Below are 72089 nucleotides of genomic sequence, written 5' to 3'. Positions count from 1 at the left end.
TGTCCAACCAACAATGGATGTGCAACCAACATCAACTGTCCAACCAACAGTGGATGTGCAACCAACATCAACTGTCCAGCCAACAGTGGGTGTGCAACCAATGTCAGCTGTCCAACCAACATTGGGTGTGCAACCAACATCAGCTGTCCAACCAACAGTGGGTGTGCAACCAACATCAGCTGTCCAACCAACATTGGGTGTGCAACCAACATCAGCTGTCCAGCCAACAGTGGGTGTGCAACCAACATCAGCTGTCCAACCAACATTGGGTGTGCAACCAACATCAACTGTCCAACCAACAGTGGGTGTGCAACCAACATCAACTGTCCAACCAACAGTGGGTGTGCAACCAACATCAACTGTCCAACCAACAGTGGGTGTGCAACCAACATCAGCTGTCCAACCAACAGTGGGTGTGCAACCAACATCAGCTGTCCAACCAACAGTGGGTGTGCAACCAACATCAGCTGTCCAACCAACAGTGGGTGTGCAACCAACATCAACTGTCCAACCAACAGTGGGTGTGCAACCAACATCAACTGTCCAACCAACAGTGGGTGTGCAACCAACATCAACTGTACAATCAACATCAGCCTTGCAGCCAACAATAGCTGTCCATCCAATATCAGGTGTCCAACCAACATCAACTGTCCATCCAACATCAACTGTCCAACCAACATCAGCTGTTCAGCCAACATCAACTGTCCAACCAACATCAGCTGTCCATCCAACATCAACTGTCCAACCAACATCAGCTGTCCATCCAACATCAACTGTCCAACCAACATCAGCTGTTGCACCCAAATCACGTGTCCAACAAACAGTGGCTGTGGGGCCGTCAGGTGTACAGGCAACATCAGCTGTTCAGTCAGCAACAACAGGTGTTCATCCACCATCAGTTATCCAACCAACACTTGAACTTGATGTCCAACCAACAAGTGATCTCCAGCCAATGCCAGGTGTCCAACCAACAGTTGATGTCCAGCCAATGTCAGTTGTCCAACCAACATCAAGTGAGCAACCAGCATCAGTTGTCCAACCAACACCACCTCTCAAACCAGCACCACTTATCCAACCAACATCACTTATCCAGCCAACATCTGTTCAGCCAACATCTCTCCAGCCAGCATCACCTGTCAAACCAACATTGGCTGCTCAGACAACATCAGCTGTCCAACCAACAGTGAGTATGCAACCAACATCATTTGTCCAGCCAACAGTGGGTGTGCAGCTGACATCAGCTGTCCAACCAACATTGGGTGTGCAAATAACATCAGCTGTCAAACCAACAATGGGTGTGGAACCAACATCAAATGTCCAACCAACAGTGTATGTGCAACCAACATCACCTGTCCAACCAACATCACCTGTCCAACCAACAGTGGGTGTGCAACCAACATCAGCTGTCCAACCAACATCAGCTGTCCAACCAACAGTGGGTGTGCAACCAACATCAGCTGTCCAACCAACAGTGGGTGTGCAACCAACATCAGCTGTCCAGCCAACAGTGGGTGTGCAACCAACATCAGCTGTCCAACCAACAGTGGGTGTGCAACCAACATCAGCTGTCCAACCAACAGTGGGTGTGCAACCAACATCAGCTGTCCAACCAACAGTGGGTGTGCAACCAACATCAGCTGTCCAACCAACAGTGGGTGTGCAACCAACATCAGCTGTCCAACCAACGGTGGGTTTGCAACCAACATCAGCTGTCCAACCAACAGTGGGTGTGCAACCAACATCAGCTGTCCAACCAACAGTGGATGTGCAACCTACAGTGGGTGTGCAACCAACATCAGCTGTCCAACCAACAGTGGGTGTGCAACCAACATCAGCTGTCCAACCAACAGTGGGTGTGCAACCAACAGTGGGTGTGCAACCAACATCAGCTGTCCAACCAACAGTGGGTGTGCAACCAACATCAGCTGTCCAACCAACAGTGGGTGAGCAACCAACAGTGGATGTGCAACCAACATCAGCTGTCCAACCAACAGCGGGTGTGCAACCAACATCAGCTGTCCAACCAACATCAGCTGTCCAGCCAACATCAGCTGTCCAACCAACAGTGGGTGTGCAACCAGCATCAGCTGTCCAACTAACAGTGGGTGTGCAACCAGCATCAGCTGTCCAACCAACAGTGGGTGTGCAACCAACATCAGCTGTCCACTCAACATTGGGTGTGCAACCAACATCAGCTGTCCAACCAACAGTGGGTGTGCAACCAACATCAGCTGTCCAACCAACAGTGGGTGTGCAACCAACATCAGCTGTCCAACCAACAGTGGGTGTGCAACCAGCATCAGCTGTCCAACTAACAGTGGGTGTGCAACCAGCATCAGCTGTCCAACCAACAGTGGGTGTGCAACCAACATCAGCTGTCCAACCAACAGTGGGTGTGCAACCAACAGTGGATGTGCAACCAACATCAGCTGTCCAACCAACAGTGGGTGTGCAACCAACATCAGCTGTCCAACCAACAGTGGGTCTGCAACCAACATCAGCTGTCCAACCAACAGTGGGTGTGCAACCAGCATCAGCTGTCCAACTAACAGTGGGTGTGCAACCAGCATCAGCTGTCCAACCAACAGTGGGTGTGCAACCAACATCAGCTGTCCACTCAACATTGGGTGTGCAACCAACATCAGCTGTCCAACCAACAGTGGGTGTGCAACCAACATCAGCTGTCCACTCAACAGTGGGTGAGCAACCAACATCAGCTGTCCAACCAACAGTGGGTGTGCAACCAACATCAGCTGTCCACTCAACAGTGGGTGTGCAACCAACATCAGCTGTCCAACCAACAGTGGGTGTGCAACCAACATCAGCTGTCCAGCCAACAGTAGGTGTGCAACCAACATCAGCTGTCCAACCAACGGTGGGTTTGCAACCAACATCAGCTATCCAACCAACAGTGGGTGTGCAACCAACATCAGCTGTCCAACCAACAGTGGATGTGCAACCAACATCAGCTGTCCAACCAACAGTGGGTGTGCAACCAACAGTGGATGTGCAACCAACATCAGCTGTCCAACCAACAGTGGGTGTGCAACCAACATCAGCTGTCCAACCAACAGTGGGTGTGCAACCAACATCAGCTGTCCAACCAACAGTGGGTGTGCAACCAACATCAGCTGTCCAACCAACAGTGGGTGTGCAGCCAACATCAGCTGTCCAACCAACATCAGCTGTCCAACCAACATCAGCTGTCCAACCAACATCAGCTGTCCAACCAACATCAGCTGTCCAACCAACATCAGCTGTCCAGCCAACATCAGCTGTCCAACCAGCAGTGGGTATGGAACCAGCATCAGCTCTCCAACCAACAATGGGTATCCTACCAACAGTGGGTGTGCAACCAACATCAACTGTCCAGCCAACAGTGGGTATCCAACCATCAGCTGTCCAGCCAAAATCAAGTGCCGAGCCAACATTGGGTGTGCAACCAATAATATGTGATCTACCAACATTAGGCGTGCAGCGAAAATCTAGTGTTCAACCAGCATTGGATTTACAGCCAACATCAGCTGTCCAACCAACATTCGATGCTCGGCCAGCGTCAGTTGTCCCACGAACATTAGATGTGCAACCAAAATCTTTCCAACCAACTTTAGATGTGCAGCCTGCATCAGCTGCCCAGGCAACATCGGATGTGCTGCTAGCATTAAGTGTGCTACCAAAACCACTTGTTGAACCAACCGTTAGGGAGCAACTGAAGTTACCTGTCCAACCAACATCACCTGTCCAGCCAGCATTGGTAGCCCAGTCAACACCAGCTGTCCAGCCAGCACTTGGTGTCCAACCAACACCAACTTTGCAGCCAAAACTTGCTGTTCATCCAACATCAACTGTCCAACCAACACTAGCTGTCCAACCAGCAGTAGGTGACCACTCAACGTCAGTTGTCCAGCCAGCACTGGCTGTCAAACCAACATTAGGTGACCAGTCAACATCAGGTGTCCAGCCAACCTTGGGTGCACAACCAACATCAGTAGAACAACCATGCCTAAGTGTGCAACCAAGATCAACCACTCCACCACCATTAGATGTGCAGGCAGCATCAGTAATGGGTGTGCTGCCAACTTTAGGTATGACATCGTTTGTTGTTCAGCCTATGATGGATGTGCTGCCAACGTCAGCTGTCCAACCAACATTGGGTGTGCAACCAACGTCAGCTGTTCAACCAACATTGGGTGTGCAACCAACATCAGCTGTCCAATCAACATTGGGTGTGCAACCAACGTCAGCTGTTCAACCAACATTGGGTGTGCAACCAACATCAGCTGTCCAACCAACAGTGGGTGTGCAACCAACGTCAGCTGTTCAACCAATAGTGGGTATGCAACCAACATCAGCTGTCCAACCAACAGTGGGTGTGCAACCAACATCAGCTGTCCAACCAACAGTGGGTGTGCAACCAACATCAGCTGTCCAACCAACAGTGGGTATGCAACCAACATCAGCTGTCCAACCAACAGTGGGTGTGCAACCAACATCAGCTGTCCAACCAACAGTGGGTGTGCAACCAACATCAGCTGTCCAACCAACAGTGGGTGTGCAACCAACATCAGCTGTCCAACCAACAGTGGGTGTGCAACCAAGATCGACTGTTCAACCAACATCGGCTGTCCAACCAACAGTGGGTGTGCAACCAATCAGCTGTCCAACCAACAGTGGGTGTCCAACCAACATCAGCTGTCCAACCAACAGTGGGTGTGCAACCAACATCAGCTGTCCAACCAACAGTGGGTGTGCAACCAACATCAGCTGTCCAACCAACAGTGGGTGTGCAACCAACATCAGCTGTCCAACCAACAGTGGGTGTGCAACCAACATCAGCTGTCCAACCAACAGTGGGTGTGCAACCAACATCAGCTGTCCAACCAACAGTGGGTGTGCAACCAATATCAACTGTTCAACCAACATCAGCTGTCCAACCAACAGTGGGTGTGCAACCAACATCAGCTGTGCAACCAACATCAGCTGTCCAACCAACAGTGGGTGTGCAACCAACATCAGCTGTCCAACCAACATCAGCTGTCCAACCAACAGTGGGTGTACAACCAACATCAACTGTACAGCCAAAATCAAGTGTCCAACCAACAGTGGGTGTGCAAGCCAATAATCAACTGTCCAACCAACATTAGGCGTGCAACCATCAGCTGTCCAACATCAGTGCAACCAACATTGGTGTGCAACCAACATCAGCTGTCCAACCAACATCAGCTGTCCAACCAGCATTGGTATGGCCAGCATCAGTTGTCCCAACGAACATTAGATGTGCAAGCCAAAATCTTTCCAACCAACTTTAGATGTGCAGCCTGTCCAGCCATCAGTTGCCCAGGCAACATCGGATGTGCAGCCAGCATTAAGTGTGCTACCAAAACCACTTGTTGAACCAACCAGCATTAGGGAGCAACATACCTGTCCAACCAACATCAGCATCAGTTGTCCAGCCAGCCAGCATTGGTAGCCCAGTCAACACCAGCTGTCCAGCCAGCACTTGGTGTGCTACCAACACCAACTTTGCAGCCAGCAACTGAAGTTACCTGTCCAACCAACATCACCTGTCCAGCCAGCATTGGTAGCCCAGTCAACACCAGCTGTCCAGCCAGCACTTGGTGTCCAACCAACACCAACTTTGCAGCCAAAACTTGCTGTTCATCCAACATCAACTGTCCAACCAACACTAGCTGTCCAACCAGCAGTAGGTGACCACTCAACGTCAGTTGTCCAGCCAGCACTGGCTGTCAAACCAACATTAGGTGACCAGTCAACATCAGGTGTCCAGCCAACCTTGGGTGCACAACCAACATCAGTAGAACAACCATGCCTAAGTGTGCAACCAAGATCAACCACTCCACCACCATTAGATGTGCAGGCAGCATCAGTAATGGGTGTGCTGCCAACTTTAGGTATGACATCGTCTGTTGTTCAGCCTATGATGGATGTGCTGCCAGCATCAGCTGTCCAACCAACATTGGGTGTGCAACCAACGTCAGCTGTTCAACCAACAGTGGGTGTGCAACCAACATCAGCTGTTCAACCAACAGTGGGTGTGCAACCAACATCAGCTGTCCAACCAACAGTGGGTGTGCAACTAACATCAGCTGTTCAACCAACAGTGGGTGTGGAACCAACATCAGCTGTCCAACCAACATCAGCTGTGCAACCAACGTCAGCTGTCCAACCAACAGTGGGTGTGCAACCAACATCAGCTGTGCAACCAACAGTGGATGTGCAACCAACGTCAGCTGTCCAACCAACATCAGCTGTCCAACCAACAGTGGGTGTGCAACCAACATCAGCTGTCCAACCAACAGTGGGTGTGCAACCAACATCAGCTGTCCAACCAACAGTGGGTGTGCAACCAGTAGTGGGTGTGCAACCAACATCAGCTGTCCAACCAACAGTGGGTTTGCAACCAACATCAGCTGTCCAACCAACAGTGGATATGCAACCAACATCAACTGTCCAACCAACGGTGGGTGTGCAACCAACATCAGCCGTCCAACCAACATCAGCTGTGCAACCAACAGTGGATGTGCAACCAACGTCAGCTGTCCAACCAACAGTGGGTGTGCAACCAACATCAGCTGTGCAACCAACAGTGGATGTGCAACCAACGTCAGCTGTCCAACCAACATCAGCTGTCCAACCAACAGTGGGTGTGCAACCAACATCAGCTGTCCAACCAACAGTGGGTGTGCAACCAACATCAGCTGTCCAACCAACAGTGGGTGTGCAACCAACATCAGCTGTCCAACCAACATCAGCTGTGCAACCAACAGTGGATGTGCAACCAAGTTCAGCTGTGCAACCAACGTCAGCTGTGCAACCAACATCAGCTGTGCAACCAACAGTGGGTGTGCAACCAACAGTGGATGTGCAACCAACGTCAGCTGTCCAACCAACAGTGGGTGTACAACCAACATCAGCTGTCCAACCAACAGTGGGTGTGCAACCAACATCAGCTGTCCAACCAACAGTGGATGTGCAACCAACATCAGCTGTCCAACCAACAGTGGGTGTGCAACCAATATCAGCTGTCCAACCAACAGTGGGTTTGCAGCCAACATCAGCTGTCCAACCAACAGTGGGTGTGCAACCTTCATCAGCTGTCCAACCAACAGTGGGTTTGCAGCCAACATCAGCTGCCCAACCAACAGTGGGTGTGCAACCAACATCAGCTGTCCAACCAACAGTGGGTGTGCAACCAACGTCAGCTGTCCAACCAACAGTGGGTGTGCAACCAACGTCAGGTGTCCAGCCAACAGTGGGTGTGGAACTAACATCAGCTGTCCAACCAACAGTGAGTGTGCAACCAACATCAGCTGTCCAACCAACAGTGGGTTTGCAGCCAACATCAGCTGCCCAACCAACAGTGGGTGTGCAACCAACATCAGCTGTCCAACCAACATCAGCTGTCCAACCAACAGTGGGTGTGCAACCAACGTCAGGTGTCCAGCCAACAGTGGGTGTGGAACTAACATCAGCTGTCCAACCAACAGTGAGTGTGCAACCAACATCAGCTGTCCAACCAACAGTGGGTGTGCAACCAACATCAGCTGTCCAACCAACAGTGGGTGTGCAACCAACATCAGCTGTCCAACCAACAGTGGGTGTGCAACCAGCATCAGCTGTCCAAACAACAGTGGGTTTGCAGCCAACATCAGCTGTCCAACCAACAGTGGGTGTGCAACCAACATCAGCTGTCCAACCAACAGTGGGTGTGCAACCAACATCAGCTGTCCAACCAACAGTGGGTGTGCAACCAACGTCAGCTGTCCAACCAACAGTGGGTGTGCAACCAACATCAGCTGTCCAGCCAACAGTGGGTGTGCAACCAACATCAGCTGTCCAACCAACAGTGGGTGTGCAACCAACATCAGCTGTCCAACCAACAGTGGATGTGCAACCAACATCAGCTGTCCAACCAACAGTGGGTGTGCAACCAACGTCAGCCGCCCAGCCAACATCTGATGTACACCCAACATCATCTGCTCAGCTATCAGGGTCCTCAGTACACTCAGAATTCCATACCGCACAGCCTTTGGAATCAGCAGTACTGCCAAAAACAGACGCTGTACAACCCACCATCACTAGTGCACAAACAGCCTTTCCACCAGCTGCACCCAGACCAGTGTACACTCTCCAGGATGCGAACACCGTGCTTACAAGTGAAGGCAGTGAAGTGTGTGGAGAGTCCAGTGTGGAGTATGAGGATGTATCGATTGCTGAAGATGCGCTGCTGGCGTGTGGAATAGATGATGTGGCCGTGAGTACTGGTGAAGAGAAAAGGAGAATGGAGGAGTTCAGAGAGGTGGAGCATGTGCCGATAGATGAGAGACTAAGTGCTGGAGAGAAGTATAAAGAGGAAGTGGGTCCAGAAGAACAGGAAGTAGGGGAACTGGAAGAAAGAGGAGCTATGGCTGAGCGAGAATGGGTATTTAGCAGAGCTCTGGAAACAGAACCTCATCGTGAGATGGAAAGATTCAAAATGGGAGAGAGGAAACAGAGACTAAGTGAGGAATATGTGGGAAACGCAGAAACAGTAACATGCGCTTCGTCTGACAGTAAGCTAAAAAGTTCAAGCCTGGATTACCAAAAACCTCACAGACCTGTCCAAAGACAAGCTCATATTGCACCAGATTTGACCACAGAGCAAAGATACCTCAAATCACCATCCCCTCCCCCTACCATTCGCTGTACTTCCTTTGATAAGCCAGAAGATACAAAGGCTCCACCAAAGCAGATCAGGGAAGAGGTAGCCCCCATAAGAACTGATTTCCGTCTGTTGAGTGTCCCTCTGAGAAATATAGGTGAAGTTAGTAGAACAGAAACACACAGAGAGAAAGAAGATTCAAAGATATTCAGCCCACCACCTTATAAGCAAAAACAAGGTAAACCAACACCGGTAAGTGCTAGCATGTCGAGTGACGTGGCTCGACAGGTAAGAGATATAATTAGGAGTTTCAGCGCATCGCAAGAGAAACTTATTAGCTCTGGGGCTGCACAGAAAATAAAGGAAGGAAAAGTTAGCAGGGATCATTCACAGGCGAGTTTAAGTTCCCGTGAATCTAGCGTGGAAAAAACTGACACATACTCTAGTCTCTCTGAAGGAAGTCGGCAGTCCAGCACTGAAGCAATAGAATTAGTCAGGTCTAGTACAGAGTCAGTCGCCAACCAGGACGTGGCGAAAATGAAGAGGAGGATTTATTCTCGGAAGTTCAGAGGGGAGCTGGTTGAAAAGGACCCTAAGTTAACTAAGGAGACCGTTGTTGCCAAAGAGACTTCTGACACCCAACTTCCTTCTTCAACAGGGTCGAAGAATTTCCTTGAGGAGTATAGGAAATGGAACGAGGCCATTCCAGATAAGAAGGGGACGCCTATAGTGAGGGCAGCAGCTGGATCTGTGAGTGCGGCCCAACAGTACGGAGCTCATGAATGCAGTGCCCCACCAGCTTTAAAAAGCGACTCTGTAAGTACTTACGGCAAGCAGCAAGCCAAGGTATTCCACCCAGAAACGAAAGGAGTGTCTGAATCTCCAGTACCTTTCAGAACTATGCGAGGATACGAGGACGAGGGACCACACGCATCAAAGTATATATATCCTGTTGCCCAAGCAGAGTCTGGAACGCCAGGGACTGGTGAACGGAGCCCTTCAGGTAACAGTTCCATCTCAGCTGTGCTTCGAAACATCCAGAGGGAGCTACAAATGTCTAAATACCAAAGCACTGATGCGAGAAGCAGGGATGTTCTCCCAGCCAACATTTTAAGGGTCCAGAGGAGCTTTGACGGCGAGGGTACGAATGCTCCAGGTTTTTCTAAATTAACAAAGACATCAGCAGGACGTTCTCCAGTACCCAGAGATGATGATCCTAGAGCATCTTCTGGACATTTTAAAGGAAAAGCAAAAACTTCAAGCCTGTCTCGAGGATATCCACCCACGTCAGCGGGTGTGGGTGAGAGAGGGATGTTGCAATCGGGAAACAGATATCCAGAGGAGAGCCAGAGGACAGCCGTACAACACTTTCCTTATAGTGTGCCATCTGCAGAAGGAAGTACATTTTCACGCCAGAGCTCTGAGCAAGCCTGGTATAAATTCAGCACAGTACCGTCTGCTGAAGGGAGTGCAGCATCGAGACAGAGCTCTGAGCAAACCAGTTATAGATTTAGTACTGTACCATCAGCTGAAGGAAGTACATATTTGGGACAGAGCTCCGAGCAGTTTCGCCCTAAGTTTAGTACAGCACCATCTGTTGAAGGAAGTACATATTCACGACAGAGCCCTGAGCCAACCAGCTATAGATTTAGTACAACACCGTCTATTGAAGGAAGTACAATATCAAGACAGAGCTCTGAGCAATTCAGCCATAGATTTAGTAAAACACTGTCTGCTGAAGAGAGTACAGTAAGAAGACAGAGCTCTGAGCCAACCAGCTATAAATTTAGTACAACACCATCTGCTGAAGGGAGTACAGCATCAAGGCAGAGCTCTGAGCCAACCAGCTATAGATTTAGTGGTACACCAGCTGATGAAGGGAGTACAGCATCAAGGCAGAGCTCTGAGCCAACCAGCTATAAATTTAGTACAACACCATCTGCTGAAGGGAGTACAGCATCAAGGCAGAGCTCTGAGCCAACCAGCTATAGATTTAGTACAACACCATCTGCTGAAGGGAGTACACATTCACGACAGAGACCTGAGCAAACCAGTTACAAGCACAGTGGGATTACATTTCTTGAGGGGAGTACATCATCACATCAGGACTCTGAACAAGCCAGATACAAGTTCAGTGCATCAGATGGAAACCAAAGGGAAGTCAGAGGATTTCAGAACGTAGCAATCACGGTGTCTGACCACTCCATCACCAAATCTGATCCCGAGTCTAGTTACAAATGCGAGACAGAGCCAGGTGACAGGGAGCCCGATTATAAAATGTCCAGCCTTAGCCCCTCGGGAAGCAGTTACGGTGAGGGCAGACAGTATGGCGGTAAAAAGGGCAAGGGGAAGCAGATTGAGACCTTGACTTCAGCATCATGGCAAGGAAGTTTTTTGATGGAGAGAGATTATGCAAGCGATGACTGGGGCGCCTCCGACGAAAGCATCACATTTGTCTTCATGAACCCAGAGGAGGAAGGCCAAGCTCCAGAACATCGCCATGAGGACCCTCTCGCTTACACCACTGGCTCAAACTATCGGAGCTCGTCAGACCTCTCCCAGGTTGGTTTAAGTATTGGTGTGCCTTTAGAACAACGCCGGATGCACTCGTACGATCTCTACAAGTCTAGCTGTGGGAGACTCGCTCGCACCACCTCGCTCGATTCAATCAGCAGTGCTCTGCGTAAATTCAGAATGGCCAGACTTAAAACATCCCTCCAACGAACGTGCAGCCTAGAAGAAGACGTCAACCAAGAACTAGAGGACATTTTAGAAAGAGGGAGGCTGGGCTCCTCCTCTGAGTCCTTTACAGAAAGAGCAGAACCACAGAATATGACGCCCACTCAAGTCAGATATGCACATCAAACAGACAGATCTAATGTGGAGCATAACGCAAAACAATCTTACTCTGAAACTTCCTTATGCCAACCCTCAGAATCCCACACAGAAGGAGAGGCGAGTGATACTAACGAAGATGATGTGTTTGATAGAACCCCGTCCCCAACCCTTACCTTTGGACAGGCATCGTGGTGTGACTTTAAGAGCCTGATCCTTGGCCGACCCATCCCACCAGCGTCAGTGAGAGGAATGACGGGAGAATCAAGCAAGTCTTCACCGCAGCTTCACCGTAAACGAAATGCCGACAGTCTGGGCAAAAAATCTGTTTCCTGGACTGATCTGAAAGGATGTGGTGCACTGGAAACAGAGGTGACAGAGGGGCGAACGAGCCAGATTCCCATGAAGAGTAATCTGCAGTTGAAATCCATCATGAAAAAACCAAATTTGGCTCCTATTGCACCCACACCTCCACCTCCAACCCCACCAACCTCTCGAAGATCATCCCCTCCCTTCCCTGCCCCATCCTATACCTCCCCTCCACCCCACACATCTGGTCAAAAATTCATAGGGGAAAGCATAAAGGAAGAAAGTTCATCCCTGAGTCACCAGTCAAGTGATGAGGATAGTTTACCACTGCCAAGATCAAATTTAAGAGAGATGTTTTCCCTGCAATTACCACAACACATTCGGGATCGTGTGTACAGGGAGTCCGCGCCTTCCAGAGAGGAGATACCTGCCTCAGATATCCATAGTGAATCCCGTGGTGCTGGATCATACACCAGAGAATTTCAGTCTGATTCTGACGCCAGCTCCTATCAAGTGACAGCTTCCTCATCCTTCTCACCAACACTGTATCTCGCTAAATCATCCAGCCTCACCTCTCCCCCGCACAGACGAAGGATGACCAAGGCTTACTCCTCCCCGTCCTACACCACCTCAAAGCCACACAGGGTCTCCATTTCACTTGGAAACTCCCTGTCGACTGAGGACGGGTCAAGTGTGGGTTTATCGCAGTATTCCGATAGCTCAGCATTTTCCACCACTTCCCTCTACTCGGGGGTTATGCCACCCTCCCGTGCAACGTCCTCATCTGGGGTCTCCTGTTCTGGATTCTCTTCAACTGGAGCGATTTCAACTCCCGGAGGCGCCTCACCACTACACGAGGCCCTGACAGCATTAAGCTCCCACTCAAGTGACCTACGTTACAGAGACAGCAGTGCAGTGCTTGGCCGCTATGCCAGAAGTGCTACAAGTGAGATAGGAACATTAGGGAGGGATCTTAGTAGCCTCCAACACCATCACAGTTTCTCCTCAGGTCCATCCACACCCACGCTCTCCGCCCCCACCACACCTCCAAGCAACCCACCATCTGCAGTTGGTCCAACAGAAAAAGATCAAAATATATCAAAATGCCGGAGTGAAGGTGACCTAATCATATCCAGTACAGGTGGGATGGCAGATACCTGGTCAGCTCTCTCTCGTGTCATGCAGGAAGCAGGAACCATCCTAAAAACCCTTTCTGAGACTTCACTAGCCCTTCACCAACAAGCTCTGAGCCCTTCTCGGAAAGACTGTCTCCCTCCTGTGATAGAGGAAGGTGCTTTGGCAAGTCAGAATTCAGGATATCTAAGTAGAAGAACAGTAAGCTCAGTGGCTGTACAGACAGATCATAAACAAAGTCATCTGAAGGTAAGAGCAAGGGATGCACCAACCAGCATGGATTCACTAAGTGACAGCGAACACCGTGAGTCAACACACAAGCTGCCACGCCACCACCGTCGACGCTACTTGCCCAGGAGTTATGCACTTGAGCAGCCAGATGTGGCTAATGCCCCACACACCAACCCTCGCAGACACACGCCACTGATGCGTGACATGAAGCACCTGCGGCAGGAACGAGACAGAATCAACAGACTGCTGGGTGACTATGATCGCAGCCACCACCACCACCACCACCACCACCCTATACCACACCGCTACAGCCACGTCAGCTCCTCATCTGATCTAGACTCAGCCACATCAAGCCTGATGGCCAGTGCACACGACATAAGTGAGAGTGACTGTGGTGGCATCAGTGCAGGGAGTCAGCAGTGTCTGGCGTGGCACCGGCAGCGGCTGGAGGAGTCCTGTTACCATCTGGAGGAGCGTTTACGACTCAGTGCCCACCGACGACACCTGCGGCGACAGCTGTTGTCGTCCTCTCGCACCCACACCCGGGGCTGCCACGACCAAACCCTTCATGCCTCATTGGACTTTGCCAAAAGACCATTCTGTGGCAGTGGCTACTCACCACCACCCTGCAGATCAGCTCCCTCACTGCCCACCCTGACCCATTCCCCTGCCTCCAGCAGGGATCGCTCTCCCTGTTGCTGTGTCTCCCCCACCCATCGGCCGTACCACAGCAACTGCCGTTCCTCTCCTGGCACCTGCCCTGCACACTCCCACCGTCAGCGTTGCCACACTGCCAGCATACCCGACCTGATGTACAAATCCCGTTGCCTGAATGAAAAGCTGGAGTCAAGCAAGCCAGCGTGTTTCAAACAACATGGGGATATCCGTCACCTGACTACTTCCTCTCTACCTAGCACGCCCCTCCACACCTCCCTTCCATACCTCCGTGGCCACGCTGCCTCCCTGTCCTCCCTCCCGGCCACAGGCAGGCTGGGTCGGTATGGGGTGCGTGGTTCTCTGGCATCTTTAGCCAGTGAAGGCGAGGCTGACCGTCGTAGGCATACGCGCTGGACTCGCGACTCCGACACAGACTCCGCCTCGCGCTGGTCCTCCCGCTACTATCCTCGCTGCTGAGTCCTGCCCGCCCTTACCCTCTTGGATCAGATGACACATTCCCCTGGTCTATTCTTCCTACCTGCAGACGATTTCATTCATCTTAGGGGAAACCATATTAAGTCAAGGGATTACTTAAAACTCTATCTAACAAGCATCTTGTAAATTGAATAAAATCGTCTGGACTTAGCAAGAAGGAAATAAGGAATACGTTCTCAGATTGAAGAGGTTAACACAGTCCCGTCTTTACGCTTTCCTCCCTCGCCCATCATCCCCTTCCCTGCCCTTCATCCCTTCAGTACGTTGACGTGTGTTCCATCTAATTACTTGCATGTTAACAACTTTATTCAGATTCAGAGAGATTTATCAAGCCAGGGGAGTTGGAAGCAGCGAAGATTAAACCCCATCACTACGAGAGCTGTTTCCCAAGCTGAGTAAAATTGTTTGGCAGTAATTAGAGGTGAAGGAAGTAGTTATTGTACTGAAGAGGTCCCTGTTAATCTAATGCCACCATCTGGGTTCCGTCCACACAAAATACTGGGTAAAAGATGGAATAGTGACTTGTACGGAGCAGGGTTTGAACTGGATGAAGTGAGTAACCTGGAACAGACATTGGGTGGTATTGTCTCAGGCTTAGGAGGCTGTCTGGCACCTTTTCCTTAGCGATTTATTGTGTTGTATACCTTATTAATCTCATATGTACTATTTATAAACTTTCAATAGCTGTTTTAAATATCGCAGACGAGAATATCAGTGTTCCATGCGCATTAATAAACTGGTAAGTAAGGGTGACAGACATTTTCCTAAGCAGACGAAAATACGACACATACATAAGCAGGAGGGTCTTAAATACTGAGACGAGAAGGGTTTTGGCGGGCCTCTAGCTTTTTGACATTCATTGATGGTATAAGTTTGTGTGTATTGAATGTTATTTTAGATTAAGGTGGCTTGCATGCCATTATCCAGTGTGTAATTTGGTTTAAAAGGAATAAAAAAAAGCGAAAGAAGAAACCTGGGAAATATTGGAAGAATTACAAAAAGTAGAATTGTAACAACAATGAGATGCAGTGGCCAGAAATGTTTTGTCCTAATCATGTTTTGCAAATGGATGTCAAAAATTTAGGGGCATATCTTTCCTTTTTCTCATTTTTAAACCCGTGCCTCCCGGTGACGTACTTTTTATTCTTGCTGAGGGATTGATATGGCATTATTTAACTCATTCACGACCAGAGAAAAAAGTTGAATATAATTGTGTGATGGAAGCAAGAATAAACTGAGAAAGTAGTTACCTATTTGCGGGGGTTTAAAATCCCCGCCAAATCTGTACCCAGGTGAATTTGACAGACAGCTGGCCATTCCTGTTATAATACTCTCTGCCTTGGTGCCTCACAGACTCGTGCCATAAGTCTAGTCGCTCTCTGTAGCTAGGAAAAAGGAAAGCTATTTTGTCTTTGTATAACTTGTAATTTTATAACGGAATGTACCCACGGATTTTAGCCTCCATTACCTGTGTTAAGTCTTCCACAAGGTTGAACAAGATGTGTCTATGTATATATATATGTATGTTAAATTGTAGAAAAAATAAAATAAATAGTAGAATAATATGTGGATACGGTAATATGTACACAGAGACGCAAATATCTTCCCAAATTTGAACGAATATAATCATGGCGGGAAAATCGAACCGCCTGAAACACACACAAGTAGAGATATGGCATTTCACTATATTTCGCCAATTGTAAATTTTCTTCAGACGGAATTGGGGAGATAATTATTTCTCTGACTGTACATTTATTTCTGTCGACCTTTTAAAATTTGGTGGATGTCTGGGAGTATCAGAGAGAATGAGTATTGTACTGTACTCAGAAAGGTCTCTCTCTCTCTCTCTCTCTCTCTCTCTCTCTCTCTCTCTCTCTCTCTCTCTCTCCAAGGGCGCCTGCCAGTTTCCTTTGGTAGGTCAGAAGTCTGTGACCTAGGGAGCTATTGACAGACGAGATTATTATTACTACTACTACTACAACAACTACTACTGCTACTACTATTACTGAGATTATTACAAACAAAATGGGTTTAATATAGCCCTGAATAAAATGGAATAAAATGGTCTGATAATGGCAAGAATACACTCATATAAGATGCCCTCGTACTGAAGGTGTTAGGGTTCGCCAGCAGAGGAGTGACAAATAAGGAGATGAAATGGTAAGTAAAGTTTTGTTCTTGGCACACACATACACGAGAGAGAAAAAGTGAGGCTTAACGTTGGGAAATAACAGAGGACATATTTCAAAGTAAATATGTCGATATAAAGATAAATCCGCATCTAACATGGAATTATAGATTCTAATAACCGTAGGGGTGAATTATACGGGAGATGAATTTCCCCCATAGAGCCATCAGTAACTGTAGCTCTATAACAGTGGAGATTTGGACCCGTGTTGCTATAGCATTTTTTGTTGGGAATTTCCTCGTCTATCATTTTCCAAAGTTATGCCTTTTTCTCCCAGGACTCTCTCTCTCTCTCTGTATGTATGTATGTAGCCTAACATTAAAGGCTGAAGGGTAAGTCATGGTACTCGCCCTGATTCGCGTTTCAAGACGGCGAATCGTCCTGACGACGCTGTAGCTTCGTCCCATATATAGAGGAAAGAAATAATATACTTGGGAACCTCCTATTTAATACAAGTGGTATTGAAAAAAAGAAATTAATAATATTTAAATGCTGGAAAAAAAGAGAAAGGAAAGTGAAGGAGCTCAGAAATTCAGGCGACTGATTATAGCATACACATAGTAAGAAAAGAGGAGGTGTGACCACAGAAAGACATATAAGAAAGAGTAAAGAGAAAGAAGGAAATCGTTTAGAGGTGCCGTTGTAAAGGCAGAGGTTTCAGGTTTCAGGTAATGTTCGGGAGTATAGCCTTTTTAACGGCACTCCCTGATGTTATTGTCGCTGTCTGGTTATACTTTTCTTTAATCTTGTTTATGTCCCATTTTCTTTTCCCTTATCTTCCAAAAAGAATAAATAATTTCCTTTGTTTCATCTATATTTTCATTTTCAAATAAGAACTTTCCAATAACATCACATCACATCACATTCCCGGGCCGTATGTAGGAGTACAGCTATCAAATACTCCAGCGTTCTGCATCAACTGACTCATTTTGCAGTGTATGTAATTGGTTTATATAGTCTCTGCCTGCAGACTCAGTAGGATATGGCTATTGTGTTGTGCCTGTTGGTACATTGTCAGTGATTTAACCACAGTGGCCCTCAAACTATTTACCAAGCCTCGTCTGCCACATGGTCTCAAGCTGGGGCCTCCAGTTAAGGTCAGTTTACGTGTTTATTTTTTGATATTTCGTTTGTTGTTAGGCAGCAAAGGTACATGATGTACTGTAATATAATACAGTATTGTGGTCATTAATTGTTTACCAAACGGGTGTAGCCTTTCCCTGTTTTCTATTGAAATGAGTCTTTCATAGGTTACTTTGTTTTTGGATTACCACAGCTACTGGGCATTTTTAAAAACTTATCTCTGAAAGTTATAAATGAAGATTTAGAATGTGTAAATATTCCACCGACGTGTGATAGCAGCTAGCCATATTTAATGTTCATAATGCATATTTTTTTACATTTGAATGTTGACTGTCATGTGCAAGTAAGGTTAGGTTGGATTAGGCTTGGTTTGGTTAAATCATTAAGTTTCCCATTGCTTTGACACAGGACACACTGACGTGTCAAGTCGGAGAGATGGTTGGTAAAGAACCAACCATTGCTCTGACTGGATGGAAAGACCGTCAGTAAACATTGCCATGGGCGACCTGGCCACTTCCCTAACTACCCAAAAATAGGTGTATTTTGTCTTTTTCCAATCATTTCTTGTAGTCACAAATCAGCCATTAACTATCTGTGGTGCATATGTACCAAAATTACAGGTAACTTGAGATTGTTATGATACAGGTGAAATCGTCGCACCCATTTGGTAAAGAATTATCGTATGGTCTTCGTACGGTATTGCTTGATGATGGTTTCAGTCCAATAGTAGTAATTGAAAATGACAGCAAAATCTAATGCCATGACCACAGTATGATTTTGTTGAAACAACGATATCTCTTAACTGTCATCTTCACATCCAGATTAGGCCTATGGAATTAAATAAGATCACAATTGCTCTCAGGAGACAGTCATAGGAAAAAATTCTGCTTTCATTTCATCACAGCAGCCAATTGTGTGTCGGTGTCAAAACACTGTGTTATTTCTATAGATTTAGAATTTTAAACATTAATTGCATCATGATTAGACTGTTTGTTGTCAACAGTCATAACAAATCTGTGAGAAGCTTCTTATTTCCCATAACCCTGGGCTACTTTACAACCTTATGAGTGGATATTACAAAAGCCAGATTTAAGGATACCAAACCTAAATCACAAAAGCTGCATTCATTATCCCAAACCTTGGCATCCTGTGGCTAGTAGTGGAGGAGGAGGAGTTGCCAGCACATCACGTGTCTTCCATGATTAATTAGGTCATATTAGGTTTGGTTTGTGTAAATCCATAAATAAGACTGTGTAACTAAACCAAGGACTGGATGTACAAAAGCTCCTGGTTATACATTTAAAGTTCTAGATCACCCACTTACTTGATGTAGTGCTACCTACTTCTTCCTTACATCTTTGTCATTCTTTATCTGTTTCTGCCCTCCTCTCTTCCTTTTTCTCCCATCTTTTCTGTCACTTTTTATTACCGTACTCTTCTTTCCTTTTCACATGACTTTGCATTGAGTGACAAACCTTACGGTTTCCTGTAAGCCAGGAAACTGTTTACAATGCTGGGTTGTAACCACATAACCAACCCATATGTGTTCCTTACATGTCAGCAAGTGGGTTGGCAGACAATTAGTGCCCCCTCACCATAAAACAACTAACTCAAGGACAAACAGCCACCTCTTTCGGGATCATGGCATCTGGCTATAGATAAATAATAATTGTAAATGAGGGCTAACTGTAGGAAAGAACAGTTAGCTAAGAATAGTACCCAATTATGACAGATCTGGCCAGGTAACTGGTGGAGGCAGCCAGCAGAATGTCCTACCACCTGCGGAAAGTTTGTTCCAAGATCCTGAATGAGTACTTTGGTGAGCTGGTGGCCAAGGTTGGGGATGTGTTGTTCCAGAAGGGCAGCAACCCACTCCGGGACATCTGCAGACACACCCGCCTACCCAGGGCGAAGGTATAATGCACTCACTCATCACTTAACCCTTTGACTGTATTGTTCTTGTTCTTGTTATCTCAGGTTTATGTGGATGTGAACCCAGTGGACACTAAGAAACTGGCCACTCCAACCAGACACTCCCTGAGATCTTGTTATGTTGAAGGATTTTGTGTTGTATATTTGTGTATTTTATTTAGGCTAACACCACAATATTTTGTTCCACTGTGGGATATAAGCAGACACCCATCCACCCAGGGTCAGAGATACCTAAAGTTCTGAAAGTCACTCCTTAACTGGATAAAAAAGCTTGAAATAGGAAGAATGAAATAAGGTAAATGTGTAATGAAGGGATAAACTAAAACCTGTTCCCCCCTCCTCCTCCAAAGGTTGCCGAGGCCATTGCAGTTCTGATCCAACACAACCTGGTGATGTGGGAGGAATGGCGGCCGGGGATACCATCATACTCACTCATTCATGACAGAATACTCCTTATCCTACGCTTCCCAAGGTCAGGCCTTGTATTTACAGTAATGCACTTGATCTGGTGGTTAGAATGACTCAATTGGATAACAGCATTCATATGACAGCCATCCATAGATTCAGTCCCCATGAGGTGACTATAGACTTTCAGTTATTTAATGCCATTAAAGGAAATAGGCAGGTCATCTACCCCTAAATGTACTGGACTCAAGTACCCAAACCTCAGGCTGCCATACCTCAACCTCAGATTGGAAAAAACAGGACTGTCATGCACCATTTTCATATTTTGTTACATAACTTTTCTTGATATGCTCTTTTGCTGTATGTTCTACAGTAAGTTAGTTTCATATTACTGTACAGTGCCTATCTAAGAAAAAATGTGAAGGTGATTGCATCTAATGTGGAGTCAGGTATGTATTGTGAAGGCATGAATGAAGAGTGACTGGATGTGTGGCTCATGTCACTGGGCACTCCTTTGATAGTTGTGTATTTATTGCAAAAGGATAGCAGGTCAGACTTCATGGTACACCTTGTGCCCACAGGTATGTTTATTGCGTGCGCGAGAAGTTTGGTGAGGAGGGTGAGATGGTGGTGGACGTGTTGTTGAAGGAGGGTCAGGCCACAGCATCACACATCATTGTCACATCGTGTATCAAGCTACTGGAGGCTTCAGGTATGTGCTTCATCCTCATTCAGGTTTTGCTGTAAGGATGCTTTTCTTTCATCGATGGTATCTTCAGACAGTTTTATTCATCAACTTGGGAGAGACTTTCAAACAGGATGGGTTAGCTGTAGCCCTCGTTAGCCCTTTCAGAACCAAAAAGCTTCAACAAACTGAATAAAATAATTTTATAACAGGAAGGATGAAATAATAAATGACATCCTTTAACTGATTGGTTTAGTGCCTTTTACTTAGTGTTTCATTGTTAAGTTGCTGATGAATAAATACCTTTTTTTTTGCTTGAAGTTGCCCTTGGTGCAAAATAAAGTTTAGATTTTTTTTTTTCGTACTCCTCAGTCATGAACTAGAATGATGCTTACTTAGAGTTCTTTTACTTCTATCTATCTATCTATCTATTGCCAGATGCCTCAATCCCGTTTGGGGTGGCCAAAAACAAATCGCCTCCAAGTCGCCCTGTCCCCCGCCATTTCACTGCCCTGCTCCCAACTCACACCCCCCTCTCTCATATACCTCTCCACCCCATCCCTCCATCTCATCCTCGGCCTCCCCCTCCCTCTCCCCCCTCCACCTCACTCACATACTCACATACACTCTCTTCTTTTACTTAATATAGGTATTTGCCCGCAAGCATCATAGACCTCTCTGTGTGTGTGGAATGACTCTGTCGTCCCAGTTTTGTCTGAAGTTCCTCCACTCATGAACTGTGTAGTTGGATGTAAAGTGGCTGGCATTATCAGTCTTTTGTAGATAGGGATGGAATGCTTAAGTAACTTTTAACCTAACCACTATCAAGAGCTTGTTTCAGTCCATTCAGCCAGGTATATTATGGTTTATAGAAACTTACAGCTTTTCCCGAATCCTAAACAATGCGTCACCTTCTATATTTGGGACTTCTAATTCATTCATGCATCTGCCACTCCATTTTCTCTCATCTAATCCACATTTCTGCCACCCTACCAGAGGAGAACCAGCCATATGAGCAGAAACACGTGACGATGCGGAACCAGCTGATTCGTCTGATTGAGAATGAGTTTGTGCAGCGCTGCCCAAGCCCGCAGGACGCTAACAAGCCCGTCCCAGTGCTGTCCATCAAGGAAGAGGAGTTGTACAAGTGAGTAGGTATATTCTTTTTACAGTACTTAAATTTGGGCCAGATTTTACTTCACCTTCCTCTTTTATATACCAGCTTCCTGCCCAAACCAGTTGACCTGAAGGTGCTGTATTTCACTTAATTTCATTTTAAAAGGCTTTTTACAAACTTACATACCATATGTTTTCCGTCAACTGATGGTGGCTTTTTATCGTACAAAATCTCTGGCATCATATCTTTTCAATTCCTTAACCCTGAGGTCATTTTGTAAGATCTGATCCCAAGTTTTGTTAGAAGTATCCCATGGTCATTTTTTTTCCCCACATATCATTTGCAAGGGTTAATTCTCCACTTACTCCATTCTCAGGCTTCTCACTCATTAACATAACCCCCACTTTCTCTGCCGCAGCTTCCCACAAGAACTAGTGGACCTGAAGGCTCTGCAGCAGGAGATTCAACAGCGACGTGCAGGAACAACAAACCCCGACGTCACACATCCCGACACTGACGTACTCTGGCGCGTCAACTACGATCGCTTCCACATTGAGTTTAGGTATGGGGCAGTGCATGTACGTAAATTAGAATATCCAGTGCTCTTTGTGGCCAGCATACGTTCTCCCTACGTGTCGAGTGGGGTTGGTGGAGGATTAGTGCCCCTCCCTGTAAAACAATTAACTCTGAGCCCTTGGCCACCTCGTTTGGGATACATGGCGTCTGGCAATGAATGAATGATAACACTTTTCCCTTCCCATCATAGTGTTCTAAAATTCTGGCTGCTTCATTATCTCACTGACTTAATGGGGTAAAAAAAAATAAACTGTGTAACTACAAAACACATTAATACCTTCAGCTAGAGGACATAATTCTCACATTAACATCAGTCAGTTTTCTTCAGCGTAGGAGAAACATAATGACATTGGTTAGAATTAGCTTCATTAACCCTTACATTGCAAAAAGTCACCCCAGAAGTTAATAAAATCGACCGGAATTTGGACGAAGAACCTGGCAAAGATATTATCAGATCAAAGGTTGTAGAGAGAAAGGCATCCTCAGGCGAAGTACCCCAACCCACCCCACAACCCAGCATTGATACGAGGAGAAAGAGGAGGAAGCAGTTACAACCACCCACTCTTGACCCTTGAGTAGCCTTGCACAGTTTGTAGGGAATACATGACTACAGTAATAATTTTCTTTTCATATCACCAAGGACGTTACAGGAAAAATATCATCATCCTAATCTTTTTTTGATGATGATGGTGATGATTTCTCCTGTAAAGTTCTTAAGAATTTGTGATGCAAAATTGCTGAACACTCCTTTTCAGCCTAGTAACCTCAAACTAAACTTCTCAGGGATAGTGAGACCCAGAACAGCATTGTGCGCCGCGTTGACCCCCTGGCGGGAGAGTGTCTGGGTGCCATGCTGAAGCTGTCCTATAAGACCTCGGACCCATGGGCTCCTGTCCTGAACCCAGTCAGTGCTGCAGAGATCCGGGACCAGCTTAAGGACCTGAAATACCTGGACCAGTACCTCAAGATCTTGGAGGAGCAGAGTGGGGACTGTGTGCAGAGGACTGGTGACTCAGGTGGGGGACAATACCGGCTTAATATGGCCAATGCATTTCACTCCCTGACACACACACTCATTTACAACATCGTCCAGGAGAGGTTTGGCTCCAAGGCTGCCAGGATCTTCCGTCTCATCCACAAGAACGGCATGATGGAGCAGGAGCAGATCGCCGAGGTCAGTATGATCAGCAAGAAAGATGCCAACCTGCTCTCCCACCGACTCCTCCACGACAACTTCCTCCGCATCCACGAGTTGCGCAAGACCCTGGCCCCTTCCCCGGCCAACAAGATCATCTACCTCTTCCACGTGGACATGAACTCGCTGGTACGCATGACTCTCGAATGGTGCTACAAGGCCCTCTACAACCTGATGGTGCAGCGGGAAACCAGGGGAGGAGAGAACCGTCGCCTGCTGGAGAAACGCACCCGAGTGGAGTCCATCGTGGAGAACCTGAAGCAGTCTGGGGGGACGGAGGAACAGATACAGGAGGTGGAGGAGATGCTGTCTCCGAGTGAGAGGGCACTGGTAGGCCAGGTGGTGGCCATCCAGGACAGGCTGTTTGATGCAGAGACAGGCCTTGATGAGACCATGTTTATTCTCCATATGTATTTGTACTACCAGACTCAAAAACAGTGAGAGAGAGAGAGAGAGAGAGAGAGAGAAATAGACAGTATAAATGGATGTACTCTGTAGTGTGAGTTGCTGACAGACACAAGGCAGGAAGAGAAAGTAGTAAGAAAGGAAGGTAAGAGAAAGACTAATGGAGAATATGAAAAGATATATAGTGAATTGCTTACAAAAATAAAAGTGAAAAATTTAATGGATTGAAAGGGGTACTATGTAGGGGAAGAGATGGAGAGAGCAACGGTAAGACGACATATGTTTTGTACTTGTAATAATTCTGTCAGATACTAAAGCTGCAGTAGACGCATAAAAAAAATATACATACGATAAGCCCTCATTATAAACAGTATTTATCTGTTATGTTTGGTGTTAAGTCCGCAGTAAAAAGCTGAAAAATGTCGTAAGGTTCCAGTGTTGCCTGTAAAGCTGAATTTCCAGTTTCCTTCAAATTTTAGAGCAGTTTGGTTTGAAAAAGTTGTGATATGACTGACCCCACGCCTGGATTATAATGATAACTGCCGCATGAAGGGGGGGAGTGGTTTGTTGTGGGAGGAAAAGCCATTGGTATGTATAGATAGCCGTACCTACTAGAGGTCCTTTGTCCAGAACCACCCCAACAGAAAAGAGGTAATGATATCATTTGTGATGTCTTGAGCTGTTTTTCTCCAGTGACTCCCTTTTGTGTTTATTCAGATGATTTTGTTCAGCTTAGGCAAATTATTGATAATTACCTGTTCAGCACGAGGATGTTGTATCATTCGCATTGTATCGTATATAAGGGCTCCAACATGCTTGCATGCATTGGCCGTGGTCACCTAATAGCAGCTCTCCATGCTGCTTGATCTTTGGCAGCCTCCCTATTCAGTCCCTTATCCCTGAGGTCATACTCTATAACCTCATCCCTTTTTTTTTTTTTTTTTTTTTTGTTACTCTGCTCCCAACATTCACACTTCTTTTCTGTACTGGCTTATGTATTATTCAGTTTTGGAGATGCTGTATGAGGGGTTGGGTTTAAGAGATCAGACAGACGTGAGTTGTGTGATGGTGCAGTGTGTCCTAAGAAATAAAGCTGTGCCTTACCAGTAAAGCTCAGTCCTGTCCTTCATCATCATCCCACCTGTTACATAGGCAGTGTGGTTTTAGGTGCGTGAGAGGAGGAGACTAAGAGTGAGATGGAGAGATAAGGAGAGAGAGTAGTGAGGAAGTGTGGTGTGTCATGGGTAGAGAGGTTATTGTTCCTTAGAAACAGAAACGCCTGCAAAGTTCTTTGTTGAGGCCACCCCATGTAGTATTGATAGACAGGAAATATTTACTCATTATTCAGGCTTTCAACATCATTAACCTGTGAGGTGGAGCCAAGTATTTAGAAGGCTTGATTGAAGGAATGGATGTGTGGTCAATTTTTAGTGGCCATTTTTGATAGCCCTCCTTTTACACTTTCCTGTGCCTGTTTGTGGATACCTACGCCCATTTCATAGTGAAAAAGAAGACGATGATGGTGATGATGGAACTTTTTATTATGATGGACACTTGGTGATCTGCTGGCTCAAGGCACTTCAACCAGATGTGGCCCGTAAAGGTTTAAATCCATGGGTTGGTTAGGTTTATTGCTCATTTCCAGTGGAGGGAGTCACAGCTCCAGTCGTGTGTATAGAAGGATGCAAATCATACTGTGACAGGCAGACCGCTCTTCAAATATGACCTCTGGGGAGACTGTACATTAGATAATTGTTCAGGGAAGAGTGACTGGTCCTCTTACCTTAAATGTTTGGACTGAATAGAATAACCTAAGGCCCTGACACACCTGATGGGGCTGTAAAAGATGGAAGATGACTTTCATGCTTTTATTTTTTTCATTAACCCCTTCACTACCAAGGGAATTCATAGTAACTTTGTTATTGCTGTCATTATTAGTAGCAGACTAGATCAGACTGATCTCAGTATTTTTCGGTCAGGTAGACCTACATTTTCAGATGGTGCAAGTCTGAGTAAATGAGTGGGGAGAGTACATAAGTGTGTGAGAAGTGAGTGAAAAAGTAGGGATTGAGTGAGCTAATGTTCTCAGTAAGTATGAGAATGAAAGACTTGGGATTGGGTGAGCGAAGAAATGAGGGAGTGAGTGTGTGAGTGAATATGTTTTTGCAGTGAAGGGGTTAATTGATTAACTGATTGACTAATTGACTGAGCAACGTAGGGGTGTATGAAGTCTACATTTAACCCTTGTAGTTCAAAAGCCTCCCCTAAACTGAATAAATTTGTGAGGAAGTATAGCAAGAAATATACTGTAGTAGTAGGCTACGTCATCGGCCACTAATGTTGGATGTTGGGTAATAGGTGGTTTGAAAATGCAAGTACACTACAGGGTACTGTATTGCACTTGAGTTCTCATGTGTAGGCTAATATATTTTTGTAGTGATCAGTGATTTAAGTCTGCTATATGTAAAGCCGATTAAATGGATAATATTTTCCCCGTTGTATACAGTATAAGAAGGAAGTACAATCATGTTTCCTTCATCCCCTGTGCAGTTGATGCCCTTGCATCTGAGGATTGCCATATTGGTCCAGTAACACAGTATAAGTACAACCACATGCAAGGCAAGTTGCGTCAGCCTGCATGTGAGATAAGCTGTGATTCATCCTAGTTAACGCATCCTCCACACACACACACACACACACACACATGAATGCGACAGGAGCTGCGCGAACGAAGGACACGAGATTAACTCGCCCGCGAATAGTGTTTCTTGTGAACTACGTTGGAGGTGCAGAGCTGACGCCTTCTCAACTGTCAGTATGTCGAAAGGAACCGAGTCCACAGATAGTTACGTTGCAGAACCTGATGATGAGGAAGTACGTATCATTGTGTACTCGATGTTTATTTTGTTTCATGCACATTAAAAAAAAAAAAAAACGCACAGGAGTCCGATAGCCTATCCTACATGATTACAAGTATGAATATTAATAACGTCCTGTGAATAAGGCTACATATCACAAGCAAGCGGCATGACATCCTCGCGAAAGCAGTCATACTGAAGTGCAAGCATTTTGCAGCATTGGTTGTCTGCGATGTCAGATTGTGTCACGGGGAATGAGTACCAAGACGTTTTATGAGTGTGGCAGAACACAAATTATTTAACCATTATATCGTAATTTACAGTAATCTGGAGTAGCTAATAAAAATGTGATTGCACAGGACAGTCTCTCTCCGATATTTGTTAATTTATAGTAAAATGATAGTCAATTTTTTAAATCTACACAGACTCTCGCTTAGGCCTATACTATCACCGAGATCGTGAACGGGAGGGCAAACTCCAATTTTTCCATTATTGAAATCATGTTTGCTGAAGAAGGTGTATAAAATCTTTTCCACATATGCCGGTAACTACGAACGCATTAATCCGAATGCCAAACGCGAACCGACCAATCCGGATTTCCTTTGCGAATGTCGACGTAAATTTCACAACCACAACAAGAGTGTGTGAGTGAGGGTCAGGGCAGGTATTTGGGGCTGACCTGGGCCGAGTGACGAAGAAGAGGGAGACCGAGGGCAGTGATAAGCGTTAAATAAGGTTGAAGAAGAAGATGGGGAGGGACAAGAAGGCTCAGAGGACCAAGGGCAACAGACAGGTAAGAAATATGGTGGTGGTGCAATACGGGAAAAATCCAAGTTCACCATTTTTTCTGTATTTTTTGACGCCTTCAGCCCGAGGACGTCTATATATGTTCTTGCTACTTGCAGATGATGTTTTGTAGCTTAGGGGTGACGCCTGGGTAAAATAATGCTGTACAGCCTGTATAAGTCAGTAGAGGTAATTTACCATATGAAGTTTTCAGTAGGCCTATTCCTGTACTTATTTTGCTGATTTTTCTTTTGAGATATTGTTTCCCTTGTTTGTTACTTGAATCTCTGTCAGGTTGATTGCACCCTTTGGCACTGGCATAGAAATTCTGTACTGAACCTGTCGGAACTTAATGTCACCTAACCTGTCAGAGCCGTGACCAGACCATACATTTATCAGGCCTGGGCATGCATCTTCCTAGTTTGGATTTTGATAGCTAAATTGTTGGTAGGCTGTCAGGTGGATTATGAGATTCTTTCATGCATGCTTTGACAGTGGCAACATGGAAAGCTGCCATTAGGTGACCAAGACCAACACATGCAAGCATATTGGAGCTGTTATAAATGAAACAAGTGCACGAGAAAGCAAATCCAACAAGGATGCACGTAGGAAATTGATGAAGCCAGTGATCTATCTATCTATCTATTGCCAGACGCCTCAATCCCGTTTGGGGTGGCCACAAACAAATCGCCTCCAAGTCGCCCTGTCCCCCGCCATTTCACTCCCCTGCTCCCAACTCACACCCCAGTGATGATGGCTGAAAATGATCACCTTGTTCAAAGAAGAAAAGAGAAAAATATAGAAAACTGAAAAAATAATAATTGAATTAGTGTTTTTGCTGCTTAAATGAAGTACCGGTATTGATGTATGTCTGTTTGTGAAGGGGCTATTAAAGGCTATTGGTATGTATAACTCCTAAATTTGGGAAAAGCCCAAGGTTGAATAAAGTGGTGAGAGGCTGACCCAAAAAGACCTGAGATGAGGTCATGGAGTGTGACCTCAAGATAACAAACTGAACAGGGAGACTGCCAGAGATTGAGCAGTGTGGCGAGCCAGCATTTGGTGACCAGGGATGACGCATTCAAGCATTTTGGAGGCTATAAAAACAATCAAGTGATACAAATGCTACGGATGTAGAGTTGGAATGTTTAATTCCCTTTGATGAAGTATTGCACTGGTAGAGAATGGAGAATGAAAGACTGACTAAGAGGGTGTATGTAGGTTAGGTGGAGGGAGGGGTAGACCGAGGATGAGGTGGAGGGATGGAGTTGAGAGGTATATGAGGGAGGGGGGGGTGAGTTGGGGGGAGGGTAGTCAAATGGTGGGTGACAGAGTGACTTGGAGGCGTTTTGTCTGCGGCCACCCTTTGCGGGATTAGGGCGTCGGGCTATAGATAGATAGATAAATAGATAGCTTTTATTGTTACAGTATCTCAGTGAGCAGTAATCTTTTCCAATCTGAGCCAGAGTTTGCTGGATTTTCAAAGTCATGTCAGAAATAGAACATCCAGTCCAGATTTTGACCAGATTTGCATTTGATAATTTACATTTTTTCTAACCAAGAAATGTGAAACACTAGAAATGCAATCTAACTGTTACCCCATCCTAATTTTACCGGGACATCTTTTGGTCCTAACCTAGGCATCAGTGAATCCGTAACTTTGTTGGGTCTGGCCATAGGTTTAGACAGATAGTAGTTTGGAAATATGTTAAACCATATTTGGCTGAAAATTTACTGTGATATCCAGTTACTTGAGTATTACTTTCATCTGTGTTAATCTCATTATTTTCTACCTTCTCTCTCCAAATACTTGATCCACAATTAAGCTGAACCCAGAATGTTGTATTTTCTTGGGTATATGAGTGAAATATATAAGCAGTCCCAGTTTAAGTCAGGGATGTTCTTCAGAATATCCCAACATTTTCCATTTATGCCCATGCTGTAAATTAGCGGTGCAATCAGATCAGCCTTATAGAAAAAAATAGAAGTTTTAAAGGTAATTTTTTAAAAGTTAGCTGTGGACGTAATAGGAAAAAATAATGTCAAAAAGAGTCATTACACACACACACACACACACACACACACACACAGAATTATAACAAAGACTTGCTGTACACTGTTTGAATTTTGTAGGAAGCATAACTGGAATAAGGAATGCTGGAAATACAGTGTTGTGCAATGATAGAATAAATAAGTTGAAGAATTGTACCCACATAGTGCATGGAAGTGTTGTTTATTGAGGAGATACAATGCAAGGGTCATGCATCAAATCCCACCTCCCAGCCTGTTAGCATATTGGCAGATCAACCTCATAGGTAGCAAGGGAACGTTCATAGTCTTTCGTTGTGTAATTTCTGTGGACTAATATAACAGACTTGTTCTGACCTGACAAGGATCTGTAACCCCTTTTAGCTCATTTGTTGGTCAAGTGTAATGAGATTTAAGGGATCAGCATGACTAGTAACCAAAGAGACTCATTGCAGCCTCATAACTAAGGCTTATCAAATTTTCATGCAACAGTGATGTAATAGTCAAGTTGTGGAAATAGCCCACCTCTGTCAGGAGAAAACCAACCAACCGTAGCAACCAAATACATAAAGAGACAACTTCCGGTGAGGTCCTTCCGTATATCTCCCCCTCTCCGCTTTCCAGCCTGCCAGCAGTGGACGGACCGCCAGCATACTTGAAGGAGCAACAGGACTCATTGGTTTCAGTGGACTGCATGACCTGGGCTATGTCCCGGCCGCCTCACAGGCCTTAAACACCGATGACTCCTCACTGTCTGCAGAATTCAGGGTGACGCTGCGCAAGATGATGAAAAAAGACTCCACCACGAAAATTAAGGTTAGTGCCATCTGCAGTTTGAACCAAGATTCAGACGTTTGTCCCATATTGGTGTTGTTGGTTTTAGTTTATGGCACAGTTAATCCATGCTTGAAGTTGTTTATTTACTAATTATCAGGTGAATCAACATTTTCTTAAATTTCCTTTTAATACATTGCAGAGTTGTTTGTAAGTCAGTTTTTAAACATCCCTAGCATCAATAAGAAACATGTCTCGCTCAGAATTGTTTCATTAAAAGAGCATTTTGCCAGGTCGTATCATAGACTTGTACCGGTACCCCTTTAGCTATGTAGGAATCCTCAAGTGAATAATAGTATTAATTAGCAGCCAGAGTAAATTTCCCAGTTGTATCATGGCAGACAAAAAAAGTGAGTACCGACTATATTTTTGTGTTCCAGGCCCTGCAGGAGTTTGAAGCACTTTGTCAGAATGAGGACCAGGAGTCGGTGTTGTCTGCCCTACCCTTCTGGCCGCGCCTCTACTGCAAACTGTCCATTGATGTTGAGCGTCGGGTGAGCCTTTTATTGCATACCCTTATATAGTATGTACAATACCAGGTGTTCATTTGTTGGTTACATGGTTACCACACAATGCAGCAAATAGTTTCATGGGTTATAGGAAACAATTTAGCTTGTCCCTCAGTGTAGAGTCACCTGAAGATAGTGGTGCATAATGTAGAATGAATGGTTAGTGGATGTTTTCTCTAGTTTCTCCAATACACTATTCACTCTTGCACATTCCCTTCTTGCATTGCTCCCCATACAGAGCTTCCTGTTTTTCTGTAACCATCCACATTCCACCTCTCACAGCCTTATCTCTCTTTCCCCCATTCACTCTCTTCATACGAAACATTTCCCTAGTATTCATAAACATAGCTTCCTTGAACTAGCAACTTCCATTCTTCTTTTACCCCCTCTTAATGCAGTGTCTATTACCTTAAGCTATTTTTCTCTTATTCTCTCTTGGTTCTTTGCCTACATACTTTATTCAAAAGCTTGCATACTTTTATCACTTTCTTTCCACTGTGATTGGTCATTTCATCTCTAGCAGTATTGTTGCTTATCATTTATCTTCATTATGTAACCTTGTCAGTTTGTCACCAGGTTACCTAAGGAAGTTTCATCTCCAGTTATCTTATCACTTGTTATCAGCTGTCTCCGTTGACCATATCATAAAAATTGGAATACTGTAACTATGCAATGTTTTTGATGAACTGATTGAGAATCTATCTATCTCTGTCTATTTATTGCAAGACGCCCAGGCATGTAATTTGCCTCAGTTACTGCTTTGTTGAGGATAGTCTTGTGGCAGACTAGTTGAAACTTTGTGTGAGTGTTCCCTATACTGTATATAGAAAGCACGTACAGTTGTCAGTTTTAATTCTTGTGGTTTTGTGTGCTTTACGTTTCAAGTTTTGTCTGTCATTTTGTTTCAGTACCTGGAGGCTGAGGATGAGATGGAGGGATGGGGTGGAGAGGTATATGAGAGAGGGGTGTGTGAGTTGGGAGCAGGGCAGTGAAATGGTGGGGGACAGGGCGACTTGGGGGCGATTTGTTTGTGGCCACCCCAAACGGGATTGAGGCGTGTGGCAATAGATAGATTAGATAGACCTGGAATAAGATACCGGTAGTGCTTTTCTGTATGTTCTTCTTTCTTTTTTCTTTTCCTCCTTTTTTATTTTTATTTTTCTCTGCCATTTCCAGATGACTTTGTGTGCTTTGGGGGTGACCACTCGTAGTGAAGGAGTTAACTAATGGTAGTCTTCCTGTAATAAGAAAATAACTATCGTCCACATTTAATTCTTTCTCTCAGTAGATAATGTTTTGGAGAGATCTCTATCTATCTATCTATCTATTGCCAGACGCCTCAATCCCGTTCGGGGTGGCCACAAACAAATCGCCTCCAAGTCGCCCTGTCCCCCGCCATTTCACTGCCCTGCTCCCAACTCACACCCCCCTCTCTCATATACCTCTCCACCCCATCCCTCCATCTCATCCTCGGCCTCCCCCTCCCTCTCCCCCCCTCCACCTCACTCACATACACTCTCTTCGTCAGTCTTTCACCCTCCATCCTCTCCACATGGCCATGAAAAGTAAGTAAAGGCTATATCTAACTCCTCTGTTAAAGTTCTCCCATTAACTGAATATAATTGCCTAGAGATGGTAAAAATATAATAAAGACGAGATGTTATAATTAAAAAGGATTTCTTCAGCTAAAGGTTATCATTTTATTTGGCAGTTCAGATGTGACTTCCTGTAGTGAAAAAATTATCCCTCACATGATCAATAAAGCTCTAGTATTCTGTTGCCAAGGCCAATGCATACAAGTTTGTGAGAGGCTTTATAAAAAAAAAATACGATACGATACCAACATCAGATGAGGTTGTTCAGTTTAGGGAGACCTCAAGTAGTTATACAATGTGGCAAGGCATCTCAAAATGAATGATCTTGCATTTGGCTCACTGTTATTATTTATTTATTTTTGAAGGAACAATTGTGTGGGCTTCTAGCATTTGGTTCCTTCTTCCATGCATAAGAATAAATAAATAGATAAAGAAGGTCGCTAATGAAGGCTGTCTAGAACTCCTCTAGTTTTAAAATCACGTGGAGACAACAGGAAAGAAATAGAAATGATCGTCTTGGAGTAAAGGGTAGAGTGTTCCTGTGTAAAGTGGTAAACAAGTGTCATACGTCCACAGGTGAGGGAAGCAACTCAGGTGTCACACGGCGCGCTGTGTGGCCGTGTGGGGCGGCACCTGGCACCACACCTGCGCGCTGTTATGCCCAGCTGGTGCCTGGCCATGGTTGACCCACACACACCCGCTGCCAACGCTGCAAACAGAGCATTTAAGGTTGGCGCTAGGGTCGTATAAATGGTGTGAGAGAGAGAGAGAGAGAGACAGATAGACAGGGACAGGGGGACAGATAGACAGAGAGAGAGAAAGAAAGAGAGAATATCCAAAGCACTTCTTTCTTGTCACTCTCTGTGTGTGGAACTCTCACAGGTGACAAACAAGCCCCCCAAAATAAAAAGAGGATATTGATATTCTTTTTGTATATTTTAACCTTCAAATTTCAGTTTATTGTATACTAGTGCATGTCTGCCTTCAACCGTCTCCCTCTGTCTGTATTTCCTACTTCCTATGATCTCCAGTCTTTCAAACACAGTGTGTCCAGGCATCTTGAAATGAGTGGCTCTTGAATTTAGCCTCTTTTGTATTGTTTTCGTATTTTTCTTGGAGGGAACTTTTGCGGGCTCATCCTTTGGTTCCTTCTTCCTTGCATTAAAAAAAAAAAAGATGTTAAAACCTAAATTAAAGACCGATTAAGCTAGGCTGCATGTTTTAATTAGGTCACATCTGTATTAGTAAAGATATATACCGTAGTGATGATGATGATTGATGATGATGATGATGTGTTTATATGCAGGAAGACTGAATAAGCTAGACTGCATTTTTTTACTGGGTCATGTCTGTACTAGTAAAGATATATAGTGATGTTGATGATGACTGGTGATAGATAGTGATGTTGATGATGACTGGTGATAGATAGTGATGTTGATGATGATTGATGATAATGATGATGTGTTTGTATGCAGGAAGACTGAATAAGCTAGACTGCATTTTTTTACTGGGTCATGTCTGTACTAGTAAAGATATATAGTGATGTTGATGATGACTGGTGATAGATAGTGATGTTGATGATGATTGATGATAATAATGATGATGTGTTTGTATGCAGGAAGACTGAATAAGCTAGATTGCATTTTTTTACTGGGTCATGTCTGTACTAGTAAAGACAGCCAGTGATGTTGATGATGATTGATGGTAGCCAGTGATGTTGATGATGATTGATGATAACGATGACGTGTTTGTACGCAGGAATCCTTCTCCCCCAACAAGAGGAGTGAAGTGATGGTGTTCAGCTGTAAGGAAATCGTGGACCACATCTCGGAAAACCTCTTCACACAAACGCCCCAGATGCTGTCAGACCCCAAGTAAGTTTCTCTCTCTCTCCCTCTCTCTCTCTCTCTCTCTCTCTCTCTCTCTCTCTCTCTCTCTCCCTCTCTCTCTCTCCCTCTCTCTCTCTCTCTCGAAAATTAAGCCTCAGAGAAAACGGTCTAGAGGTAGAATAACAAATAAATCAATAAAAAGAAACAAGTACTGAACAGGTCATCTTTAAAGCAAGAATTCTGGTTCCAAAATATCGTAACTTTCCCCACATTAAATAATAAATAAATACTGTAATAATTTTTTTTTTTTCATTGTGGTAGGTGGGGGCACTCACCATCCACTCACTCGATGTAGTGCTGCTCTCAGGTGTCTGCTGTAGTAATAGATAAATACTGTAAGCTGGGGAAAATTGGCAAAGAAGCTTGAAGGTTAGCGATGGCATTTTAACCGCATTTAGCTTGATGAATTGGGTATTTATTCTACTTAGCACTACAAACCATTCTATTTAACCTCATAAGGCTGTGTGTATGTGTCAGCCTTGGTCACCTAATGGGGGCTTTCCATGCTGCTTGATCTCTGGCAGCCTCCCTCTTCAGTTCCTTATCCCTGTGGGCACACTCTTTGACTGGCCTTGGTCACCTAATGGCAGCTTTCCATGCTGCTCAGTCTCTGGCAGCCTCCTTATTCAGTTCGTTATCCCTGAGGTCACACTCTTTGATCCCATCTCAGTGGAAACGTCTCTTCTAAACTGAGTAAAATGGACAGTATGTAGCAAAAGTGAAGTGGGAATTTAAGTCCTTACTGGGCACTTATTCCATTATTTACTGTGGGCTTGTAACCAAAGAGATTGTCAAAAAAGGATGATGTACAAAAAGAACACTGTACGTTTTTTCATTGCCAGACGCTATGTATCCCAAACGGGGTGGCCAAGGGCTTAGAGTTAATTGTTTTACAGGGAGGGGCACTAATCCTCCACCAACCCCACTTGACACATAGGGATGCCAACAGCATCTGGTGTTCCCAGGCGGTCACCCATCCAAGTACTAACCAGACCCAACGTACGTCATTGTATTAAAAAAGTTATATGGTTTTGGCCACTAACTTTATTTTTTTGTTATTATTATCGTTAGTAGTAGGAGTAGCAGTAGTAGTAGTAGTAACAGTAGTAGTAGTAACAGTAGTAGTAGTAGTAGTAATAGTAGTACCCTGCCCCATAAAACAACTAACTCAAAGACAAACGGCCACCCATTAAGGAATTTTGGTGTCTTGTTTAAATATAGATTGATAGATTGGATGATGGATGGATGGATAGATTATTATTATTATTATTATTTATTTATTTTTTTTCAGAAACACAGACCCAGAGGACATGAAGAACAAGCACATCCGCGTTCAGTCGTGCTCCCTGCTGGCATTCAGTCTCGTCCTCCAGACCACATCACAGAACCAGGCCAAAGCACAGCAGGTGGCAGACACCATATCACCGCTCATACAGGCCCCAGCCTTCTGGAAATTCGCGAAAAATAAACACCTGTTGGTAAGGCGCTTCCTGAGGCTTTGTTGTGTATATATTGACAGCAGAAACCATATACCCACTCCCCTTTATGTAAAGTTCTCATTATAGGTCTCCTTTGGTATTCTATCTATCTATCTATTTGCAGACGCCTCAATCCCGTTTGGGGTGGCCACAAACGAATCGCCTCCAAGTCGCCCTGTCCCCCGCCATTTCACTGCCCTGCTCCCAACTCACACCCCCATCTCTCATATACCTCTCCACCCCATTCCTCCATCTCATCCTCGGCCTCCCCCTCCCTCTTCCCCCCTCCACCTCACTCACATACACTCTCTTCGTCAGTCTTTCACCCTCCATCCTCTCCACATGGCCAAACCACCTCAATGTGTTCCTCATAACGCTTCCTATCACATCCACACCACAACGCTCCTTTATATCCTTTCGTATTAATTTTGCATTATATTATTGAGAAATGTCCTCATCAACGTTCCAGTGTTTTCTGTCCAGTTGATTTGTACCTGTTTTTCTCTGGCCTGACCTGAAATTGCTCTCCCTCTTTCTGTATTGCTGAGCTGTAACAAGAAACTCACCACCACCTCTAGCACTTGAACCCACATTGTGTTTTATGACACTGTGGTCTTCTGCCGGTCCCCAGATACGACATGCCTTCTTCTCGGTGGTGTGTGACATCTTCCTGCATTACCCCAAGCTGCTAGAATCATCGGAGTCAGAACTCAGCTCAGCCATTTTGCCTGCACTGGATGACCAGGAGGGGATTGTTCTGCCTAGAGTCTGGGAGGCATTTTTACACCTTTGTCTGAAGTGCTCTGTAAGTTACTCTGTTGCAGCTGTGGCTAGGTTAAGTTAGGTTATGGCAGAAACTGTTAGGCTTACTTAGTTTACCAGAAAGACAAAACAGTTTTGGTCCTGTTCCTCATTTCCTCATATGCTATACAAGAAAAATGTAGGGGAACCACATCAAGCTGAAGTTTGTTTTGTTTTTTCATTCATTGCCAGATGCCATGTATCCCAAATGGGGTGGCCAAGGGCTTAGAGTTAATTATTTTACAGGGAGGGGCACTAATCCTCCACCAACCCCACTTGACACGTACCAGTTAATAATATTTCCATGCGTGGGTGTAATTCCTCCATACTGCTGTTTGTTCATTTGTTTGGGCCAGACAGCTGACTCACTTGTCCTTGCTGTCAGGGATTCTGGAATGAGAAGAATTGTCCTTTTGTTTGGGCCAGTCATTTAACTCATTTCTTCTTGCTGTCAGGGGTTCTGGAATGAGAAGAACAGCCGGTCATCGCTGAAGCGGATCCTGTCGGTGATGAGGGAGGGCGGTCGGGGTAGTGCTGGGGAGCTGTGTCCTCACCTCCTGCCCATACTCAGTGTCCTGCCACCTGAGGCTGCAGACACCACCTCATCCCTCTATACACAGTTCTTCGCTGCAGTCACTTCAGGGTGAGTCTTATGGGTATACAGTGAGAGCTCATTAGAAGTCAGTGCTTTTTGATGTTCCGTTTAGATCGTCATCATCATCATCATCATCATCATCTGGACCTCCTTTCCCACCCAGGGGCAGGATGAGTAGCAATGGAAAAATTTGCTGTTAGTGTTTTAAGCAACGTTGGGTCTGGTTAGTACTTGGATGGGTGACTGCCTGGGAACACCAGATGCTGTTGGCATCCCTACGTGTCAGGTGGGGTTGGTGGAGGATTAGTGCCCCTCCCTGTAAAACAATTAACTCTAAGCCCTTGGCCACCCCGTTTGGGATACATGGCGTCTGGCAGTGGATGGATGGATGGTTATTGTCACCTATGAAGCTAATTTCCCAGTCCCCTCCTGCCCCCATAATACAGTATCAGGTATTTGGATAAAATTGCATGCATTATTTTGGAGCCTATGCCCAGTTTACAGTGATGGCTGCCTGTTTTCTTTAGAGTGAGATTGTGAGACAGTATTTTTGTACTTTTTTTTTTTTTTTATCATTACTGAATTGATTGAAAATATAAGAAGTTTGTGCCTAGTTACTGAAGGCATCAAGTGAAATTTAGTGTAACTGTTTTGTATCCTCACAGATTTATAAAAAGTTCCTGTCATAAATTTGGAGCTTGCCTGTAAATTCTAATCAGTGTCAGCAGTACAGCCAATGGTAACTAATACGTAATGTTGATGATGCTGGCAGTTTTCTTCATGTTGACCCTTTACCTCCTACTGTGTCTGTCTTTGTTTGAGGGAGGAGTTTGATGTTAGCTTGAATCTTTAAGTGGGAAGAAAGGTGATGATGATGATAACGATGATGATGAGGAGGAGGATAATGGTGATGATGAGGAGGATAATGGTGATGATGAGGATAGCAAGGATGGTGAGGGTAACGATGATGATGATGATGAGGAGGAGGAGGAGGATAATAATGATGATGATGATGAGGAGGAGGAGGAGGAGGAGGAGGAGGATAATAATGATGATGATGATGATGAGGAGGAGGAGGAGGATAATAATGATGATGATGATGATGAGGAGGAGGAGGAGGATAACTGATGATGATGACGACGATGCTGATGATTCCCGTGTGTGGCAGGTTGATGAAGCAGCGAGTGTTGTGCAGCAGTCGTGATGTGGCCGCCATAATCACGGCCCTGTATGAATGTCTGCGCTTTGTGGCCAAGAAAGGGCAAGACCTACAGCTGTGGGATGGGCTTGTGAAGTACCAGGTAAGTGTACGAGTGGTTGATGCAGTGTGGTGCTGAGGGTAGACCAAGATGTGCTGTTGTCTGTGTATGTGTGTGTGTGTGTGTTTGTGTGTGTGTTCGTTTGTGTTTATGTAGTGACTTTTTTTATACCCCTTCCCCCCTAGAAAAAAAGAAAGAATCCAAATCTGAGGACCTGCAAAATTTGTCATTTCTCAAGACAGTACCCATCATCTGAGTTCTTTCTTTCTTTATGTTTTAAATTTTTTATTATTATTTTTTTCTTTATGTGTCCAACTCTGGACATTGGCTTCACAGCCTGTTCCCAAGGCCCAGTAATCCTCCTACATACCATACACCTCCACATGTTGCTGTGTATGTATATGTACTGTATATCGATAGATAGATAGGTAATTATTGATAGGTAAGTATAGTTTTTTATGAGACGTGAACTAGGCTTTCATCATCCATGTAATATGTTTTTCAGATAGTGGAATTACTGACGTCTTCCTTCACCACCGCCCATCAACTCAGCTCCTCCAACCTGTACCGTGAAGTAGCCACCCTCCTGCGCTTCCTGGCCAAGAGCGGGGAGGCTGAGGGGGCCGGCAGGGACCTCACTACACTTTTCTGGACCAAATTTATACCCGAGTGTGGCGCCATCGTCCAGCGTGGCAGCCCAGTAGAGGCGGCACGTGTCATGGCGTTTTTCCACGTACTGAGAGACCCCAGGTTAGATTAACTGAAGTTGAGGGTACCAGAATGTTGTTGTTGATGATGATGATGATGATGTTATTGTTACTGTTAATGTTGTTGATAATGATGATGATGTTTTTGTTCTTGATGCTAATGTTGTTGTTGTTTATGACCCCACGCTCATCTGGATATGAACTCATTCAACTGTGAGGCTGAAGTTGCCTATTCCCTGCAGCCCACTATCCTCCTGTCAGAAATTAGGGAGGGAGGTGAAGGGAATTTGTTTTCCTGGGCAGCTCAGTCACTGCCGGAATGTTTACCAGGTCCTGTCAGAATAAAAGCCAAGACTTCTTTGCCGATAGTGGTGGTAGAAGGTGTTGCATGAATGCTTTCATGCGCTAGTAGTGTGACTTGCACAACACAAGAGTATGAGAAGGAAAGATAATCATTTGTGACATTCAGGGCACAATAAGAAATAGGAAAGTCACAACACACTGCTGGCGGGGGATTTTTACTGAAGTTTGACTCATAATAGTGTGTATATCCTAACAACAGTCTTCATATTGACAAAAATCTCCAAAACATAGCCAGATCTTATGGAAATTTAGAGCTGGATAGGTATTGGTACAGTAAGACTTCTTCAGTGTTTCCTCCGCCCCTAAGTAGTGCACAGTAAATTCGTATTATTTGTCCATGAAGCCTCCATTTCTTCCTGATTTGCCGTTTCCCTCCCAATTTTGCATTACAGTAGCTAGTGATTGTGTGAAAAAAGTTGATGTCAAGCAATATATCCCAGATTTAAAGCAAGGACCTAATGTGCAGTATTTTCTTCTGTAGGTCTGGGGTGGCATTCTTAGGCATATTTACATTTGATTTTCTGTCATAAGTTAGCTTTGTTTTCCTAGGAAGAACTATAGATATAAGTAGATTCAGCAGTTTTCATTTTTCCTCCTTCCTGTTAAAACAAATGTGTATTAAGTGACAAGTTTCTTCTTACAACCGAGATTTGTGTTTGTAAGAGGAACAAGACATGGTGAGACATTTGCACTTTCCTTTTCTTGTCTTTCCCAGGTAAACAAATCTTAGTTACAAGGGAAAATTGATCGTAAGCTTGTTTGTGAATTTGGAACCTGTCTCCTAGAGCACTAATATGATTACTTTGTTATAGGTCGAAGCTGAGCCAGAGAAGGGAAGGCGTGAGGTTTGTAGATGACTCAGGGGATGTGGCAGAGAAACAGCCGGCCAGCCTCGTCACAGAGCCGGAGGACGGTAGTGATGGTGCCTTTATAGAGGAGGTTGGCACACACCTGACCCAGCTGACTGTGTCCTGCCATGATATCTACATGAAGGAAAAGAATCTGTCTGTGTTTGGGGTGTTCTCAGTCCTCCTCTGCTCATTCCCTTCACCCAGAGTCTATACGGCCCTTGTATATGGCCAGCCGGGAGAGAGGCAGGAAAAAATGGCCCAGGAAAATCAGGAAGGAGGACAGGAGATGGAGGGAAAATTAGCTGGAGAACATCAAGGAGAACGCTTGGAAGACATACCCAAGGATGAAAGGCAGGCCAGTGTGAGGGAGGTTATGGAGCAGATTGTGGTGCCAAAGATGGAGGGGCAGGAGGATGCCAGTGTGTCCCAGCCCACCGTCAACCTCTTCATCAGTCTGTACAGGCGCATGACACAGGACCAACAGAGATCCCTCCTCATGGGGCTGAAGGTTGGTCTGGCGGATAATTTCAATAACACAAAGTTCCTTTTTAAGAAGGTATCCATCTTTGTTCATTGTTTCAGCATTATAACTGCAGTATATTATTATTATTATTATTATTATTATTTATTTATTTATTTATTTTTCATTATCATGAAGAGTCCACATGACTTTCATAGTCACATTACTGCTTTGGTGGTAAAGTCTGCCAATAAAATATGCAGGTAAAGGTGTTGGCCTTAGTCCGCCTATTTTCCTGATCTCCAGATACAGTGTGTCCTAGAATTCAGTGGCCTGTATGTGTGTGTGTGTGTGTGTGTGTATGCATGTGTGCATCCATGCATGGTTGTATGTGCACGAGTGTGTGTACATATTAAAAAAAAAAATAAATAAAAAAAAATAAAATCCTCCCTGTCCTCACCTCAGCCAAGCCTGTCTGTATCCTGCCTACGTTTGCTAATGGAAGGGCTGGCCGAGTGCACAGAATTTGACCCCATAGCCGTGGCATGGCTTCAGTCAGACCAGCTGGGAGGGCATCTGGTTCAGCTGGTGGACTGTCTCTGTGATCACTCGCCATCTGGCCGCTCTGATCGTGGCCACAGAGATGAACTCATAGCGCTGTTTAATTTTGTTCTCAGTAATGGCAATAAGAAAGGTGAGTGATTTGTATTACTTCTGTGTTATTGTAGTTATTGTGGTACTAATGGTGTGGTAATGTTTAGCCTCATGAATGTATTTTTGTTGGGATTAAAGATAGCCTTCATTAACACCGTTGAAGCTGTAGGTCCTCTTTTAAATTATATAAACCCATCTGCTGGTAGTTTGATTGAAAGAAAAAGTAGATTATTAGGTTGAAAAGGGTAATGCTGTTTGTGTTATGTGCACCATTTGTACAACACCTCATAGGCTTACCCCCTTCAGTGCTGTATAAATGCGTTGCTGTTGCCATCCCCAGAGCCAGTCATCGCCACAGCCTACGTGTCCCAGATCCTGACCAAACTGAGCACCAGCCTCAAGTCCGACGCACCTCAAGACGGCCGCTCACAGGACCAAGTAGTCCGCCTGGTGGCCACCCTCGCGCGCCGTCTCTTTACAAGCTATGTGTGTTGGCAGACCGACGGCATCCACGAGTTTATGCGGTCGCTGTTCATGCTGCTGCGCCAGTCGTCTAAATCCCTGAATGATGAAACGGTTGAGATCCTAAAGTCAACGTTCCTGAAGGGTTTTGAGGGACTGCTTGCGTCAATGCTAGCCGACCAGCCTGATGAGCTTTTCGAGGGCGGTGGATGCCTCGTCACCACCCTAAAGGACATCAGGCACAGCGTTATGGAGGAGGGTTGTAGTTTCCAGCTGGCAGTGACCATGGCTGACCTCACCAAACGTCTGATGACCCTAATATTCCGACAGATGGACCAGGATGAAGACTGCAGCATAATCCTAGACCATGGGAAGGTACAGACCATGCTAGATGTCCTGATGCCAACGGAGGGAGAGTGGGCTAAGCTGGAGACCAAGCTCAGTCCGTTATACATGATTCCATCCATTATTCAAGGAACCGTCTCATTCACAGAGTTTCCCTTCCCGAAATATGTGGAGGATTGTTTGCCGGTGGATTTCAGTCATGCACGTTTGTCCATGTTCCTCTGTGACCTGCTGCTTTTCCTGTCAAGATCTGGGGAGAAGGAGCGAGCGAGAGAGCAGGGGGATAGTGTGATTGAGGGGTTGGAAAGGAAGGTAGATGAGGAAGAGCAAGTAAGAGAAAGAATGGAAGAGGAGAGTGGAAGACTGGAGAGGGACTATGCAGAGAAACTTGAATTGGAGAGCAGGGAAGAAGAAGAAGGCTGTAGCTCAGAAAATGAAGAAGAGGAGGAGGTGGAGGAGGAGGAGGAAGAGGAAGAAGAGATAGAGGAAGGAGATAACAAAGAATCGGATGAGAGAGAAGAAGAAAAATCCAAAAAGGAAGAGGGATCAACAGAAACAGGAGAGAACGCAGTGGAGGAGAGAAGAACAGAAGAAGAGAAGGAGAATCTGGAATCCAAGGTAAGAACGGAAGAGAGGAGGAGATCAACGGAGAGAAAAACACCAAAGAAGAAGAGATTGGAGGAAAAAGAGCAAGGACTGAAAGAGAAAAGGCTGGGATCAAAGGAGAGAAAGCCTGGTTTGGGTGAGAGAGAGGAGGAGTCACAGGAGGAGGTGTCACTAGGGCAGTACACTCACTTGGCTGTCTCGGTCCTGCACTCAGCCTGTCACGCCTCAGTAACACAAGACCTCACCAATGCCATCAGGAGTGTGAGTATCCAGGATTTTTTTATGTATATCCTTATAACTCACCCTCCTTACAATGCTTTTGCCGTCAAGTCCACAGTAAGCAATGGAATAATTACTGTTTAAGATTCAATTGCTGTTGGTTCCTAATTTATCCATTCCTGCTAGTTTACTGTATAGTGCCAATTGTATCAAGACAGTTGTGGTAGTTTAGAACACGTCCCTGACTGACAATGAGATCTGCCGGTAAAATGAAAATGATGCTGTGATATTGAAGGACTTACTCAACTCCATTTTTCATGGACGCCACAGAACTGGCTCTCTGAAGACACCAAGATGGGTATTGGGAAACTGAAGCGGGACATGAGGACGCTGCTGAGGCTTCTGAACCAGGGCAATAAAAGACACATCACCAAGCAGATATGTAACAGGTTGGTGTGGGATGGATTCTGTGGTGTGGGAGTGGGTGGATGTTTTTGGTGTGGTGTGGGTGTGTGTTTTTGGTGTGGTGTGGTGTGGGTGTGTGTTTTTGGTGTGGTGTGGTGCGGGTGTGTGTTTTTGGTGTGGTGTGGTGTGGGTGTGTGTTTTTGGTGTGGTGTGGTGGCTGGGTGTTTTTGGTGTGGTGTGTTGTTTAAGAGGCTTATAGACAAGTGGGCAGCAGGGTGGATTATGTGATGTGTGGAATGTGTGTGAAGTGTGATGTGTTGGTGTGTTGTGGTCTGTGAATCTTGTGTGGAGTGTGGGTGTATTGGTGTAATGTGGGGTGGTAGTTATGATGTGATGTGGATGGTATAGTGCCTTAATATGGAGTAGTATTGTGTTGTGATAGGGTACGATGCGTGGCTCTTGCGCAAAGTGAGGGTGTTTTGATGCATTTATAAATGTTCTCAGACTTAAATTGCATGTAAGATTGCTTATACTGTATATACATTTTGTCTTTACTCATATTCAGATCAAGTAACTCACAGTCTAAGTTTGAGTAAATATTATAGAGACTAAGAAGCACAAAGGAGTATGTGATAATAGGTACTATAATTATAATGGAGATTTATTTATCTTGAAATTGGTTATGATATGTTAAATGGTACATGTTTCACCTGATGTCTCAGTACATTGATGCCGTGTTGGTGGTAGTACGTGATGTGTGATGGTGACCAAGATAGAAGACAGATTATGATGAGGACTTAATGTATTAGTGTTATGTTAGGCTGTTGTTGTTTTTGTGGTCCCAGGCTCCTTTAAATATGAATCTGGTGGAATGTTGGCTAAAGTTGCCTGTTTGCAGTTCACCATCCTCCTCTTGGGTGATATGGAGGGAGTTGAGAGGAGTTTGTTCAACTGGGCAGCAGAGCCGTTCAGATATATAGGGTCCATGAAAATTTATCTTTCCAGCAGCCATGTTATCTTACTGGTGTGTTGGTCCACAGATGCAGCGATGGCAGCAGTGCCTGGTGTGTGACACTGACCAGGGTTCTGTCTGAGTGGATGGGCACTGAGGATGTCAATGCAACCCGCCTCCTTCAAGGCCTAGAAGAATCCTCCCTCGGGTACTGTGCCACCAAGCAGGTGTGTAGACTGCAGTCACCTCACGTGTGCCTCATTTACAGTCTTTTAACACTTCACTGTACTGACATGTTTTACTCCAGCCACCTCCAGATGATTTTATTCAAATTAGTAGAGTGAGTATTCAGATCAGAGAGGTCAAGTACAACCTTCACAAACCCTTTTACTGCAAGAGGTCCAGCGTACCCTAAGCTGAATACGATTCTTTAGTGGTTGTTGTTGTTGAATAACACCTGTCTATCTGGCCAAGCAGACTCATCAACTGCAGGCAAGCACCTTCCTGTGCAGGACTGTAATAAGAATAAGGAAATATGTCATTAAGGTGAACAGGTTAAAAGTTGTTTCCTGGGTGGTATGGGGGAATGACTACAGCCATGAATACCATAAAAGATGATTCAACCTATTCAGCACCGGCACTCCATTCTTGTTATATTATTGCCATCCTCAGGTAATATGTTGAAGTTTGAAGATAGCTGTATTTTAAAAACTGTTTGGGTTATATAAAACTCATCAATCCATACACTTCTAAGGCACTCTCCTAAGCTGAGTAAAATGTGTGGTGGTAGCAAGAAAGAATTACAAAAAGACATCGCACTGTGGAAGGAGTGAAAGGAATGGCAGTGTACAGGAAGAAGAGTGAGAGATGTGTGGGAACTGCGGGATCATTATTATGTTTAGTGTCGGAGAGAAGCTGTAAGACTGAGTTGCTATTATTACAGAAATCTTTCTAGGGCTGATTATGCTCTTACTATGGAAATCTTTTTGGTACAAACTACGATATGAAATGCATTTATTGTGAGCCTGAAGGTATAGTCTCTTTCCGGAGAATGGGGCTGCAGTTTTGTTGTGCCTGTTCGTATAACTCCTCTGTCATGGTTCAGAAGTGCATCTCACTTAAAGATAATTTAGTCAAAGGTTTGCCTCCACACATCTTTGACAAAAAGAAAGTGTAGAATAAGTGAATCCAGGTGAAAGAGGTAATTAAGGTGATGCCAGTTTATACGTATCTTGTTTGTGGTTGCAGTCGCTGTTGTCGTACCTGCCTACGGCCACAGTGGTAGACATCATGGTTGAGGAGACAGGCCTGGTGTCAAGCCTGGTGGAGGACCCCTTCTCAGCGGTGGCCAGTGTGCGTGTGGTGGCTGCGGCCCTGGCGGTGGTGCCCCCCCACCTGTCCGCAGAGGTGGTCAATTCCCTGTTCTCCGTCCTGGCCCAGTGGCGTGATAGTGCTAACAACGTCTTCCTGTTTGCCACGTGAGTATTTTATCGTCCCATAACATAGCATTGCATAAAAGACAGCTTGTAAAGGGGATTCATTGTATCCTGTAATGTAAAGGGTAGGAATGTAAAGGGTAGGACATCAGCAGAGAGAGAGAAAAAAGAAAAGATTGTCCAAAAAGGAGACTTAAACGAGATGGTCAAAAAGGGCAGGCTGTAATGACACCACAGTAGTGATGGCAGTTCGTCACACCCAGACTCTTACCTGCAGTGACGTGAAGGGGATGGCGTGGGAGGACATCACCCTGACCTGCTCCCTAGTGCGACTCCTCACCGTCCTGGTCAAGCGACATTGGATGCACCTTCAGCCCTCACACTGGGACCTGCTGCTGTGCTCTCTCTCATCGTGGGTTCAGAGCCTTAATGACTCAAAAGAGGTAAGGAGATAAGGGCATAGCACAGACAGTCACATGTGTCTTCAAAAATATCAACTGATCGCATGAGAGAGGGAGGTGTGAGCTGGGGGGAGGGTAGCAAAATGGCAGGGAACAGGGTGACATGGAGACAATTTGTTTGTGGCCACCCCTTACGGGATTAAGGCGTCTGGGAGTAGATAGATAGATCCCGTGCAACTAATTCATTAAATCTGAGAGCCTAAGTGACCTGAAGAAAGTTAGGAGAAAATGGCACAGGCAGTCTTCATTAGCCCTATAAATCAGGTGATGAATTTATTGCAGACTTAATATTGAAATAACTCTAAAGTTAAACCACCTTACGTGAAAACTTAATGTGTAAGGTAACTTGACTGTTTTTAATTATGAGATTACCATTTGTTTTCTGCCAACAGAGTGTGCAGAAGGAGACGGTGGTGTGTGCGTTTGCCTGTGCCGTGTGTAAGTGCGTTGGGTGTGTGGGTGAGGTGATACAACAGCACCAGCAGCCCACAGACACCTCCAGCTCTGCCACCACCACTGCCACAGCCTCTCCAACCACCCCAACGCTGCCACCACAACTCAAGGATGACTGGAAGGAATTCTTTTCTCAACCCATTTACAACTCACTCATCTCCCTCTTTGTGGATGTTGCCAGTAAGTGGGTTCTCTTGGTGTTGTTCCAGCCATCCATTCATCTGTCTGTCTGTCTGTCCATCCATCCATTCATATGTCTGTCTGTCTGTGTCTCCATCCATCCAGTTTTGTCCCATCAGTAGCAAAGAGGCTTGGTCTTAGAATACTCAAACCCATCATTCAGTTTTTCAGTCCTATACGGATCCAGCCTAACATAATTCACCTTAACCCGCTGTGATATAAATGCCGTCCTCAGTATAGGTCAACTTGATTCACTGGTCGTTGACAAATTGGAGAAAGAAACACCGATGTGAGACTTAATGTGTATTGATGTTTCGCCTAATACACGCTAAGGCCCACATCGGTGCTTCTTTCTCCATTATAGGTCAGGGAATCATGGTATTCTGTGACATCTTAATTTTTCCATGCTTTGATGCTATAACTAAGGAGAAACTGGCAAGTCAGAAGATATATATTTTTAAATTACTGTGAATAAAGCTGTGAGAAAGAAAGAAAGAAAAAAAGAACTTCCTGTAATATAGCCCAGCCTAACCCAACCCAACCCAACCCATACCTGGTCAGATCAGACCAAACTATAAATAAACTAAAATAAACTAAGCCAGCCATAACCTAACGAAGCTAAGCAGATCCAATCTCTCTTGATAGACGCATACAGCAAAGCGCCATCGGTGATCCTGTACGCTGTGTGCCGGTGTGTGAGTGTGGGTGTGTATGGGGCCAGCGCTGGGGACCTGGAACAGCACTCCCTGCCGCCCACACCCCCTGAACCCCAACACCAACACGAGGACAGTGCTTGGAAGGCCATGAAGCTGCCACCCAAAGAACAGGTGAGGCAGGCAAGGTTTGTGGAATAATTTGGGAACTGTTTGGTTTGGTTAGTTTGTTAGGGTTAGGTTGGATTAGGTTAGTAATGTTAGGTTAGGTTAGGTTAGCTTAGTTTGGTAGAGTTTGGTTAGTCTGTTGGGGTTAGGTAGGTTAGATGGGGTGAGGTTAGTTTGCTGGGATTAAGTAAGACTTAGTTAGGCCTGAAAGAAAGAGCTGCCATTGTGGGGAGAGAGAACTTTGTGCTCTGTGCTGAAATGGTACATAGTATGGAAATAGTATATGTGTGAGGCTTGGATCAGTGCTTTGTGGTCCAGCTGTGGGATGAGTTCTATAGCCAGTTTCTTAACATATGAATGCAGATAGATATTCTTGTGCTTTATTTATAGTACTGTATAGTGTAGCAAATAATACATGTGAAAATCATGCTATGAGTGAAGGTATATAATCAGTTATTGCCTTTTAATGAAGATGAGCCAGTCACCACAGGCTGATAAACAGTGTATCAGTGTCCATCCTGTCTGATAGAATTATAGTATAGCATTATGGAGAACCCAGTTTTCTGTCATTATTACATTTCTGTCTGTAGGTTTGTAAACTTGTTGCAAGTGCCTTTTGTCAAATATAGGCCTTGTTGTGGTGCAGCTGTGTTTTGATAACACACAATGCTCTAGATAGCGTTGCATCCCATTCTGTTTTCATTGCGACCACTACAGTGATTGAGGAAGGCTAGACTGACTTCCAGCCCAGGACTATCTGTTCAGCCTGAGGATGTCATTTGTTTACTCTTGTCACCTAATTATCAGCTTAGGGAAGGTTTCTCATTGTAAATAGGTTAGTAGTTTGTACCTGACTTCTCTGGATTAGTAACTGAAGGTAGCAGGAATAAAATAAAAAGTATGTAACCATAGGAAGAGGATCAATATGGCACAGTACTGTATATGACAAATTGCATTCAGTATGTAGATAATCACTTTGTTTCATTTTGTGTGTTTGGTTGTTGCAGTCCCTGCTGACTCACCTGGTTCCTCTGCTGACATGCAGCCACCCAACTGTGCAGTGTGTGTCATACAGCCTTCTGAACACTGCACTGCCAGAAGTCATGAGGGCCTGGGATGACAACCAAGTGACTGTCAGTGAGGAGGAGGATACCCCACAAAGACCACTTCCACCACAACTCATGCATGTTGTCCAACAGGTTATCTTACATGTGTTCATTTCAGTTGATTGACTGATTGGTGGACAGGCATCCCTCACTTACCTGTGTCTCAGGTAACTTTTTCTTCTCCTTGTTGCAGTCAGCAGTACCCCACTTTTTGCACAGTGATAACCCAGAAGCAGATTTGTGATTTGGTTCCTAGTTGTGGATCTCAGGCCTTGGCTGTCCATCCATCATGGCTGCAGTCATGCTTTATCCTTGTTTTCTTTATCCTGCCTCACCCTATCCGTAGATGGGAAAAAATATGGTGATGACAGTGCACATGGACTCATTAGCAGAGAGAGAGAGAGAGAGTTTTACGCCAGGTACCCCCTTTTTGGATAAGGGCTAAGGCGTTGCCCCTTGGTAGAGAACTTTGGTTTGGAGCGTGTAGCATTTTATGACCGGATGCCCTTCCTGATGTCTACCAATGACCCTTGGGTAGATTCGATCCTCCGACCCTTCGGTCAGAGTGGAGCGCTCTAACCCACTGAGCCAAGAGAAGAGAACCCAATAAAGATGCCTAACAGGGACTTATTTTATCCATTTCTTCCAGTGTGGGGAAGAAGTAGAGGAACTGTGGGAGACCAAGGGCAGGGGTGGGGCCATGAGTCTGCCCCCCTACTCCCCTGCCTTCACCCCCACCCTGGGCTACCTCCTGGCGTGGCGACTGGTGCTGGCGGCTGTGTCTATGGCGACTGACCAACACCAACACCAGTACACGGCTCATCTCAGGTGTGTGGTAGATCTTGGTTTATTTACCTTGAGTACAGGTGGATTTTGTTATATGAGAAACTGATGCTGTGAGAAAGGATAATTTAGCCCCAGATTCAGTGATGCAAGCACGATCAGTTAACCTAACTCTATTTTTCCCTTAAGTTGTGTACACCATTATATGAGTTTTCAAAGTCCTGTTTTTCACTCAGTTATACAAGCTTTCACGGTCCCGTTTTTCACACCATTATATGAGTTTTTTCATATCCACACAGTCCTCCGTTAACATATCCCACTTGTATAATGGGACCTGCCCGTACTCTTCTCTAAGCTCGTGGATATGCCATAGAGAATACCGTTACTGTTGCCATTACACTACTGTTTGAGAGTCACCATCTAAAGAAATACTGTTGGCAAGGAGAGTGAAAGACTAACTAAGAGGGTGTGTGTAGGTGAAGTGGAGGGAGGGAGAGGGAGGGGGAGACTGAGGATGAGGTGGAAGGGTGGAATTGAGAGGTATATGAGGGAGGGGGGAGTGAGTTGGGGGGAGGGATCAAATGGTGGGTGACAGAGCGACTTGGAGGCATTTTGTCTGCGGCCACCCTTTGTAGGATTAGGGCATTGGGCTATAGATAGATAGATAGATAGAGGCAGTGTCCTAGAGCTGGCATGGGCATGGAAGGGGCAGTGTGCGGTAACTCCATACGCTGACGTGCAACAAACGCCTCCAGAAAGTCAAAAATAGAGACGTACGATGATGGCTGTGTATTTATGTCCCCCGCCAGACACCTACAGCTGCTGCCTCGCCTGCTGAATAACCTGTTCCATGCGATGCCCCAGAGACCAGTGCTGGAGGTGGGCAGTGGAAGGCCGGAGGGGGGCAGTGACCAGAAGACCAACCCCACCATGTTCAACACCCAGCTTCACATGTCCCCTGTTGGTACGATGTCCACTTTACAGTCTTCTTCTTATTATTATTATTATTATTATTATTATTACAGTATTATTATTATTATTATTATTATTATTATTATTATTACTCTCATCTTAAATGTCGGGACCAACTTGCCTAGCTCCGGACTCTTACGCTCTTCATGGGGTAACATAGGATTGGATGGTGGATGGATGGATGGATGGATTATTTTCTTCTTACTAATACCATAAGTCAGGATTCCAGGGGCCTGAATGGCGAGTGAGTGAGTGTGTGGACCATTTCATTGGACTTGCTGTTGAGTAGTTCTTCCTCTCTCATGATTCTCTCTTTCTATGCTTTCTGGATCCTACCTTAGTCCTTTTGTGTAGGAAGAAGAGATTGGGATGGTGATGATGATGATGATGATATTTACCTGTGATAATGATGATGAGCTGTGATAATGTAATGATGAACTATGATAATGATGATGATGATGATAAAATTAAGCTATGATAATGGTGATAATGAGCTGTGATGATAATGATGAACTGTGATGATAATAATGATTTGTGAATACGATGATGATGCACTATGATAATGATGATGAGGATGAAATTTAGATATGATGATGAGCTTCAGTAATAATAATAATAATAATAATAATAACAGTAATGATAACTCTCTCCTCACCTCACAGCCAGCTTCACCTCCCAAGACCTGGCTCATCTAGCATGCAAGGTGTACTTCGAGTGTGTGAGTCGGATCCCAGCGGCTGTTCGTCAGTGGTTCGCCGGCCTTGACCGCCAACGCCAGCCTGTGGTCGAGTCGTTCACCGCATCCTACGTCTCACTGCTCCTCGTCGCGCAGGAGATGGCCGCTATCAACGCATCCACCACCAAGTTTGACAACATGACGGTAAAGAACGTGTAAAGCCAGTTTGATTGTGTAGTGTTTCTCTCTCTCTCTCTCTCTCTCTCTCATTTAACCCTTTGAGCCCAGGGATGTTTTATTCATACTGTTCTTACTGTCTCCTAAATTTTTCAACTTATAATTATTTTTTCAGCAAGAGGGAATAGAAATCATCATAAGCCCTTTCAGTATGAGAGTCCTTTCCTATCTATCTATCTGTCTGTCTGTCTATCTATTGCCAGACGCCTTAATCCTGTAAGGGGTGGCCGCTAACAAATCGCCTCCATGTCACCCTGCCCCCCTCCATTTCACTGCCCTGTCCCCAGCTCTCACCCCCCTCTCTCATATACCTCTCCACTCCATCCCTCCACCTCATCCTCAGCCCCCCCCTGAAATTGCATCACTTAAAGTAGCATTTTGAGTCTACTGTACATGTCTTCCCTTTTGCAGTTTAAGTTCTAAGTATATGGGATGGATTAAGAAGCTTTTTGCTGACCCATGCATCTCACTACAACTCACAGGACAAGACATGGCCAGAGTTTGCTTCTGAGATATATTTTTTATTATCTTCTTGTTGCTAATATCCCATCCCATCCCACCCCAACGACTTCTAAACCACCACCATCGCCACCACCACCGCTACACCTCCCTCTCGCCACTTCAGGTATCTCTCCCTCATGTATCCCTCAGACCAGTTTAAACTCCATAGATTCTGTTCACCTAATGTTACCCAACCCAGCCCAGCCTGACCTATCCCAACCCAACCCAACCTAACTGAGTGTAATCAAATTTAACTGATCTTACCTTACCTGACTGCCTTGTCTTACCCAACCTTACCTCACCTTACCTTACCTAATTTTACCTTTTCTTATCCTGCCTTACCTCACCTTACCATACCTTACCTTACCTTCCCTTACCTTACCTTTTCTTTCCTTATCTAACACAACCCCACCAAGCCCAACCCAACCTAAACTAACCTAACCTCATCTCACCTAATCCAACAGATCCGCACCCGGCCATCAGCCCGTGAGGTTGTTGCGTCGTACAGCATTGACCAGGTCAGCGGGGACACATCCAAGGTGCTGGAGCTGACCTTACGACTCTCCCACAACCACCCTCTCTCCACCATCACCGTCGAGAACCACCGCAGGGTTGGCGTGTCCTTGGCCCAGTGGCGCAATTGGCTGCTTGGGGTCGGTACATTTGCGGGAGGGGGAGGGGGGAGCCACACTTGCACTGTCACAGGCTAAATTCTTCACCTCCGTCATACTCTGTCTATCTATCTATCTATCTATACCCAGACGCTGTAATCCAGTAAGGCGTGGCCACAAACAAATCACCTCCATGCCACCCCGTCCCCTGCCATTTTGATGCCCTCCCCTCACCTTACATCCCCCTCTCTCATATGCATCTCTTCTCCATCCCTCCATCTCGTCCTCAGTTCTGAAATGCCTCGCTTCTCACATTATCACAGGCTATAATTCTTCACCTGTCATATTCCCAGGCTATAATTCTTCACCCCCCTCACAGCATTGTCTTTTCCGTACACTATAACTTCCCCACATTCATTCTTAAACCACCAAACTCCATGACCTCCTCCACTTTCTGAAATTTTTCCACAGTCCCTTCCTTGCTATCTGCAGTCATTACCAGATCACATACATACCGAAACTCTCATGGCAACACAGTGCTAAAACTCTATGGAAGTTGTTTAAGCACCTATATAAACAGAATGTGGCCTAACCATGGTGTACACCCAGCTTAAATGGTGAGAGATGTGGTAGGTCAAGAATAAGCAGGGTGGATGGTAAGTGTATGCTTGAGTGAGAGAGTGTGAGAAAATGAGGTAAGGAAGTTGGTGTTACTAGGGAACTGACAGAGGGTAGAGCTGGCTGGATGAATTTGGTTGTGCGTGGAGGAGAACATGACAGGAGTTAGGCATCACATTTTAGAGTTGATATTCAGTGGATCGACTTTCTCTGCCAGAGGGTATGTGAAGGGACAGAATAGGGAGGCTGCCAGAGACTGAGCAGCGTGGAGAGTTGCCAGTAGGTACCAAAGGCCAACACATGCAAGTGTGTTGAAGGCATTATAAACAATATGAATGATATGAAGTGTACATGAAGCACACACACAGTATAAAGGAAATTTAAAGAGAAAAATGTTCATGGCTGGGCGTGTGAGGTGGAGGCAGGATTCATGGGGCTTGAATGATGTTTGATTTTGTGGTCTGTTTCACTGGACATGATAATTCTTCCACTTGTACATGTTCTCGTCTCTCGTCTCTGGGTCATACCTCATTTTGTCCCAGGTGAGAGGAAAGATTAGGCTGTTAATGATGATGATTGTGGTATTGATGATGGTGAGAGTTTTGATAATGATAACAGTCGGTATAAGCCCTGACCCCCTCTGTGCACAGCTGAACACAATGCTGCAGCACCGCAACACCCCGCTGCTGCAGTCACTGGCATTCTGGCGGCAGAACGTGGAGCAGAAGTTCCGAGGGCTGGAGGAGTGTTACATCTGCTACTACGTTCTGCACGGCACCAACCACCAGTTGCCCAAACTCCTGTGTCGCACCTGCAAGAAGAAATTCCACTCGGCGTGTTTGGTTAGTCACGTTTTATTCCCCTTGGTTTGTGATGTGAGACAGGTGGAGGGACAGACAAATGGGGAAGTTTGGGAGCAGTGTGTGTTGAATTTGAATGTTCTGGAGGGTGTTTAGAGTAAATAGAGAGGGTTTGGTCATTTGCAGTGGATGGAGAGTGAGAGGTTGATTTGAGGAGTGTATGTGAGAGAGAGAGAGAGAGAGAGAGACTGATTAAAAGAGTTTGTGTGTGTGTGTGTGTGTGTATGTGAGAGAGAGAGAGACTGATTAGAAGTGTGTGTGTGTGTGTGTGTGTGTGTGTGTGTGTGTGTGTGTGTGTGTGTGAGAGAGAGAGAGAGAGAGACTGAGTTTGTAGAAGGATAGAGTTGAGAGTTAAATAAGTAAGCAGATTTTGTAATAAAGGTAGTCATTGTTAAGAGTCACATATCTAGAGGGTGTCCTGCAAGATTTATTATTGTTAAGATGATGATGATGATGATTATTATTATTATTATTACATCAGGAGTTTATTCTAGAGATAGTTTTACTTGAAACATGGTCCTTCAACCTAGATCCATGCTCACCCATTGCAGAGCTACACTTACTGATGACCTTATGGAAATTAATTACTAAAGAGTCCATTTTCTCCCATAAGGCTATCAGTAATTGTACCTCCTTAACTGGACTGCATGTTGATGTAGCATTTGTTATTCAAAACTAACCCTAAAACAAAACAAAAAAGTCATAGGATACCTTCAGTGTTTTAAAAAAATAGCACTTTTTTTTTTCCCCCATATACCGGTAATTGGCATTTTGACTTTGGAGTAGCTGGGATATCAGCATTACATGTAGCAATGAAGTTTTAAAATGCTGTTCCTCTCTAATAGATATGCTCTGTAATACCACTTTCTCAGTAATAGACATGTGCTTCCTGATACCAGTCAGAAGCCCCTAATCCACTTATTTTTTTCCTTCCACAGTACAAGTGGTTCAGCAGCAGCAACAACTCCACGTGTCCACTCTGTCGCAGTCTCTTCTAGGCGCTGGAGAATGTCACTACCCTAAACATAAGGATTCAGTACTGTATATATGCTGTATCTAGCTGGAAAATAGGTAATTGTTGAGTTCATTTTGTAGGTTGGAAGTCTGTGTATCTACGGTCAGATGCCATAATCCTGTACAGGGTGGCCGTTTGTCTTTGAGTTAGTGGTTTTGCGGAGAGGGACACTAACCCTCCGCCAACCCTCTTGTTGACACGTAGGGAACACGTATGGATTGGTTATATGGTTACCACCCAGCATTGTGAATGGTTTCCTGGCTTTAAGGAAACCATTAGGCTTGTCACTCAAAGCCACCTGAAAAGGAAAGAAGAGTAATAAAAAGGTGACAGGAAAGATGAGAGAACTAGGGAGAGAGGAGGGAAGACACAGAAAAAGAATAAATGTGAAGGAAGAAGTAGGCAGCACTACATCAAGTGAGTGGACGATGGTTGCTGCCACTGTTTGCCTTGGTGACTTTTTGTACCCCATTCTGTTAAATTTAGAAGGTCTTTTTTGCCCCTCATCCTCTGTTGTTAATTTCTACATCTATCTATCTATCTATCTATCTACAGCCCGACGCCCTAATCCCGCAAAGGGTGGCCGCAGACAAAACGCCTCCAAGTCACTCTGTCACCCACCATTTGACTACCCTCCCCCCAACTCACCCCCCCCCTCCCTCATATACCTCTCGACTCCATCCCTCCACCTCATCCTCGATCTACCCCTCCCTCTCCCTCCCTCCACCTCACCTACATACACCCTCTTAGTCAGTCTTTCATTCTACATACAGCACATAAATATTGCCTTTTTATGCTTTTATATAATTCTGACATTGATATGATTTGAGTGTTATAAGATAGAAGAGAATATTAATGTGCCATATGTGGAATAAACTGGTCAGGAATAGGTGCTTGGGAATCCTTTTATGAGAATCAGGGCCTTGACTCATGTGTCGACTAAAGAAGCTCCCTAACACCTCCTCCTAAGTGATTGATTTTGCTTGTTACTTTTTTTACCATCTTTTGGGTCATTTAAATTATTCAGATACCACCATACTCAGCATAAATAACATACAGATTGACATGAATTAGGCATCAAAAAATAAATCACCAAGGAAGAGGTGCTAGGGAGCTTCCTTAACCACTGAGCATACGGACCCTTGTCTCCTTGGCTGGTATACTTGTAGGGTGAGGAGGCTCCCTAACACCTCTTTCTCAGTGATTTATTTTTGGATATGGCTGGTTAATATCTTCATGTATGTTATTTATGTAGAGTATGGTGATATTGGAAGGATTTATGTAACAGAAGAGGACAGTAAGGTGTAATGAACAAAATAAATCGCTTAGGAGAAAGTGTTAGGGAGCATGAACTAATGAGAATACAGGTCTTATCTCCTTGTATCATATTCTAATGAGGCTTGGTGGTGTGTAGCACCTTCTCCTGACAGATTTATTTTGTATAGTACACTCTGATGCACTCTTTTATATTGATCTGTCTATCTGGAGCCAGATGCCATAAGCCTGTAAGGGGTGGCCACAAACAGATCACCTCCATGTCACCCTGTCCCTTGCCATTTTGCTGCTCTGTACACACACTTCTGTGTGTGTGTGTGTGTGTGTCTGTGTGTGTGTGTGTGTGTGTTTCCTGCTGTTGTTTTATTCAGCTTAGAACCCCCCCCCCTCATAGTGAAAATGTTATTGAAGGCTGCATGCAACTCCCTATAGTTTGAAAAATCTACTTTACGCTGAAAAGAACTGTCAGGAGGGGAAAAAAATCAGGCTGAAAGGGTTGTTTTATCTTTGTATCCAGATTCACCTTTTTTTTTTTAAATATATATACTGTATATATAATTAATTTTTGTGTTACATTGTGCACATCCCCATATGTAAATAGATCTGTTTAATCTGCCATTATTACTGTATTATTATGATGATGATGATGATGATTATTATTATTATTATTTTTATTATTATTATTGTTGTTGTATTAGAGAGGATAATATACAACACTTGACTACAGATGGTCATTTGTGCCCCATTATGTTTTCCTTCACTTGACTACTGCAACACGCTTTCTTCAAACACTTCTCACCCCAAACTCCTATCCTTGGAGTGACAACACTGTCCTCAAACACTTCTCACCCCAAACTCCTATCCTTGGAGTGACATACAGCAATGGATGCACCTTCAAGAATGACATACAAGACATCAAGAGGTTGCACACCCTCAGACTCAGGCACTTAACTGGAGATTTGGGAAGGGAGGTACAAAAACGCTCTGCCTACTTTACAGACAATACGTAAGATCATTGATGTCCTTTGCCTCCCTAAACGTGAGTCGCCATCCTATCTAACAGCCACGACAACACCCACCAAACCATACAAAACAACTCTCTACATAATTATCATCAATGGCAGCATTAGTACCATTCCCACAGCTCACAGTTTGAAGTCCAAGTTCTCCCTGTTACAGAAACCCTTGCTATGAGATGCTTACAGTTCTCCCCTACAGCCTGCACTAACACAAAACACCCCTGTCATTATATGCTAAAGCCACACGACACGACACATAAAACAGTTACCTCACAAACATTACCACCATCTTCAACAGCATCCCACCTCCCAAACACCTCCAAACATTCCAACACTTGTTATGAAGAAACACATACTCATTTTGTCTGTAGGGCAATACAATACCTCAATCAGAACACATTACAAGCCCGACCCCACCATAGGCACAGTGATTTGCCTGTGATTGATGGGTCTGCTGGGCCAGGCAGACAAAGCTGAGCAACATAACAACCCTCCTGTCAAAAGTCTTCTGTGGACAACCCCGTATTTAATTACAGTGTATAAACCAGCTGACTATCTATCTATTCTGTCTATCTATTGCCAGACGCCTCAATCCCGTTTGGGGTGGCCACAAACAAATCGCCTCCACGTCGCCCTGTCCCCCGCCATTTCACTGCCTCGCTCCCAACCAGATGACAGTATTGATAATTCTGTACTGGAAGGGATGCTATACAGTTTTTACTTTACCGTGACCTACATTGTAATTCTTTTGCAGTTAATTTCATGTAGTTCAGTGGCAGAAAAATACAGTGTTGTACATGCATTCCGTAGCAGTTCCTCACGGCTAGCATCACATTCTAGTGTTGATCTTTCACTGCAGAGAAAGAGGGAGAGAGAGAGTGTGTATTTAGTGGTGGGTTTTTACCGAACTTCTTAATTGCATTTTTACAGGTTGGGTCAGACTTAATTTGTTACTGTGATTTTATTTATTATTTTTTATTAATACTAGGCACACACAGTTTCACCTCGATGCTGGTTCCACGAGTCAGTAATTTAATCTAATTGAAAAACAGATCTTAAATGTCAGGACCAATGTGCCCAGCCCCGGGTTCCCACACTCCTCACGGGGCAACATAGGATTGGATGATGGATGGATGGATGAAAAACAGGTTTTCTTTAAATCTGTATCACGTCTTACAAATTGTGCATTCCAGTAAGTATTGTGTTAAGGTTGAGTTAAAGTGCGTGTGTGTGTGTGTATGTGTAAGATTTTGATAATATATCCAGGAAATACATCCCAGACAGAAAATATCCAGATCAAGATAGTGATCAGTATTTATTGTGCTGGGATTAGCCTGCGTAAATGAACAAGGTTGAGTCACCCAGATGAGGCAACCCTGCATGTATTACTCAGCAATCTCCACAGCCATTAATTACAAGTTTTTACTAAAGCCTGTAATCTTTGCCATTTAAGGAAGCTCTCTGACACCTTTTCCTAAGCGATTCTTTTCCGGCATGCACATCCCAGCAAACACCACAGCCATTGTCATTGATTACAAAGCTTTAATAACTAGAGCCCTTATTCTCTTAGTTAAGGAAGCTCCCTATCACCTTTTTCTAAGCGGTTTATTTTCACGCATGCACTCTTGAACAAACGCCACAGCCATAAACTACAAAGCTTTACCAAGAAAGACTCGTATTCCATTTGAATGTGGCCAAAAGAGTTTACATTTACGGGAAGTTATTCGTAGCGCTCATTATGCCTCGCAAGGATGAGCGACTGGTCACCTGCCTACGTTGCCTCTTATGTGTGGACTGTACCTAGCCTAGCCCGGTGCCCCTACGTTCTTGATAGGAAAATAAACGTTTGGATGACAGGTAGATTGGCTATATTTTAAACGAATATTTTTCATCAAAATTCATTTTGAGGTCGCCTCTGAGCTGAATATAATCGTCTGAGGCTAGGAGAATTAATGAAAAATATGGCATTGGATTGAAGGAATTACTACTGAGAGGTCTTTGCGAAAACATGGATTTCTAACCAACAAAAATCTTTTTGCAAACTAAACATGCGATGCTACTGAACTCCTTGCAGGGCTTGAATCAATAATCAAGTTCCTCAGATATCCAGACATGGCCCTGAAATGTAGATGTCACGTCCTGTATATGTAAAAACAGCAGCAAAACCCTTCCGTGCGTGAAAAATAACAGCATTTCTACCAACAATCATACCCCTACTGTCGTGTTTGGGGATAATCGCGACCCATAGATGTTGATGGTGGCGGCCTGGAGGTCACTCAGTCTAAAGGATGTTCCTTTTAGAAATTCAAATATTATTACCATTGCTACAGCTCCCTTCTTACTCTTAGAGCTTCGATATGATTTGACGTAACGGTAATATACGAGGAAATAAATAGTATTGTGAAATATGTCTCAAGTCAGATGTTAGATACGTCCGTGGCTCTGGAATAGTAGTCTTGGTGGCCTTGGAGCTGGGGATCGAAGAGGAGGTGCCAGATGATCCACCTTCAGTCTTTGTTGTGACGTGTGAGGTGGCGGGTGTGCTCTCCATTGCTCTGGCATTTGTCGTGATACCTTATCCTAATCTCACTTTGTGCCTGAAAACTCTGCCTGATCAGGGTATTATATGTTCAGTCGTGAGTGTTGTAGGCTGTGTGGAGGCTGCGGCCCCTGGGAGAGCCACATATTTAGCTGCACAAGTATTTCCAGCCAATTCCAACGGCCAAGAACTGTCATACTATTCAGACAAAGGTAAGAAAATTATTAGTACCCCCATTTATGTAGACGCAGCCTCATTAATCTCGTTTAATCCATGCCATCCCGGATTTTACCTGGGTTTGTGTATTTTGGCCAAGAGCAGCAGACATTCTTTGTGCAGTTGCCCATTGCCAAAAATATATTTCGCATTCTTTCCGCCTAATTTAAATTTTTTGGGGCACTTTATTTGCATTTTTAATTGGATATTTAAAAATTGTATTCTAGTGTTTTGTATAGTATTTTGGTAGATGTTTTGGTGTTAATGGTAGAGACGTGTGTGGGTGCGTCACTTGAATTGTAATTATTTTTATTGAATTTTTTGTCATTTATCATTTGTTACTTAATATTTTTTTAATGGATATAAAGCTTTGTAAATCGTATTGTTTATAGTGTCATGTGAGCACTAGTGTGTAAAATTTGATGGATTGTTAATTGAATTTGATATATATATATATATATATATTTTATTCGCACCGTATTTTGTTAATGTGGTTTTGTGATTTTGTTAGATATTTGGTAACATAACTTTAATTATCGTATGTATTTTTGTTACTATGTATATTATGGTATTTTTTTCATGATGCAAATTCATATAACTTTTTTTTTTTTATTATAATTATGTTGCCACAATGAATATATTAGTTTTATATTTTCAAGACTTCGTAATTTTGGATATGGCTTTATTATTGTACATCTTTTTTTTATATTATAATTACGGTATTTGTTTATTTCTACAGCTTATTGTTTTTCGGTAATTTACGTTGGTACATGCAGCTAATATTTCTCTTTTCTCCTGCTACTGTACCATCATTCATTTAGGCCTAGGCTAGTCAGTCAATAAACCCTTCTTCATCTCTCTTTTCTTCCTTCATTCCTCCCTGTCATTATACTGTCCTTCTATCCTTTGTGCTACCAGAAAACATTTACGTATATCCTTTATGCCAGCAGAATATATATATATATATATATATATATATGCAGCTAAAACACACACACACACACACATCAGCTGACACTTCAAAACATGTCAGCTGACCAAATGTACATTATATGGTAATTTATATCATTATTGGTGTTATGGTAGATGGGAGCACCCACCATTTACTCACTTAATATAGTGCTGCCCTCAGGTAACTCAACACTGAATGACAAGCTAGATGATTTCCGTCAACCCAGGAAACCTTTGACACCTCTGTACCATGTTGGGTGGTAACATTATAGTTAAATGACACCTGGTGGTTTAGTGGGATGAGACTCTTCACTTTGATGAGGCCTAAAAGGTTGTACATTCATGGGTTGGTTGGAATTTATTGCTTACATAATGCCACTCAGGAGCAGGTGAGGCAGGTCACCCTCACCTTAAATATTGGGATGGAGTAGCCAAACCCCCGACTTCTGGTGAGACAAGAAAAAAAGATTGGATAAGAGAGATACTGGTACTGTATTTCAGTATTGTTGACTGATTTAAAGTTTAATGCATTATATATGAAATGGATGGTTGTGCAGTACCATATACAGTTGGCCTACATTGATAGACTACTCCAGCCAAAACAACTGGATGACTATGAGAATTTAACTCTGAAATACTGTGTGGCATGATATGGTGTCTGGCAATAGATAGAGGAATAGATTTTACACTTCACATCATAAATCAGCATAATGGTAACAGCCAGTCTCAGTTTACCACTTATGAGGTGCAGGAACCTGAAGCAAAGCAGCCTTAGTCCAGTACGGTACATAGAGAGTAACATATTGGTGCAGGATAATGTTTGGTGTAAATTTGATGTGTTCAGCTCAGAAATATGGGAAAGTACTTACCGGGTACCGTACATCGAGCATCACCTCATCAGTACGCGGCTGACTATATGTTTTCATCATTCAGTACATTCTATAACAAGGGTACTACATAGCTATCAGTATATATTTTTCATCATTCACTACATCCCATAACCAGAGAAGAATGTGGCTATCCATATATTTCTTCATCATTCAGAACATGAGCAGGGTAATACATGGCTACCAATTTATAGTTTTTTCATCATTCAGTACATCGTGTCACCAGAGAAACCAAAAAATACCAATATTATTAAGGGTTTTAGGCAGGTAAATTCATCGCCTCATCCAAGTGGTTAGTGGTGTTTTGGTGGATTTGTCGTCGTCTCATGCAGTACAGTATGGAGTGATGAGAATTTAGAGGGTAAGGGTGGCATTTTTGAAGTTTTGCGTGCCAGCTGTCGAAAAATTAATGCTTTGTAAACACGCATTGCAAGAGTGTGTTGTAGTGTGGCGTAACAGTTTACCGTTAAGTATACAGTAAAGCCTCGACTTAATGTATCACAATAGACCGGATATCAGATTTATATAATGGATACTAAGTAACCACCAGACTTCCATTGGCTATAACATTGTCCGTTCAATGGGGCGCAGTGATTCCATAATACACTGGCTTCATGAAGTGTAATGTCAGCTATGTGAAGTGAACTGCAAAAGGGAAAAATTGTGGGCCAGGTTAATGTAAAATGGGTATAGTTTTCATTTTAAATACTGTACATGTGTGTGAAATCCTCTCTCTGGAAGGTATTGGGTATCCTGGTAACAGATTGATGGCTTTATTGGTTTGGGCTTCCCCTCAATTGATCTGGTATAGTGTGGTTTTATTGTACAGTATGGTATATGACTCAGGTGTTGTGTGTGAGTCAGGTGATTGGAAGGAGGAGAGTGGAATTGGATATACAGTACTGGCAACCAATTGATGGCTTTATTGGATTGGGCTTCCCGCCAATTGATCTGGTATAGAGGTTCTGTTGTATATGGCACAGGTGTTGTGTGTGAGTCAAGTGGTCGGGAAGAGGAGGAGAGGTAAATCAATGGCAAGAGGGAAGGTGTGTGTAGAAGAGTATGTGGTGCAGTACTGTAGCTGCCACTTATAGCACAAGGAAGGGTATTGTGTCGTGTCGGAAGTTGTTGTCGTAATGAGTAAAAACACAAATGACTCAAGATTTTATAAGGCAGTACAGTATAGTTATCATTTAAAGCTGTTTCATGTTGTTATGAATATGATAGCTATTGTATTTGCACCTTTTATTCTCTAGCAGTTGGTTGTGATTTATTACTATGCAGATGTTGCTGTGAGGTTCAGATTTTAGGGCCTTTTAAACGGTTACACGTTAGGCTAGCCACAAACGAAAAGGATGTCCGACTTGCCATAGTTATTTCACTTCAAGTACCGTACTGTATCGCACTGTTTCCACGCTTCAGTCTTCCAAGGCCTGTGCACTTGGTAAATGAAGCTCCCTGACAACCCTTTCATATCAGCTTATTTTCACCTTATGGCATGTTAATATTCTCATGTACCGTATGTTATAGGCCTATGCCGGTATATACGGTAAGCTGTATTGATATTAAAATGCTGTATGGTAACTAAATATCATGAAAGTGGGAAGTAATGTGTTGTATGGAAAACAAATCGCTAAGGAAAGTGCTATGGAGCCTCCTGATCTCCAGAATCTTGTTTTGAGTGAGGGTTGGGTACTGTACTATAGATAGATAGATAGACAGCATACATTTGATAATTTTTGTTTGTGGGCCCTGCTAATGGGTGATAGCAGGTAGACTGATAGTACAACTACCTGTTTGGTGGTAATAGTACTGGTAGTAGTACAGTAATGGTAGTTAGTTCTAAGTTCATGTGAAATGTGAACCCACTGGACTGCAGGCTTAAGCTACCCTCCTCCTGCAGTTCACCATTCTCCTCTTAGGGAGTAGGAAGAGAGATGAGGGATACTTGTATAACCAGGCAGCTCCACAACCCAGTTAACTCAGTGTCACCACATGAAGGTATCTCTCACCAACACCCCACCCTGGATGGTCTGTGGAATTGGTCAGTGGATATAAATAGATCAGTGTAGGCTATATCAAAATCAATAGAAGTTCCATTCCAAATTCAGATATAGCCAGTAAATATATCGTATCTGTGAATAGGTAAAACTTAAATACTGATAGCCTACATAAACATCACTGTAAATTCTGGTCTTAATTCAGTTACATAATATTTATCTGATAAGTAACTGCAGGTGTAGCTATGGCCTTAAGCCCTTTATGAGCTGTACTGGTGTCGGTTTTATGAGTGTGCAATACGTTTCCGGTTTGACACATCTTAGATAAGCCAAGCTCTGTATTCGCCTGATATTCTTTGATTCGTGTAGCATGGTGTTGGTTAGATGAAGCAGTTTTTATAAACATATTCAGTACAGTGATGTATTTTTTCAGTTGATATCCCCCTACTTCCAGACAGTTTTGAAAGATCCCTCACATTGAATAGGTTAATGAAGGCTGTCCCCCCCCCCCCCCACCCAGTTTAAAAAAAAAAATTCTCCTGGGCTGGTTTTAGATACTGTATGTCAAGAACAGAATGAAAGATACTGTACGGTTCATTACCAGACTGAAGGAGTAAGGGAATCGTAATTTGTGGTACGTGAGGCTGGTCACTCTTGTCTTAAATGTCAGGACCAACTTGCCTAGCCCCGGGCTCCTACGCTCCTCGTGGGGCAACGTAGGATTGGATGATGGATGGATGGTGCCTGTTTATTGTGTTTAATATTTATACTGATTGATATTAAGCTTATAAGAGCACCAGAGTCATGGGTACATTTTAGCAATCATTTAAATTTTTGTTTGTCTGTCTGTCTGTCTGTAAATGGTTTCCTGGCTATCAATCTGTAGCCAGACACCAAAATCCCATAAGGGGTGGCCGTTTGTCTTTGAGTTAGTTGTTTTACGGGAAGGGGCACTAACCCTCCGCCAACCCACTTGCTGACGCAGGGAAGAACACATATGAGTTGGTTATATGGTTACCACCCAGCACTTATTTATTTTCTGGTTTGCAAGAACTTTTATGCTGAATCACAGACAACATTAAGAGGAGAAAAGGTGTTACGTCATCAACAACTTATTGAAACAATCTTATATGAGTACCAGCTGCACACCACCAGTAGATGGCATGCCTTGAGTATATGTTTTCCTTTTATTAATTTTTTCTGCTAGACTTCATTTATAGGCTCCCTCTGTGCCCTCCGTGTTGGTACTGGTAGGCCTGCCTGATTTGTTGATTATTCTTTGGAGACGCTAATTTCATCTTTCTCACCTTACAGTTATCAGGATGTTAATAGATCATGGGCTATATGGTACACGGTAGGCTATAGGTAATACGATAATGGTACGGGTAGATGCCACATATCACATTCTGTCTTTTACTCTCTGCAGTGGCTTCCCTGTCGCAGCAGTGGTGTGGTTGTCTGCTGTGGCTTGTCATCTATCTATCTATCTATCTATAGCCCGACACCCCAGTCCCGCAAAGGGTGGCTGCAGACAAAACGCCTCCAAGTCACTCTGTCACCCACCATTTGACTCCCCTCCCCCCAACTCACCCCCCCCCTCCCTCATATACCTCTCAACTCCATCCCTCCACCTCATCCTCGGTCTACCCCTCCCTCTCCCTCCCTTCACCTCACCTACATACACCCTCTTAGTCAGTCTTTCATTCTCCATTCTCTCCACATGGCTTGTCATTCTTATTGATATTGTGGTACTGGTGTTCTGTTGATGGATATAACCTAAGTCAGCATCGTGGGCCTTGAACACTCCTTGCATACATAAACATGGTGTGCTGTAGACGGTTGCCATACCTTTTATGTGCCATTCCCTGATTGTGGGAAACCCTTTATGGTGCACACTCAGTAGTTTTGCAGTCCTGTATTTTTCCTTTGTGCGGTGGTTTTGCTTCATGCACATCTCATGACTTGTGTGTTCAGTCACTGTATTCTCATACATTCCGCTGCTTGTTCTGTGGAAGCTCATATGATGGTATGGTATTTATTTATATATTATTATTATTTATTTATTTATTTATTTTTTGCAACACTTATTTACTGTGATTTCCATGGTGAGCTGTTGTTCTCTGTGTGCACTTAACAAGTTGCAGGTACAGAGGCTGTAACCTAGTGGGTGCATGTTCCCTCTGGCTTATGGAAGTTCATATATTTTATTATTGTACTATATACTGTAATAGTCTGTATAATAAGTGTTTGTGGCCAGCCCCTCTGGGCTTGTGCATCTGGAGGTAGAGAATGTATGGTATTCATATATACAGCATCTTGTTTTTTGATGAACCTATCTGTTTGTGCACAACTCATATCTGATTGTGCAATTGCAGGTTCTTTGTGCACCGTTCTTGGTTCAAGGGGCTCATCAAGCCTTATAATTAAGCAAAACAACTCTTATTTAGGCTGTGTTGCATTTACTTAGGCTGTACTACGTTTATCTTTCTATGAGTTCTTTGTGTACCGGTACACATCAGAACTTGCTGTTGCTGGTGTCATTGCCTCCTGTGCTCTTCACCCCTTGGTACACGAGTTGCAGTTTTTTCATCAGTATTCTTACCTGTCCCTTACGAGAGTCTCAGTGACCAACAATGTATCAGACCTGTGCCCTCAATAAAAGTGGACTTGGTTGATATAGGCTACAAGTATCTCTTATGTTTCAGTGTGTCCGGTATTTCTGAATAGACTTAATAGGCCTGATTCTAGTTACCAAGTCATGTTGGTATGACGAATGATCATATATACAGTACCTTCTCAAACATGGATGAAGTGTTGGTGTCCACTCAGAGGCACATGGTCATATATTTAAGTGTTAATTCTTAAATAGGATAGCAAGCCCATTTTGTTTATTATTATTATTATTATTATTATTTTTAAATAATTACTGAAGCACATGGCAACGGTGGAAAAATATCATTGTAACCTTAGCACACATTGTAGTGGCCTTGTTAACTAGTGTGGCAACAAAACCATCACCATATTGTGTTGGTGTTTGAGTGGTAATTATATACCTGGGAATAAATAAAGGTGAATCAAGATAGGAGAAGGGAGGGGGAGGGAGATCAAGGATGTAGGGATGAAGTGGAGAGGTATATGAGAGAGAGGGTGTAAGCTGGGGGGAGGGCAGCAAAATGTCAAGGGACAGGATGACATGGAGGTGGTTTGTTTGTGGCCGTCTCTTTTGGGATTAAGGTGTCTGGCTAAAGTTAGATAGAGGCAAGTTGTCATTGCACCCAGGGCGTTAACCCCAGCATCTGTTAATCCACTGCTGATAAACTAATCCACTTGTGATAACCGACTGGGACAGGATGCACAGTACCATTCCAACAACTTGGGGTGATTCATGTTGCTTCTCTACCTACAGTCAGTTTATTATCCCTTGGCAGAATTGGGTCACTCCCATATCATAAGTTGTACTAGAGCAAGTTGTGGTTGCATGAAATTCAGTGAGCTTAAGTTCTGGTGAAGGAATGAGTCTGCTTGGTAGCTGTACTTGGTTTGATTTTGTCAGACAGAACAAAGCCACTCTTACAACTTTAATACCTACTCGTATACCGGTACGATACTATCTTGCATGAAATTTGATAAGCCTTTGTTGTGAAGTTGAAATGAGTCTTCTTGGTTGTTATTCAAATCAGCCCTCCAGTTGTCAACACTTGGCCGTCAACTGAGCTGGAAGGTGTTAGTGATCTTGGTCAGGTTAGACAAAAATGGGCCATAATGGGTTAACTTGTCCTCTTAATGACCTAGGATCGTTTAACCATTTGGAAAGGGAAGAATTTACATTTACAGTTAGTCATCATTTAACACCTTCAGTCCAGGCCTGTGTTTTATATTTCATCCTTGCTATTCTAGATTTTATTCAGTGCAGGTAATCATTGTTATACTGAAGGTGTTAGGTAGAGCCTTAATTAACCCCTTTGGTTGGTGTGAAAGGGTTGTGAGTTGGGGAAAAGGCAGCCTGATGGCAGAGGACAGAATGGCACAGAGATGAATTGTCTGTGGCCACCCTTTCTGGGATCAAATCATCTAGGTACTGGTATAGATAGATAGATACCTGGCTGATAGATAGATACATAGATAGTTGAACTGTCACCTGTTCTTCACTTATAGGTGCCCATGACTCACCATCTTGAAGTCAGGAATGAGTATTTTTATTTATTCATTTTTTAAGTGCCTTTAGTGTAAGTTCTCATGCATAAAGTAGAAACATGTCCCACTTAAAGCTGTATTACTTAAAGTGGTATTTTCCCTGCACACATCCAGGATTTAAAGTGAAGACTGGCTGTTCTATACTCTGCCCACTTTTACTCGGCTTAAAATTACCCTGTCTCTGGAATGCTGAACTGTAGCATGAGTAGCACTAGAATATGGTGCTAGTCATGAAGAAGTGCTGTGGAAAGAGAAGTAACACTAGAATATGATGCTAGTCATAAAGAAATGCTGTGGAAAGAGAAGTAACACTAGAATATGATGCAAGTCATAAAGAAGTGCTGTAGAAAGGGAATTAACACTAGGATATGATGCTAGTCACAAAGAAGTGCTGTGGAAAAGAATAAACATTAGATTATGAAGAAGTGCTGTGGAAGAGATGCAGAGCCAGTGTTATCGTATTCTGCCACTGAGGTGCTATGAGAGATTAAGACTAGAATATGATACTATACTCTTTTCACCCTAACTTGGCCCAGATTTTTGTCCTTTTCCAGGTTATTTCATGTCAAGTGTGTGAAGGGAAAGGACAATACTTTGGCCCTCCATCAGTTTCATAAATTCATTGCACTTTTTTGGGACTAGCATCATATTTGAGATGGAGGGATGGGGTGGAGAGGTATATGAGAGAGGGGGGTGTGAGTTGGGAGCAGGGTAGTGAAATGGCGGGGGACAGGGCGACTTGGAGGCGATTTGTTTGTGGCCACCCCAAACGGGATTGAGGCGTCTGGCAATAGATAGATAGAATAGATCATATTTTAGGATTAATCGGCTCTGACATCACAGCTTTCAAATGGGGAGATGGCAGTTTTGGGTCAAGTTCGAGTAAAAGTGATGTGGTTAGGAAGAAGTGCTGTGGAAAGAATGTCAAGGTGTAGTATTGTCTGTCTTTGCCATTGAGTTTCAGAATCACTGTGTTAAGGTCACTGGACTGTAGGTATATAGCCTCTGTGTGCTACTCCTAAGAATATACTGGTACCTGTTTATCTTCCAGCTTTCCTCTCCTCTTCCTCCTCATCTCTCTCTGTCTGTCTCTCTCTCACACACACACAACCTTCCAGTTTTTTTTTTTTTTTTTTGCTTTATTATCAGATGATCCCCGGCACATTATCTAAGAGGATGATAGTGTTTTTGAGTCAGTATGTCAATGTCTTAGCATTTTTGACAGCCATGTGTGTTTAGTCATCAGTGTCAATGTTGATGGAATTGGGGTCACCGGGGCAGTGGTGTCAATGCCAAGACACTCCCGATAGCAGTGGCTGGAGAGGAAAATAGTAAAATGGTTAGGCCACCTCCACTGACCTGATTACTGCAATATTTTTTTTTTTTCTCTCTCCCCACTTTTTTCCTTCAACCTCCCCCACCCCCTCTTTTTTTTTAACAAATTGGTAGAGCACCATTTCAGCGTTGTTATCTCAGTTAATGTGCCTTATTTTTAGCACTCCTTTTAACCCAAAGTTTTGAGAGGAAAATATCAAAATAGTTAGTCATCCTTTTATTTATTTATTTATTTTTTTATAAAGTCTGTAGGCACAGTTTCAGCATTAGCCAATTACTTCATTTTTTTTTTTCCACCACTCCTTTTTTAAATTAACCCAGATTATGGAGAGCACAAAGAACATATAGAAGACTGATTGTATTTCCATGTAGCAGGCCATTTGTCAGTAAAATGGCCTTGTTCCTGCAATTAGTGTCTGCGTGAGAGTGAAAGGGAAACGGAGTGATTGTTTGGAGGTGAAATTAGGCTAGGCAAGGCTGAGTTGTTGTTGTTGTGGTCCTAGCTCATCATTTTATCAGGATTATGTTGAATGATTTTGTGTGGTATGAAAATGAGAGGAGTCTGTGAATGAATATGAGTTGAATGAAATGAGTATGTATGTATGCTATGATGTGAGAGACAACATACTGGTAGTAGGTTTAGTAAATTGTAAGTTGCATTTTTAATTGATATTGATGCAAAGAACTGTCATGTCCACACCATAGTCAGACTAGATGTGCAGGTTTGTTTCTGGGAATGGCAGTTTGTTTGCAGTGAATGGTGATGGTTCATGAATGCTGCTGTTTAGAGGTTTTGGATAGCATAGTGGATATCTGTTGGAGTGTGTTAATACCCTCTTGTGTATCGTAACATCTTTTGTATCAGTCTTGCTTTCATCACACAGTTATACTCAGTTTAGGGAAGGTCTTGTGTAGCTGTATATCAGAATGGGGACTTGATATTAACCCCATCACTACAATGACATCTTTTGTTTTTTATTCTTGCTCTCTCGTTATGTTGAGGTCATTGGAGAGTCTTTGAAATGGCATGAAATGAGTTAGGATGATGATGGTATGTGGCTTTCCATTCTCTTTTGACTATTTCCTTAATAACTAGGTTGGGGGGGGGAAAAAAGAAAAAAAAAAAAGCATCAGCTATCTCTTGATGCTTGGACAGACTCCTCTAGACAGAGACTCTACTTCTGTTATTTCAAATTTATTATTTTTTTTTTCTAACAAGATCTTACAAGAGTTTACAACCATTTACTAGCCAAAACTTTTTCTTCAATGGTTTCAGATACCTGGTACCGGTAATCATAAACGTATGTAATGTGTTATCTAGTCCTATATGTGCAAATCAGGAATAGGCCAAGTCACTGCTAGTCAATACAGGTGTTCTAGCCCAGTCAGTCTCACTTAAAGTCTATGATGTGTGCAGGCAAACGCTACTTTAACTCCTGGAATCCGGATGCCAGTCACTTTCATCTGTTCGTGCGGATTCCTGAATATTATATTGAACTTTTGAACAACCTCTCTCACTGAACAGGTTTATCAAGGCTTTATCTAACCCTGCCTGTTCAAAAAATTTATTTGATTGGAATACAGCCGTTAGGAAATAGCAGTAACTGAAAAAAAAGATGTCCTCAGGCTCAAATGGTTAAGCAAACTAAGTAAGGCACATGCTTTTGATTTATGATTGAGGAATTAAAAAAGTGCTGGGTTTCTCTCTCTCTCTCTCTCTCTCTCTCTCTCTCTCTCTCTCTCTCGTGAATCACAAGTACGGTAACTTTAAGGAAGAAAATTATGAAGTAACTCTGTATCAACAGCATAACATTCTGTAACTCTGCCAGTCCAGTGTGGGAGTTCAATATAACGCCGGGACAGTTACACGTATGTTTGTCATGGCCTGGGGTACATTGCCTGCAAGTGTTCGTGGCTGAATTATATCTCAGGGTTATTTGGGGGTCATTTTTTGAGTGGTTCACCTTGTAGAAGCGTTTCCCGTATGGTATCGAGACACAAGTTTTGGGGAGAGGATTGGAGGTCGTATGAACTAATTATCACAACTTTTTTTATGACAGATCTATGTATGTATCAATCTATAGTCAGACGCATTAATCCTGTAAGGGTTGGTCACAAACAAATCGCCTCCATGTCACCCTGCCCCCTGCCGTCCTCCTCCCAACTTACACCCTTCCCCCCCTCTCATATCCCTCTCTACTCTGTCACTCCATCTCATCCTCCCTCTCCCCCCTCCCTCCACCTTACATTCAGTCTCCTAGTTAGTCTCTCACTCACCATCCTCTAAAGGAGAGAAAGGCCTAGGTAGTTATGTGGTAGGAATGAATGTCCTTGGTTACCAGTCAAATGAGGCCGCCAATCTGTCTACACCTGGTCAC

At 44.0% G+C, this 72089-nt stretch overlaps 3 protein-coding genes across 3 annotated transcripts in view; all 3 read left to right on the top strand.

The window, feature by feature from the left end:
- Window positions 1-19288: 19288 nt before the first annotated feature.
- Window positions 19289-24150, top strand: Polr3C (RNA polymerase III subunit C). Its single transcript, XM_080273116.1, has 6 exons — window positions 19289-19508; window positions 19877-19998; window positions 20513-20643; window positions 21613-21763; window positions 22152-22295; window positions 23093-24150. The coding sequence occupies exons 1-6, from the start codon at window positions 19362-19364 to the stop codon at window positions 23943-23945; spliced, it is 1548 nt and encodes a 515-aa protein (XP_080129242.1). The 5' UTR covers window positions 19289-19361; the 3' UTR covers window positions 23946-24150.
- A 3338-nt stretch (window positions 24151-27488) lies between these two features.
- Window positions 27489-55956, top strand: LOC145400757 (E3 ubiquitin-protein ligase listerin-like). Its single transcript, XM_080273196.1, has 27 exons — window positions 27489-27560; window positions 30206-30397; window positions 30796-30909; window positions 33096-33248; window positions 34278-34393; window positions 35700-35886; window positions 36518-36691; window positions 37143-37330; window positions 38451-38583; window positions 39047-39291; window positions 40424-40970; window positions 41388-41616; window positions 41917-42671; window positions 43155-43250; window positions 43539-43657; window positions 44654-44792; window positions 45814-46043; window positions 46279-46444; window positions 46855-47095; window positions 47741-47922; window positions 48924-49115; window positions 49672-49850; window positions 50615-50769; window positions 51440-51657; window positions 52656-52844; window positions 54071-54262; window positions 55219-55956. The coding sequence occupies exons 1-27, from the start codon at window positions 27516-27518 to the stop codon at window positions 55276-55278; spliced, it is 5436 nt and encodes a 1811-aa protein (XP_080129322.1). The 5' UTR covers window positions 27489-27515; the 3' UTR covers window positions 55279-55956.
- Window positions 55957-60034: 4078 nt separating this feature from the next.
- LOC145400827 (uncharacterized) overlaps window positions 60035-72089 on the top strand; it is a 63640-nt gene continuing 51585 nt past the window's right edge. Inside the window, exon 1 of the mRNA XM_080273263.1 lies at window positions 60035-60340. The gene's annotated coding sequence lies outside the window, so the exon portion shown is untranslated. The remainder of the gene's footprint in view (window positions 60341-72089) is intronic.

Source organism: Coenobita brevimanus, chromosome 53 (genome assembly GCF_032717465.1).
Source record: "Coenobita brevimanus isolate Jiangsu-jjx chromosome 53, ASM3271746v2, whole genome shotgun sequence".
Lineage (NCBI taxonomy): Eukaryota > Metazoa > Arthropoda > Malacostraca > Decapoda > Coenobitidae > Coenobita > Coenobita brevimanus.
The sequence above is the reverse complement of the archived record's forward strand: the minus strand, read 5'-3'. Positions and strand labels throughout refer to the sequence as shown.

Excerpts from the sequence above, each read along its gene's own strand:
- Polr3C (XM_080273116.1), top strand. The coding sequence starts at position 19,362 with ATGTCCTACCACCTGCGGAAAGTTTGTTCCAAGATCCTGAATGAGTAC. Across the intron at positions 19,509-19,876 it reads CCCGCCTACCCAGGGCGAAG|GTTGCCGAGGCCATTGCAGT; the intron begins GTATAATGCACT and ends CCTCCTCCAAAG. Across the intron at positions 21,764-22,151 it reads AAGGAAGAGGAGTTGTACAA|CTTCCCACAAGAACTAGTGG; the intron begins GTGAGTAGGTAT and ends TCTCTGCCGCAG.
- LOC145400757 (XM_080273196.1), top strand. The coding sequence starts at position 27,516 with ATGGGGAGGGACAAGAAGGCTCAGAGGACCAAGGGCAACAGACAG. Across the intron at positions 34,394-35,699 it reads CAGATGCTGTCAGACCCCAA|AAACACAGACCCAGAGGACA; the intron begins GTAAGTTTCTCT and ends ATTTTTTTTCAG. Across the intron at positions 52,845-54,070 it reads GGCGCAATTGGCTGCTTGGG|CTGAACACAATGCTGCAGCA; the intron begins GTCGGTACATTT and ends CTCTGTGCACAG.